Raw genomic sequence first — 72,089 nt, 5'->3', positions numbered from 1 at the left:
CTAGCGTGTAGTAAGTTGTAACGGGTGTTAGGGTATTCGGGGACCCTAACAGGCTTAAGCAAAGAAAAATAATGTTGATGGCAATATTTTTATGTTCCGGATAAAGTCCGGTTGTTTGGTTGGATAGTGATCCGTTAAAGTACTTAACAAAGCTTTAAAGTGTCGTTAATACTATTTTTAGTGACACAACTTATTCCCGACACTTTGGAAAGTGTCTAACAATATTTTTCTCATGTTTTGGCACTTTATTAGTTAGCTTAATGCTGAATTTTTTTATTTAAAGTGCTGAATTTTGTATTTAAAGATCGTTTCAGGCACATTCGGTTACTATAACTTATACCTAGTGACGCAGTTCTACAACCCTCATATCCCTACACTCTCTACTAGTGTAGTGATCTATTCCTGGCTCATACAGGCCTTAGAGGCAGTGCCTGCCTGGTGCTGGTGTCACACCCCAACCGATGGCGGAAACATCGGGATGAGACGAACAAATTGCTCAAAACATCATAACACTACATGTGACAATATAATTAAATTTCATTTATTAAAATTGCAAAGTTTCATACATTGTCATAAAAGGAAATAACAAACATTAAACATAGTTTATTTCAAAAGTGGGTTTTTAGGCCATCCTATTCATTTCTTCAAATCTTGACTTCCTCATCCTGCAGTATGCATTTAAAATAAAGTCAACAAAAACATGTTGGCCAGTATACAAGTTTGAATATAGTATAATATGTTTGAAATAGTTTAACATGCTCAAATCCACGTGACTACATGATTTCATATTAACAGTTATACTCGTAACGATGATATCTATGTGTTCAAACCAAAGTTTAACGCAATTAACATAGCCTAACCCTAGAAGGGTGGTAAATGAGTAACATAGAATAAACCTAACAATACCCATAATATTATGGGAGGGGCGTTTCTCAACCTACAGCGCTGCCATTGTTAGGGGAGGCTTGCAAAGTTAATGAACACACAGTCATAAATGTTTAACAGTAGCATAACATGATTAACATGAGTCAAATAGATTCACATGAAATGTGGATTGATAATGCAAAAATGTTTAACATAGTGTGTTTGATATAGAAATGCATACAGCACCCAAAATGTGATAAAATAGAAAATGGGTCATGTATACTCACCTTAGGTTGCGTTGCGTTTTTCTTGGAAAAGATTAAGAATCAAGGGTTTGCCCAAGTGGATGTGCACAAGAGATTTACCCTATTAATTTTGAGGATTTGTTAAATATTGGGAATTTAAAGGTCATTCAAATAACAAGGCATTTATAAATTAATATTAACATTTTTAAAATAATAATCATATGTCTCATTTTTATAGTTTGTATTTAATAATGTCAAATTTATTTTTATAAATAAGTGGATATAATAATACTGATTTTTATATGATATAATATTTCTGATTTTACCAATATATTATAACTATCATTTCTAAAATTCCGGATTATAAATAATAATAATTCCTGATAATTATATATTTAAAAATAATAATTTCTGATTTGTATAAAATAATAATTCTGTTTATTATATAAAAATTCTGATTTAAAATGAAATAATAAATCTGATTATTATATAACATAATAATTCTGATTTAAATAAAATAGTAAATCTGATAATAATTCTGATTATATAATATAAATTCTGATTTAAATAAAATAATAAATCTGATTAAATAAAGAATAATAATTCAGATTTAAATAATAATTTAAATAATAATTCTGATTAATAAATATTAATAATATTTATGATTAATTAAAAAAATTCTGATTTTATATTTATATAAATAATTCTTATAATAACATTAAATAAAATTCTGATTATATATAATAATTCTGTTATAAAATTTCAGATTTAAAAATATTACTAAATCTGTTTAAAAGATATAATAATATTTCTGATAATATTAATATCTAATAATAATAATAATATTAATAATAATAATAATGGTAATACTAATATTAACAGAATAAAAAAATAATATATATATAAAAGGAAGAAACGAAAAAAAAGTTGCCGGAAGGTTTACCGGCAGCGACGTGTTCGGCGGTGGTGCTCCGGTGGTTGACAGGTTCCCGGCGATCCTCCGGCGACGTTCCAAAGTTTCCGGCGAAGGTATGAAGCGGTTTCGGGAGTGAAGGATTGTTCGATGTTCGTTTCGGTGATCGGATGTGAAAGGAACGAGTGCATGAGGGTTTGTCGGATTTATAAAGATGATGCAGGTAACGGTTTCGAACATGGAGGGTCGAAATCCGGTAAACCAACTCAACAGTCGGGGAAGAAGAAAGGTTTGGGCGGTTAATTTAAATTCAGCGTATTTAATGTGATGTTAAATATAATTAAATTCGGATACAGGTCGGATGTGGCATGCCCGGCCGAGCGGTAGAGACGCGTGTGTGTGAGGCGAGAGACCCGGGTTCGAACCCGCACAAGGGCCGGTTCTCACCCAGGAGACCCCCCTTTTTTACTAACAGTTAGTCTGACTAACTGGGTTAGTCACTAACTGAGTTTTCTAACTCAGATAGTGCTGCCCTTTGATAAAATTAACCCAGTTAGCTGATTTAACTGGGTTTTTACTAACTGAGTTAGTTTAACTAACCAAAACTAACAAAAATCATTAAAAATTCAATTTAATATATTTATTTATTTAATTTTAATTACTAATTTACTTATTTAAAATATTAATAGAATACTATAAAAATTAATTTAACCCAAGTTTTGATATTTTTACCGAATTAACGTATAAATTCCCGATTTTTGTACGGTTTAGGGTAATCTCTTGGAAATGATGAATTTGAGAGCTGAGATTAAGATGTATTTTCACTGTTTTTACGTGTTTAACATAGTTTCAACATGTTTTTAATTGTTTTGACAATACATAGTATCCAACCACAAATATGAATAAAATAATGCACTTTCATTATGATTTCAAGTCTCGGGTAAAATTTGGGAATAAAACCAAATACCACAAAGGTACAACTTACAAAAATAGAAAGTACAAGTAGACTTGCCAAAAATGGAAAGATCGAAAATACGAGGTGTCACAGTCTCCCCTAATTTAGGAGATTTCGTCCTCGAAATCTTAAGAAGAAGACTGATCGAAGAGATGTGGATACTTTGCCATCATGTCACTTTTGAGTTCCCAAGTAAACTCAGCACCACGCTTGCCTTCCCATCGTACTTTTACAATGCGAATTTTGCTGCGTCTGAGTTGCTTGGTACCTTGATCCACAATTTCAACTGGTCTTTCCACGAAATGAAGCGTATCGTTGATTTGCAAGTCGTCGACTGGGACATGAAGTCCTTCATCAGCTAGACATTTCTTGAGATTTGAAACGTGAAATGTCGGATGAACATTACTCAGTTCCTGTGGTAGATCCAGCAAATACGCTACCTTGCCAACTCGTTCGAGGATTTTGAAAGGTCCAACGTAACGAGGGGCAAGTTTACCCTTTTTACCGAATCGAACAACCCCTTTCCATGGAGATACTTTAAGTAATACTTGATCCCCAACATTTAATTCCATGGGTTTGCGTCCTTTATCTGCGTAACTCTTTTGTCGATTCTTGGCCTTGAGTAAATTGTCACGGATTTGAAGAATCTTGTCCGTGGTTTCTTGAATAAGCTCAGGACCAGTAAATTGCTTATCACCAATTTCGTGCCAACTGATTGGTGATCGACATTTTCGCCCATATAACGCTTCGAATGGGGCCATTTGAATGCTGGAGTGATAGCTGTTATTGTACGAGAATTCGACCAGAGGCAAATGCACATCCCAACTACCACCAAAATCAATGACACAGGATCGAAGCATATCTTCGAGAGTTTGAATGGTACGCTCAGTCTGTCCATCTGTTTGAGGATGGAAGGCTGTACTAAGATTTAAATGAGTACCCATAGCTGATTGAAAAGTTTGCCATAGGCGAGACGTGAAACGACCATCACGGTCTGAAATGATGTCACGAGGTATGCCATGACGACAGATGATTTCATCAGTATAGACTCGAGCAGGTTTTTCAACTTTGAAGTCTTCCCGAATAGGTAAGAAATGGGCTGACTTAGTCAAACGATCAACGATGACCCAAATACTATCATTACCAGATGAGGTTCGAGGAAGTTTAGTTATAAAATCCATTGCAATACTCTCCCACTTCCAAACAGGAATTTCTGGTTGTTCAAGCAAACCAGAGGGACGCTGATGCTCTGCTTTAACCTTCGAGCAGGTAAGACATTTTGAGACATACAAGGCTATATCATTCTTCATACCAGGCCACCAATAAGATGTTCTAAGATCATGATACATCTTATCAGCACCAGGATGTATTGAGTATTTAGACTTATGAGCCTCGTTCATGATAAATTCACGAAGATTGTCGCGATTTGGTACCCAAATGCGATTAAGATAATATTGAAGTCCGTCTGATTTCGTCACAAGTTGATCCATAGAGGCACCACGGATTTCGACGAGCAGACTTCCTTCGTTAGCTGACGCAATGTGCCTCACGAATACAATTGTGAAGGTCACTTGACACTTGGAAACAACGCATACGATAGGAATGAGTCTTACGACTCAGGGCATCAGCTACGACATTCGCCTTTCCAGGATGGTAGCGAATTTCGCAGTCATAGTCGTTAAGTAATTCCACCCAACGACGTTGACGCATATTTAGTTCTTTTTGATTGAATATATGTTGTAGACTTTTGTGATAAGTGTATACAACACATTTCGTACCATATAGGTAGTGACGCCATATTTTTAATGCGAAAACGACAGCACCAAGTTCAAGATCATGAGTAGTGTAATTTTTCTCATGAATCTTTAATTGGCGAGAAGCGTACGCAATGACCTTGCCTCGTTGCATAAGGACGCAACCAAGACCACGATTTGATGCATCGCAATATACTACGAAGTCATCATTTCCGTCAGGTAGGGTTAAGATAGGAGCATTGCAAAGCATGTCCTTGAGGGTTTGAAAAGCTTCTTCCTGCTCGTGACTCTAAACGAAAGGTTTTTCCTTTTGGGTCAACATAGTGAGGGGAACAGCTATCTTAGAAAAATTTGAGATGAATCGACGGTAGTAACCCGCCAATCCTAGGAATGAACGAATTTCTGATGGGTTTTTAGGTGCAATCCAACTTTTGACAGCTTCAATTTTAGCAGGGTCGACATGAATACCTTTTTCGCTAACGACATGTCCAAGGAATTGGACTTCCTTGATCCAGAATTCACACTTTGAGAACTTTGCGTATAAACGTTCACTTCGCAAAAGTGCGAGTATGAGACGTAAATGACGCTCGTGATCGACTCGAGATTTTGAATAAATTAGGATGTCATCAATGAAGACAATCACGAATCGATCTAGATAAGGTTTGTAAACACGATTCATCAAATCCATGAACACGGCGGGCGCGTTAGTCAGACCAAAAGGCATGACTACGAACTCGTAGTGTCCATAGCGTGTTCGAAATGCGGTTTTTGGGATATCCTCTTCGAGGACACGAAGTTGATGATAGCTAGGATTGGCGGGTTACTACCGTTAGATTAGCACCTACCGAAATGCTAGAACTACCAAGATAGTAGAATTTAGAATTCATTTACTTCCAGGTACTGCACCAATAGCTAAAGCACCATATAGATTAGCACCTACCGAAATGCTAGAACTGAAAAAGCAATTAGATGAATTATTAAGCAAAGGATTCATACAACCTAGTTCATCCCCTTGGGGTGCACCAGTGTTGTTTGTGAAAAAGAAAGATGGATCGATGAGAATGTGTATCGATTATAGAGAATTGAATAAGGTTACGATTAAGAATCGATACCCATTACCTAGGATTAATGATCTTTTCGATCAATTACAAGGAGCTAGGTACTTCTCAAAGATAGATTTAAGATCTGGATACCATCAGTTGAAAGTACAAGAGGAAGATATACCTAAAACTGCTTTCAGAACTAGGTATGGTCATTATGAGTTTACAGTCATGCCCTTTGGGTTAACGAATGCCCCAGCAGCATTCATGGACATGATGAATCGGATTTGTAAACCATACTTGGATAAATTTGTAATCGTGTTCATCGACGATATACTTATTTACTCCAAAAGCCAAAAAGAACATTGTGAGCATTTACACGTTCTCTTAACTTTGTTAAGAAAAGAAAGGCTTTATGCCAAATTCTCAAAATGTGAATTTTGGATGCAAGAGGTACAATTTTTAGGACATGTGGTAAATCACGAAGGTATCCATGTAGATCCTTCTAAGATAGAAGCAATTACGAAGTGGAAAGTTCCACAAACAGCTATGGAGATAAGAAGTTTTCTAGGCTTAGCTGGATACTATAGACGATTTATCAAGGATTTTTCTAAGATAGCCGTACCATTAACTAAGTTAACCTGTAAAGCCGCTAAGTTTGAATGGGGACCTAGACAAGAAGAAGCCTTTAAGATTTTAAAGCATAGATTGACGAATGCACCAATCTTAGCTTTACCCGAAGGAACAGAAGACTTTGAAGTATATTGTGATGCTTCAAAATTAGGATACGGATGTGTGTTAATGCAACGCAAGAAGGTAATTGCGTATGCTTCTAGACAACTGAAAAAGCACGAAGAAAATTATACGACTCATGATCTAGAACTAGGAGCCATAATTTTTGCCCTTAAGATATGGAGACATTATCTGTATGGAAGTAAGTTTACTGTTTATACAGATCATAAGAGTTTAAGATATATATTTGGGCAAAAAGAGTTAAACATGAGACAAAGAAGATGGATGGAGATGCTAAGCGATTACGACTGTGATATCCAATATCACGAAGGAAAGGCAAATGTAGTTGCAGATGCCTTAAGTCGTAAGTACCATGAGAAACAGAAACGAGTCCGTGCTTTGAGGTTAAATCTACAAGTAGATTTAATGGCACAAATCAAAGAAGTTCAGAAAACAGCCATCAAGGATGATGCTGAAGGAATGAAAGGTTACCTAAAAGAACTAGAACAAGGAAATGATGGAATTTGGAAATTCCATAAGAAACGAATTTGGGTACCTAAGCAAGGAGAGTTAAGAAATAAGATTTTAGAAGAAGCTCATAAATCTAGGTATACCATGCACCCAGGAAACCATAAAATGTACCAAGATTTAAGGAATAATTTCTGGTGGATAGGAATGAAAAAGAATATAGCCGAATACGTATCCAAGTGTTTAACTTGTTCACAAATTAAAGCTGAACACCAGAAACCTTCAGGACTACTACAACAGTTAGAAATGCCTGTATGGAAATGGGAACTCATAACAATGGATTTTGTTACTAAGTTACCCAGGACCAGAAAAGGTAATGATGCTATTTGGGTAATTGTCGATCGATTGACCAAATCAGCTCATTTCCTACCAATGAAAGAAACCTTTAGCATGGAAAGGTTAGCACAATTGTACGTGGACGAAGTAGTATCCCTACATGGAGTCCCACTCTCCATAGTATCGGATAGAGATAGTCGATTTACTTCTTATTTCTGGAAAAGTTTTCAGAAAGCAATGGGAACTCGACTAAATCTAAGTACTGCATATCATCCACAAACAGACGGACAGAGTGAAAGGACAATACAAACTCTAGAAGACATGCTCCGAGCATGTGTAATTGACTTTGGTGGTAATTGGGATAGCCATTTGCCATTAATAGAATTCTCCTATAACAATAGTTATCATTCAAGCATCGAAGCTGCACCATTCGAAGCACTGTATGGACGCAAATGAAGAACTCCAGTTTGCTGGGCAGAAATCGGAGAAAGTCAATTATCAGATCCTGAAATAGTACAAGAAACTACTGACAAGATAACTCAGATTAAGGAAAGATTGAAAACGGCTCGAGATCGTCAGAAGAGCTATGCAGACAATCGTCGTAAGCCTTTAGAATTTCAAGTAGGAGATAAAGTACTTTTAAAAGTCTCTCCTTGGAAAGGAGTAGTACGATTCGGTAAGAAAGGAAAGCTAAGTCCAAGGTACGTTGGACCATTCCCAGTGATTCAACGAATCGGACCAGTTGCTTATCGGTTACAACTACCAGAAGAATTGGCTGGAGTACATGATGTATTTCATGTATCCAACCTCAAGAAATGTTTATCTGATGAATCCCTGGTAGTACCTCTTCAAGATATAGAGGTAAACGAAAAGTTGAAATTCGTAGAGAAACCCCTACAAATAGAAGACTGGAAGATCAAGTTTCTCAAGCACAAACGACTAGTGCTAGTAAAAGTCAAATGGGAATCCAAGAGAGGACCAGAATACACTTGGGAACTGGAATCGGAAATGAAGCGAAAGTACCCTCATCTATTCCAGTAAATCTCGAGGACGAGATTTTTCTTAAGGTGGGGAGGATGTAACAACTGCCACTAAAATCAATAATTAGGACAATAATTAGTCAATAAGGAAACCCTAGTTAAGACACCCAAGTAATTCTGCACTAACCCTAAAATTTTCATAACAATCAGAATCAGGATCAGGGCCCCTAAAACTCAGGGGGGATAAACCCTAGTTGGTAATATCTTAACAGTTTTTACGTGGGAGCTAAGTTTCAGTCGAAACCAACTCAGCAGGCCTATACCCACAACAAGGCTACTCTAGGCTAGATGGGTTTCCCAGGCGAGTCGCGACAGAATCACTGTCATCTTACGCGACACGCGGGCGGGTTAAATTTTCAGTATAAATAGAAGGGGTTGGGACTTGAATTCAGACGTTCATTCGACGTTAAAACTCATAATATACACTGAGTTAGACGTAAATTACTATCAAACACACACAAATCACGAGGTGCTGCCACAATCAGGGTAATAACTCGATCGCTATTACGATTCAACGTCCGATCGATTATAACTATCCAACGATGGTCCGGGTGCTGCTTAATTGAGCTTGTACTTTGATTATTCGTCGTGATTTCAACTTGAATATTTGAGTGCTGTTCGAATTCGGACTATACTCTGTTATTCGTTGTGAATCCGATTGAATTATCGAGTATTGCACTGATTAATCGTTGTGAGGGTTTAATCTCGTGAATTGACGTAACTGCTGTATTAGTTACTAACCTGTCTGTGTGTGCATTGTGTTAAACTAGGTGTAATCAAGGCTAATCAGTAGGCATTATCTATTTGCTCGTTAAAACTGCAATGTGAGTCATTCTTCTTTTTAACTGTTTTCTCACAGTTTGTGAGTAAGTATTACAAAACTCCAAGTTATTTTCAAAGGTTATAATTACAGGGATTAAGTCTTTGTAATCACCAAATTACAGCTGGTATGTGGGGTATCGTGCACATTACTATTTTATCACTCTATGTGAGTGAGTATTACTCTATGTGAGTTAAACGTCACTATTTGGGGCGACGGGACCCAATAGTGGTATGACCACAGTCACAGATCCGGTCGAGTGACAAATACCCATTCTTGATAATTGGGTGATAAAAACATTGTAATTCCCCTTAATACTGTAATTTATAACTAACAGGTCGTTTTAGAAAATGGAATGATTCACTCAGTATTTCCCCGCTGACAAAACCTTTTTCAAACATGTTTCAGGTGATCTGTATGATCCAGGAAAAGTGCAGTAAAGCACTATCAAGCTCAGAGAAGTGGCTCAGTGTAAATAAATGAATAAAACATGTTTTGGAAAATAAAGATTTCGGTGTGAAATCAACTTATTGTAAATTATGGGATTCGTCCCTTAACTTTGTGTAATATATTAAACGAGCATTTTCCGGTGAAAAGATCCTGTTGTAAAAAGACTTCCGCTGTCGCATAAATTAAATACCACGGGTACCACTAAAATCTGCCCACGGCCCCCGACTCCGTCCAGGGTAGGGTCGGGAGCCGTGACAGAAGGTGGTATCAGAGCTAATAATTAAATTGAGCCACTGATCGAGCCACTGATTAAGCCTAAATTAAGTATTTTGTCCAAATGCTTAATTTTACTAATTGTTATTCGGTGATTATATGTTTTATTAACTGGTTATTTTTAGTTACAGTATGGGTAAACAAAAGCTGTCTGCTATCTACCACAAACTAGATGTTGCATCTTCTTCTAAAAACCCAGTAAACCTAGAAGAAGGAATCTTTGTCCGCAAGGCGAACTATGAGAATCCTCTTTCCCCAGAGAAAAGGGATTCGATACTTAAAAAGAGTCAGGAGAAAAAGAAACCCCGAACCCAGAGAGTTAGGTTTAACCCAGAAGTCCAAGAGTTGGGTAATAGTACACCTTGGGAAGATAAAATAGACAAGAAATGGGCAAATCTTTATATGCTAGCTACTGTAGCAGAAAATGCTAATCTCTAAATATCCGATAAGTTGGGGCTAGTAAGAGAAATCACAATCCAGTAAATAAATAAAGTCCTAGTGTGTTTATTTTTGTTGTTCTTTGTATAAATTGGTATACAATAAAACTTCAGTGTTTGTTTGTTAAACTTTGTTCCAAAGTTTTAACATTGCATTTTTGCATATATGCTATGCAGCATGAATGAGATGTCGGAAGCATTCCAGAATCTCAACTTATATCCAGTGCCTATCGAAGTCTCTCACGACTTTACTGGTTACATTGCTGACATAGAAGAACCTGTGGAATTCAAAGCTCCACCGCTGGAAAAAGCCAAACCTAAAAAGAAAAGAAGATACGTAGGGTGGAGGAAAGTACGCCGTAGGAAACCAGCCACTAGGAGACTTCCTAAAATAGAAAATCCTGTGAGCATGAACAAGGGAAAGGAAATAGAAACTGGAGAAAGTTCGAAACCACCAGAAAAAGAAATAGGAATAGATCTTAAGCAAAAGGGAATAGAAATTGGCGAAAGCTCTAAACAGTCTGAGGAAATCACGTTCCAGGACGAAATAGACCGCCTACTGGATAATTGTGATGTTCTAGAGCCTATCAACGATAATCTTTTCTCTTATCCTGCTACAGTCCAATTCCCACTAAACCTTGGACCAGTTATTCCAGACCCACTAATTCACACCAGACCACTAGGCCAAATGGAGGAATGGTGGACTAATGACTGGCAATTCCAAAATATAGTTAATAGTCCCTATAGTTTTCTCCCACAGTTTGATCCAGAACCTATCCCTAATCCGCCAATGAGCTATGAAAATTTAGCTGAGTTACGTCAGTTTGGTGAAGAACTGATAGGCACCGGGAATAGGATCCGGGAAATGGGGGAGCAGATCTCTTGGAAGTACGACGAGAGGGAGCGTCGTTACTAAAACTGCTAGTGGACCAAAAGATAGGAAGGGCTGGAAAAAGTTTTCTGTATTATAACTAATATAGTAAAACTGATTCTGTAAAATGGGCAATAAAACCTTGTAAGATATGGTGTGTACGGAGGCATATACAATATACAATAACAAAATGAAAGTCGAGAAATCGACAATTTTGGTTATGTTTGTATGTTGTAGTAATTTATGTATTCATCTGTGCTAAATTGTTATTAATAAGTTAGACACTAATAAATTCCTACTAATTAGCAGATGGAAAACGCTAACAATGAACCAATTAATGAAGTAAATCAATCTGAGCAAGAACAAGAAGATCAATATATAACTCGACAAGATATCGAGCACTTTATCGCCCAAGGGATAGCTCATGCTATTCCAGAAATTGTGGCTGCTGTTCAGAAACCTGCCGAACCACAACAATTAATTCCTAGTAAACGTATTCCAGAAGATAACGGCAGTAACAACATAAATGGAGGCGGCAATCATGACGATCATGATCCGCAACAGGCCCCACTCCCTAAAAGAATAAAAGCTGCAACGCCTGGTTGCACATACAAAGAATTTCTTGCTTGCAAACCCGCTGAATTTGCAGGTAACGAAGGGGCAACTGCAACACTGCATTGGTTAGAGAAAACCGAAGCAGTAATCGCAATAAGCAAATGTGCCGAAGAGGATCAAGTGATGTATGCATCAAATCTGTTCAAGGAAGGAGCACTAGAATGGTGGAACACGGTCCTCCAGGCAAAAGGAAGAAGGATAGCCTATGCCATGAGTTGGGAAGAATTTAAGAATCTTGTAGAAAGAAAATTTTGTCCCGAATACGAGAAGGAACAAATGGCAAACAAGTTCCTGAGTCATCGTATGCTAGGTGTAGATTGTCGGGGCTATACTTCGACATTCTTTGAATACGCAAGGGTAGTGCCATCACTGGCTTCACCAGAACCGGTACTTATTTCTCGTTACATCTGGGGGTTAATTAGTGAAATCCGAAACATTGTTAAAGCTGCGAGACCTCGTACTATTGACGATGTTGTAGAATTAGCTAATACCCTAACAGATGAATTGGTACGCACAAGAGAGGAAGATCGCAAGAAGGAATTAGCTCAAAAGATTACCCAAGGATTTCGTGTGGGTAATACCAAGAAAAGAGGAACCGGGCAATCCTCATCATCTCCGTTCTGCAAAATTTGCAAAAGGAAGCATTATGGACAATGCAACATGGTTTGCAATTTTTGCAAAATGAAAGGACATCGGGAAGAAGACTGCAGGAAGAAAACAAGAGTTTGTTATAATTGCAGAGAAAGGGGACACTTTCAATTTGAATGTCCTAAGATAGCTAAACCTGTAGTTAACCAAGCCAAACCAGCGGAAGGAACAACCAAGAGAAATGCGCGGGCATTCCAGCTAACCACTCAAGAGGCCGAACTCATTCCAGATGTGATAGCTGGTACGTTCTTAGTTCATAACGTATTTGCAAAAGTATTATTTGACTCTGGTGCAAACCAAAGTTTTATAAATACTTCATTTTGTCAAGATCTTAAGTTACCTTTAACCCCTCTTAGGCAGATCTTTTCAGTCGAAACCGCAGAAGGAAATTCTGTAAAAATAAATAGAGTCTGGCAAGAAGGAAAAATAGAATTATTAGGTCATAAGTTTTCTGCAAATCTATTGCCAATGAATTTAGCCGGATTCGATGTAGTATTAGGAATGGATTGGTTAATAGCCAACCATGCTCGAATCCTATGTGATAAAAATGCTGTAAAAATTCAAACACCTTCCGAAGAAGTAATTTTAATTACTGGAGATGGACCTCGAAAGCCACTGAAATTCATCTCCGTAATGAAATTGGCAAGCTATTCGAGAAAGCAGGAAATGGTGTACATGATTTCAGTAATCATTAATACTAAAGATAAGGAACTTCAGGACATCCCGGTGGTGTCAGAATACCCAGATATTTTTCCAGAAGAATTACCTGGACTACCACCTGATAGAGAAGTAGAATTTAGAATTCATTTACTTCCAGGTACTGCACCAATAGCTAAAGCACCATATAGATTAGCACCTACCGAAATGCTAGAACTGAAAAAGCAATTAGATGAATTATTAAGCAAAGGATTCATACAACCTAGTTCATCCCCTTGGGGTGCACCAGTGTTGTTTGTGAAAAAGAAAGATGGATCGATGAGAATGTGTATCGATTATAGAGAATTGAATAAGGTTACGATTAAGAATCGATACCCATTACCTAGGATTAATGATCTTTTCGATCAATTACAAGGAGCTAGGTACTTCTCAAAGATAGATTTAAGATCCGGATACCATCAGTTGAAAGTACAAGAGGAAGATATACCTAAAACTGCTTTCAGAACTAGGTATGGTCATTATGAGTTTACAGTCATGCCCTTTGGGTTAACGAATGCCCCAGCAGCATTCATGGACATGATGAATCGGATTTGTAAACCATACTTGGATAAATTTGTAATCGTGTTCATCGACGATATACTTATTTACTCCAAAAGCCAAAAAGAACATTGTGAGCATTTACACGTTCTCTTAACTTTGTTAAGAAAAGAAAGGCTTTATGCCAAATTCTCAAAATGTGAATTTTGGATGCAAGAGGTACAATTTTTAGGACATGTGGTAAATCACGAAGGTATCCATGTAGATCCTTCTAAGATAGAAGCAATTACGAAGTGGAAAGTTCCACAAACAGCTATGGAGATAAGAAGTTTTCTAGGCTTAGCTGGATACTATAGACGATTTATCAAGGATTTTTCTAAGATAGCCGTACCATTAACTAAGTTAACCTGTAAAGCCGCTAAGTTTGAATGGGGACCTAGACAAGAAGAAGCCTTTAAGATTTTAAAGCATAGATTGACGAATGCACCAATCTTAGCTTTACCCGAAGGAACAGAAGACTTTGAAGTATATTGTGATGCTTCAAAATTAGGATACGGATGTGTGTTAATGCAACGCAAGAAGGTAATTGCGTATGCTTCTAGACAACTGAAAAAGCACGAAGAAAATTATACGACTCATGATCTAGAACTAGGAGCCATAATTTTTGCCCTTAAGATATGGAGACATTATCTGTATGGAAGTAAGTTTACTGTTTATACAGATCATAAGAGTTTAAGATATATATTTGGGCAAAAAGAGTTAAACATGAGACAAAGAAGATGGATGGAGATGCTAAGCGATTACGACTGTGATATCCAATATCACGAAGGAAAGGCAAATGTAGTTGCAGATGCCTTAAGTCGTAAGTACCATGAGAAACAGAAACGAGTCCGTGCTTTGAGGTTAAATCTACAAGTAGATTTAATGGCACAAATCAAAGAAGTTCAGAAAACAGCCATCAAGGATGATGCTGAAGGAATGAAAGGTTACCTAAAAGAACTAGAACAAGGAAATGATGGAATTTGGAAATTCCATAAGAAACGAATTTGGGTACCTAAGCAAGGAGAGTTAAGAAATAAGATTTTAGAAGAAGCTCATAAATCTAGGTATACCATGCACCCAGGAAACCATAAAATGTACCAAGATTTAAGGAATAATTTCTGGTGGATAGGAATGAAAAAGAATATAGCCGAATACGTATCCAAGTGTTTAACTTGTTCACAAATTAAAGCTGAACACCAGAAACCTTCAGGACTACTACAACAGTTAGAAATGCCTGTATGGAAATGGGAACTCATAACAATGGATTTTGTTACTAAGTTACCCAGGACCAGAAAAGGTAATGATGCTATTTGGGTAATTGTCGATCGATTGACCAAATCAGCTCATTTCCTACCAATGAAAGAAACCTTTAGCATGGAAAGGTTAGCACAATTGTACGTGGACGAAGTAGTATCCCTACATGGAGTCCCACTCTCCATAGTATCGGATAGAGATAGTCGATTTACTTCTTATTTCTGGAAAAGTTTTCAGAAAGCAATGGGAACTCGACTAAATCTAAGTACTGCATATCATCCACAAACAGACGGACAGAGTGAAAGGACAATACAAACTCTAGAAGACATGCTCCGAGCATGTGTAATTGACTTTGGTGGTAATTGGGATAGCCATTTGCCATTAATAGAATTCTCCTATAACAATAGTTATCATTCAAGCATCGAAGCTGCACCATTCGAAGCACTGTATGGACGCAAATGCAGAACTCCAGTTTGCTGGGCAGAAATCGGAGAAAGTCAATTATCAGATCCTGAAATAGTACAAGAAACTACTGACAAGATAACTCAGATTAAGGAAAGATTGAAAACGGCTCGAGATCGTCAGAAGAGCTATGCAGACAATCGTCGTAAGCCTTTAGAATTTCAAGTAGGAGATAAAGTACTTTTAAAAGTCTCTCCTTGGAAAGGAGTAGTACGATTCGGTAAGAAAGGAAAGCTAAGTCCAAGGTACGTTGGACCATTCCCAGTGATTCAACGAATCGGACCAGTTGCTTATCGGTTACAACTACCAGAAGAATTGGCTGGAGTACATGATGTATTTCATGTATCCAACCTCAAGAAATGTTTATCTGATGAATCCCTGGTAGTACCTCTTCAAGATATAGAGGTAAACGAAAAGTTGAAATTCGTAGAGAAACCCCTACAAATAGAAGACTGGAAGATCAAGTTTCTCAAGCACAAACGACTAGTGCTAGTAAAAGTCAAATGGGAATCCAAGAGAGGACCAGAATACACTTGGGAACTGGAATCGGAAATGAAGCGAAAGTACCCTCATCTATTCCAGTAAATCTCGAGGACGAGATTTTTCTTAAGGTGGGGAGGATGTAACAACTGCCACTAAAATCAATAATTAGGACAATAATTAGTCAATAAGGAAACCCTAGTTAAGACACCCAAGTAATTCTGCACTAACCCTAAAATTTTCATAACAATCAGAATCAGGATCAGGGCCCCTAAAACTCAGGGGGGATAAACCCTAGTTGGTAATATCTTAACAGTTTTTACGTGGGAGCTAAGTTTCAGTCGAAACCAACTCAGCAGGCCTATACCCACAACAAGGCTACTCTAGGCTAGATGGGTTTCCCAGGCGAGTCGTGACAGAATCACTGTCATCTTACGCGACACGCGGGCGGGTTAAATTTTCAGTATAAATAGAAGGGGTTGGGACTTGAATTCAGACGTTCATTCGACGTTAAAACTCATAATATACACTGAGTTAGACGTAAATTACTATCAAACACACACAAATCACGAGGTGCTGCCACAATCAGGGTAATAACTCGATCGCTATTACGATTCAACGTCCGATCGATTATAACTATCCAACGATGGTCCGGGTGCTGCTCAATTGAGCTTGTACTTTGATTATTCGTCGTGATTTCAACTTGAATATTTGAGTGCTGTTCGAATTCGGACTATACTCTGTTATTCGTTGTGAATCCGATTGAATTATCGAGTATTGCACTGATTAATCGTTGTGAGGGTTTAATCTCGTGAATTGACGTAACTGCTGTATTAGTTACTAACCTGTCTGTGTGTGCATTGTGTTAAACTAGGTGTAATCAAGGCTAATCAGTAGGCATTATCTATTTGCTCGTTAAAACTGCAATGTGAGTCATTCTTCTTTTTAACTGTTTTCTCACAGTTTGTGAGTAAGTATTACAAAACTCCAAGTTATTTTCAAAGGTTATAATTACAGGGATTAAGTCTTTGTAATCACCAAATTACAGCTGGTATGTGGGGTATCGTGCACATTACTATTTTATCACTCTATGTGAGTGAGTATTACTCTATGTGAGTTAAACGTCACTATTTGGGGCGACGGGACCCAATAGTGGTATGACCACAGTCACAGATCCGGTCGAGTGACAAATACCCATTCTTGATAATTGGGTGATAAAAACATTGTAATTCCCCTTAATACTGTAATTTATAACTAACAGGTCGTTTTAGAAAATGGAATGATTCACTCAGTATTTCCCCGCTGACAAAACCTTTTTCAAACATGTTTCAGGTGATCTGTGTGATCCAGGAAAAGTGCAGTAAAGCACTATCAAGCTCAGAGAAGTGGCTCAGTGTAAATAAATGAATAAAACATGTTTTGGAAAATAAAGATTTCGGTGTGAAATCAACTTATTGTAAATTATGGGATTCGTCCCTTAACTTTGTGTAATATATTAAACGAGCATTTTCCGGTGAAAAGATCCTGTTGTAAAAAGACTTCCGCTGTCGCATAAATTAAATACCACGGGTACCACTAAAATCTGCCCACGGCCCCCGACTCCGTCCAGGGTAGGGTCGGGAGCCGTGACAGAAGGTGGTATCAGAGCTAATAATTAAATTGAGCCACTGATCGAGCCACTGATTAAGCCTAAATTAAGTATTTTGTCCAAATGCTTAATTTTACTAATTGTTATTCGGTGATTATATGTTTTATTAACTGGTTATTTTTAGTTACAGTATGGGTAAACAAAAGCTGTCTGCTATCTACCACAAACTAGATGTTGCATCTTCTTCTAAAAACCCAGTAAACCTAGAAGAAGGAATCTTTGTCCGCAAGGCGAACTATGAGAATCCTCTTTCCCCAGAGAAAAGGGATTCGATACTTAAAAAGAGTCAGGAGAAAAAGAAACCCCGAACCCAGAGAGTTAGGTTTAACCCAGAAGTCCAAGAGTTGGGTAATAGTACACCTTGGGAAGATAAAATAGACAAGAAATGGGCAAATCTTTATATGCTAGCTACTGTAGCAGAAAATGCTAATCTCTAAATATCCGATAAGTTGGGGCTAGTAAGAGAAATCACAATCCAGTAAATAAATAAAGTCCTAGTGTGTTTATTTTTGTTGTTCTTTGTATAAATTGGTATACAATAAAACTTCAGTGTTTGTTTGTTAAACTTTGTTCCAAAGTTTTAACATTGCATTTTTGCATATATGCTATGCAGCATGAATGAGATGTCGGAAGCATTCCAGAATCTCAACTTATATCCAGTGCCTATCGAAGTCTCTCACGACTTTACTGGTTACATTGCTGACATAGAAGAACCTGTGGAATTCAAAGCTCCACCGCTGGAAAAAGCCAAACCTAAAAAGAAAAGAAGATACGTAGGGTGGAGGAAAGTACGCCGTAGGAAACCAGCCACTAGGAGACTTCCTAAAATAGAAAATCCTGTGAGCATGAACAAGGGAAAGGAAATAGAAACTGGAGAAAGTTCGAAACCACCAGAAAAAGAAATAGGAATAGATCTTAAGCAAAAGGGAATAGAAATTGGCGAAAGCTCTAAACAGTCTGAGGAAATCACGTTCCAGGACGAAATAGACCGCCTACTGGATAATTGTGATGTTCTAGAGCCTATCAACGATAATCTTTTCTCTTATCCTGCTACAGTCCAATTCCCACTAAACCTTGGACCAGTTATTCCAGACCCACTAATTCACACCAGACCATTAGGCCAAATGGAGGAATGGTGGACTAATGACTGGCAATTCCAAAATATAGTTAATAGTCCCTATAGTTTTCTCCCACAGTTTGATCCAGAACCTATCCCTAATCCGCCAATGAGCTATGAAAATTTAGCTGAGTTACGTCAGTTTGGTGAAGAACTGATAGGCACCGGGAATAGGATCCGGGAAATGGGGGAGCAAATCTCTTGGAAGTACGACGAGAGGGAGCGTCGTTACTAAAACTGCTAGTGGACCAAAAGATAGGAAGGGCTGGAAAAAGTTTTCTGTATTATAACTAATATAGTAAAACTGATTCTGTAAAATGGGCAATAAAACCTTGTAAGATATGGTGTGTACGGAGGCATATACAATATACAATAACAAAATGAAAGTCGAGAAATCGACAATTTTGGTTATGTTTGTATGTTGTAGTAATTTATGTATTCATCTGTGCTAAATTGTTATTAATAAGTTAGACACTAATAAATTCCTACTAATTAGCAGATGGAAAACGCTAACAATGAACCAATTAATGAAGTAAATCAATCTGAGCAAGAACAAGAAGATCAATATATAACTCGACAAGATATCGAGCACTTTATCGCCCAAGGGATAGCTCATGCTATTCCAGAAATTGTGGCTGCTGTTCAGAAACCTGCCGAACCACAACAATTAATTCCTAGTAAACGTATTCCAGAAGATAACGGCAGTAACAACATAAATGGAGGCGGCAATCATGACGATCATGATCCGCAACAGGCCCCACTCCCTAAAAGAATAAAAGCTGCAACGCCTGGTTGCACATACAAAGAATTTCTTGCTTGCAAACCCGCTGAATTTGCAGGTAACGAAGGGGCAACTGCAACACTGCATTGGTTAGAGAAAACCGAAGCAGTAATCGCAATAAGCAAATGTGCCGAAGAGGATCAAGTGATGTATGCATCAAATCTGTTCAAGGAAGGAGCACTAGAATGGTGGAACACGGTCCTCCAGGCAAAAGGAAGAAGGATAGCCTATGCCATGAGTTGGGAAGAATTTAAGAATCTTGTAGAAAGAAAATTTTGTCCCGAATACGAGAAGGAACAAATGGCAAACAAGTTCCTGAGTCATCGTATGCTAGGTGTAGATTGTCGGGGCTATACTTCGACATTCTTTGAATACGCAAGGGTAGTGCCATCACTGGCTTCACCAGAACCGGTACTTATTTCTCGTTACATCTGGGGGTTAATTAGTGAAATCCGAAACATTGTTAAAGCTGCGAGACCTCGTACTATTGACGATGTTGTAGAATTAGCTAATACCCTAACAGATGAATTGGTACGCACAAGAGAGGAAGATCGCAAGAAGGAATTAGCTCAAAAGATTACCCAAGGATTTCGTGTGGGTAATACCAAGAAAAGAGGAACCGGGCAATCCTCATCATCTCCGTTCTGCAAAATTTGCAAAAGGAAGCATTATGGACAATGCAACATGGTTTGCAATTTTTGCAAAATGAAAGGACATCGGGAAGAAGACTGCAGGAAGAAAACAAGAGTTTGTTATAATTGCAGAGAAAGGGGACACTTTCAATTTGAATGTCCTAAGATAGCTAAACCTGTAGTTAACCAAGCCAAACCAGCGGAAGGAACAACCAAGAGAAATGCGCGGGCATTCCAGCTAACCACTCAAGAGGCCGAACTCATTCCAGATGTGATAGCTGGTACGTTCTTAGTTCATAACGTATTTGCAAAAGTATTATTTGACTCTGGTGCAAACCAAAGTTTTATAAATACTTCATTTTGTCAAGATCTTAAGTTACCTTTAACCCCTCTTAGGCAGATCTTTTCAGTCGAAACCGCAGAAGGAAATTCTGTAAAAATAAATAAAGTCTGGCAAGAAGGAAAAATAGAATTATTAGGTCATAAGTTTTCTGCAAATCTATTGCCAATGAATTTAGCCGGATTCGATGTAGTATTAGGAATGGATTGGTTAATAGCCAACCATGCTCGAATCCTATGTGATAAAAATGCTGTAAAAATTCAAACACCTTCCGAAGAAGTAATTTTAATTACTGGAGATGGACCTCGAAAGCCACTGAAATTCATCTCCGTAATGAAATTGGCAAGCTATTCGAGAAAGCAGGAAATGGTGTACATGATTTCAGTAATCATTAACACTAAAGATAAGGAACTTCAGGACATCCCGGTGGTGTCAGAATACCCAGATATTTTTCCAGAAGAATTACCTGGACTACCACTTGATAGAGAAGTAGAATTTAGAATTCATTTACTTCCAGGTACTGCACCAATAGCTAAAGCACCATATAGATTAGCACCTACCGAAATGCTAGAACTGAAAAAGCAATTAGATGAATTATTAAGCAAAGGATTCATACAACCTAGTTCATCCCCTTGGGGTGCACCAGTGTTGTTTGTGAAAAAGAAAGATGGATCGATGAGAATGTGTATCGATTATAGAGAATTGAATAAGGTTACGATTAAGAATCGATACCCATTACCTAGGATTAATGATCTTTTCGATCAATTACAAGGAGCTAGGTACTTCTCAAAGATAGATTTAAGATCCGGATACCATCAGTTGAAAGTACAAGAGGAAGATATACCTAAAACTGCTTTCAGAACTAGGTATGGTCATTATGAGTTTACAGTCATGCCCTTTGGGTTAACGAATGCCCCAGCAGCATTCATGGACATGATGAATCGGATTTGTAAACCATACTTGGATAAATTTGTAATCGTGTTCATCGACGATATACTTATTTACTCCAAAAGCCAAAAAGAACATTGTGAGCATTTACACGTTCTCTTAACTTTGTTAAGAAAAGAAAGGCTTTATGCCAAATTCTCAAAATGTGAATTTTGGATGCAAGAGGTATAATTTTTAGGACATGTGGTAAATCACGAAGGTATCCATGTAGATCCTTCTAAGATAGAAGCAATTACGAAGTGGAAAGTTCCACAAACAGCTATGGAGATAAGAAGTTTTCTAGGCTTAGCTGGATACTATAGACGATTTATCAAGGATTTTTCTAAGATAGCCGTACCATTAACTAAGTTAACCTGTAAAGCCGCTAAGTTTGAATGGGGACCTAGACAAGAAGAAGCCTTTAAGATTTTAAAGCATAGATTGACGAATGCACCAATCTTAGCTTTACCCGAAGGAACAGAAGACTTTGAAGTATATTGTGATGCTTCAAAATTAGGATACGGATGTGTGTTAATGCAACGCAAGAAGGTAATTGCGTATGCTTCTAGACAACTGAAAAAGCACGAAGAAAATTATACGACTCATGATCTAGAACTAGGAGCCATAATTTTTGCCCTTAAGATATGGAGACATTATCTGTATGGAAGTAAGTTTACTGTTTATACAGATCATAAGAGTTTAAGATATATATTTGGGCAAAAAGAGTTAAACATGAGACAAAGAAGATGGATGGAGATGCTAAGCGATTACGACTGTGATATCCAATATCACGAAGGAAAGGCAAATGTAGTTGCAGATGCCTTAAGTCGTAAGTACCATGAGAAACAGAAACGAGTCCGTGCTTTGAGGTTAAATCTACAAGTAGATTTAATGGCACAAATCAAAGAAGTTCAGAAAACAGCCATCAAGGATGATGCTGAAGGAATGAAAGGTTACCTAAAAGAACTAGAACAAGGAAATGATGGAATTTGGAAATTCCATAAGAAACGAATTTGGGTACCTAAGCAAGGAGAGTTAAGAAATAAGATTTTAGAAGAAGCTCATAAATCTAGGTATACCATGCACCCAGGAAACCATAAAATGTACCAAGATTTAAGGAATAATTTCTGGTGGATAGGAATGAAAAAGAATATAGCCGAATACGTATCCAAGTGTTTAACTTGTTCACAAATTAAAGCTGAACACCAGAAACCTTCAGGACTACTACAACAGTTAGAAATGCCTGTATGGAAATGGGAACTCATAACAATGGATTTTGTTACTAAGTTACCCAGGACCAGAAAAGGTAATGATGCTATTTGGGTAATTGTCGATCGATTGACCAAATCAGCTCATTTCCTACCAATGAAAGAAACCTTTAGCATGGAAAGGTTAGCATAATTGTACGTGGACGAAGTAGTATCCCTACATGGAGTCCCACTCTCCATAGTATCGGATAGAGATAGTCGATTTACTTCTCATTTCTGGAAAAGTTTTCAGAAAGCAATGGGAACTCGAATAAATCTAAGTACTGCATATCATCCACAAACAGACGGACAGAGTGAAAGGACAATACAAACTCTAGAAGACATGCTCCGAGCATGTGTAATTGACTTTGGTGGTAATTGGGATAGCCATTTGCCATTAATAGAATTCTCCTATAACAATAGTTATCATTCAAGCATCGAAGCTGCACCATTCGAAGCACTGTATGGACGCAAATGCAGAACTCCAGTATGTTGGGCAGAAATCGAAGAAAGTCAATTATCAGGTCCTGAAATAGTACAAAAAACTACTAACAAGATAACTCAGATTAAGGAAAGATTGAAAACGGCTCGAGATCGTCAGAAGAGCTATGCAGACAATCGTCGTAAGCCTTTAGAATTTCAAGTAGGAGATAAAGTACTTTTAAAAGTCTCTACTTGGAAAGGAGTAGTACGATTCGGTAAGAAAGGAAAGCTAAGTCCAAGGTACGTTGGACCATTCCCAGTGATTCAACGAATCGGACCAGTTGCTTATCGGTTACAACTACCAGAAGAATTGGCTGGAGTACATGATGTATTTCATGTATCCAACCTCAAGAAATGTTTATCTGATGAATCCCTGGTAGTACCTCTTCAAGATATAGAGGTAAACGAAAAGTCGAAATTCGTAGAGAAACCCTTACAAATAGAAGACTGGAAGATCAAGTTTCTCAAGCACAAACGACTAGTGCTAGTAAAAGTCAAATGGGAATCCAAGAGAGGACCAGAATACACTTGGGAACTGGGATCGGAAATGAAGCGAAAGTACCCTCATCTATTCCAGTAAATCTCGAGGACGGGATTTTTCTTAAGGTGGGGAGGATGTAACAACTGCCACTAAAATCAATAATTAGGACAATAATTAGTCAATAAGGAAACCCTAGTTAAGACACCCAAGTAATTCTGCACTAACCCTAAAATTTTCATAACAATCAGAATCAGGATCAGGGCCCCTAAAACTCAGGGGGGATAAACCCTAGTTGGTAATATCTTAACAGTTTTTACGTGGGAGCTAAGTTTCAGTCGAAACCAACTCAGCAGGCCTATACCCACAACAAGGCTACTCTAGGCTAGATGGGTTTCCCAGGCGAGTCGCGACAGAATCACTGTCATCTTACGCGACACGCGGGCGGGTTAAATTTTCAGTATAAATAGAAGGGGTTGGGACTTGAATTCAGACGTTCATTCGACGTTAAAACTCATAATATACACTGAGTTAGACGTAAATTACTATCAAACACACACAAATCACGAGGTGCTGCCACAATCAGGGTAATAACTCGATCGCTATTACGATTCAACGTCCGATCGATTATAACTATCCAACGATGGTCCGGGTGCTGCTCAATTGAGCTTGTACTTTGATTAATCGTCGTGATTTCAACTTGAATATTTGAGTGTTGTTCGAATTCGGACTATACTCTGTTATTCGTTGTGAATCCGATTGAATTATCGAGTATTGCACTGATTAATCGTTGTGAGGGTTTAATCTCGTGAATTGACGTAACTGCTGTATTAGTTACTAACCTGTCTGTGTGTGCATTGTGTTAAACTAGGTGTAATCAAGGCTAATCAGTAGGCATTATCTATTTGCTCGTTAAAACTGCAATGTGAGTCATTCTTCTTTTTAACTGTTTTCTCACAGTTTGTGAGTAAGTATTACAAAACTCCAAGTTATTTTCAAAGGTTATAATTACAGGGATTAAGTCTTTGTAATCACCAAATTACAGCTGGTATGTGGGGTATCGTGCACATTACTATTTTATCACTCTATGTGAGTGAGTATTACTCTATGTGAGTTAAACGTCACTATTTGGGGCGACGGGACCCAATAGTGGTATGACCACAGTCACAGATCCGGTCGAGTGACAAATACCCATTCTTGATAATTGGGTGATAAAAACATTGTAATTCCCCTTAATACTGTAATTTATAACTAACAGGTCGTTTTAGAAAATGGAATGATTCACTCAGTATTTCCCCGCTGACAAAACCTTTTTCAAACATGTTTCAGGTGATCTGTGTGATCCAGGAAAAGTGCAGTAAAGCACTATCAAGCTCAGAGAAGTGGCTCAGTGTAAATAAATGAATAAAACATGTTTTGGAAAATAAAGATTTCGGTGTGAAATCAACTTATTGTAAATTATGGGATTCATCCCTTAACTTTGTGTAATATATTAAACGAGCATTTTCCGGTGAAAAGATCCTGTTGTAAAAAGACTTCCGTTGTCGCATAAATTAAATACCACGGGTACTACTAAAATCTGCCCGCGGCCCCCGACTCCGTCCAGGGTAGGGTCGGGAGCCGTGACAATTCAAACTTGCCGCGAGGCGATACACATCCTCAATATTATCCAACCTAGCCGCCTCGATGGTGTCACGCATCGTAGAAGGCAACCCATTAATATATTTCCGAATGGTGCGTTCTGTGGTTAACACCAAATGAGGCACGATAAAACATAGCTGCTTGAACCGAGTAGTGTATGCAAGGTTTTCATCTCCAACCTGTTTGAGGGTCCAGAACTCTTCTTCCAACTTCTGCTGCTCATGAGGAGGGCAGAATTCCTCCATCATAAGCTGTCTGAGTTCTTCCCAAGACAACGCGTAAGCTAGCTCATTGGATCGAATATTTCTCTTGTTAGTCCACCAGTCTAGTGCCCTGGCTTGGAAAACACCAGTGGCACTTCGAACCTTGAGCTCCTCTAGGCATTCACTATTTATGAATGTGACTTCCATGCTGTCAAACCATTCCAACATGGCAGTCACACCATCCTTCCCAGTGAAAGTTTTGGGGTTACAGGCAGTGAAGTGTTTGTAGTTGAATGAGACTGGTTTAGGCTGTACTACGTGAGAATCGCCAGAATGATTGGGAGTGCTGGAGGGTTGAATCTCAGACACTATCTTTGGCACGATTCTGGCAATCTGATTTGCCATGAACGTCAGCATTTTCTTTTTGGAGTTAGCCTTGGATTTTCTGGGAGAGTGCAAGTACTGACGAGATGACGACATCTAGAAATTCAAAACAAGGAATGGATGAGACTTTTAATCATAATGTTTTTGTTTAGGAAAAATTGATTTCATGTATGCATCACATAGCACATTGTTTTTCACATAAATTGTCAAATAGTTTCACATAGAATAACATAGTTTCACATAGAATAACATAATGTTACACATAGAATATCATGTATAATGAAAGCAAGATAAATTTAGTTTGTTCACGAAGGAGTAATTATTAATTGTTTTAGATTGCGATAATAACGTGATTCGTGTTCCCAAACTTGAAATGAAGATAACGCTCAAATGTAAATCACATGATAATTGAGATAACATAAAAAGAGATTTATCATAAAAACATGGATTGTCACGGAACGTAACATAAGACTATTCCAAAGTGAATCGAAATCCTTTTCGAATTAAGGAGACGTGCTTTGGCCTAATAGACAAACACTCTCATCGAGGAGCGACTAACGATGTTTGTCCTTCCAGTTACTACACGTCCTTAATCGATTGGGAAAATCGAAACTTTGGCGAGATCAAAAATCGAGGAGTGGGACTAGTTATTAAGGTATGAGTTTCACCTCTAACTCAATAACATCGTACCCTAACGTGGTTAGTACTTATCAAAAGATAAGGTCTACCAGAGTATGAAATGGAAATTTCCCATCAAGGTTTGGATATCACTCCTAACTTGAGGGTATATTTCGTGCAAAATACAAATTTAAGCTGAATGAAAATCATCACCAAATATGGGAATCACCCCTGTTTTGATGACTCATTTCGATTGTGTTACATGAGTGTCTTCACAGCTTCCATGTGTGTATTGTGTTAGCCTTAGGAAAGGCTTGTATATTAGAAGTCCAAAAGAATAGAGGGAAGCAAGGAAGAGAGAAGGTAATATTGTCTTAAACAGCAAATAAATGAGAAAGCTCCTAAACTATAGACTAGGTAAAAGCATTCCTACTTTTCCTAATTCCCTATAGTTATGGCTCTGATACCAATCTGTCACACCCCAACCGATGGCGGAAACATCGGGATGAGACGAACAAAATGCTCAAAACATCATAACACTACATGTGACAATATAATTAAATTTCATTTATTAAAATTGCAAAGTTTCATACATTGTCATAAAAGGAAATAACAAACATTAAACATAGTTTATTTCAAAAGTGGGTTTCTAGGCCATCCTATTCATTTCTTCAAATCTTGACTTCCTCATCCTGCAGTATGCATTTAAAATAAAGTCAACAAAAACATGTTGGCGAGTATACAAGTTTGAATATAGTATAATATGTTTGAAATAGTTTAACATGCTCAAATCCACGTGACTACATGATTTCATATTAACAGTTATACTCGTAACGATGATATCTATGTGTTCAAACCAAAGTTTAATGCAATTAACATAGCCTAACCCTAGAAGGGTGGTAAATGAGTAACATAGAATAAACCTAACAATACCCATAATATTATGGGAGGGGCGTTTCTCAACCTACAGCGCTGCCATTGTTAGGGGAGGCTTGCAAAGTTAATGAACACACAGTCATAAATGTTTAACAGTAGCATAACATGATTAACATGAGTCAAATAGATTCACATGAAATGTGGATTGATAGTGCAAAAATGTTTAACATAGTGTGTTTGATATAGAAATGCATACAACACCCAAAATGTGATAAAATAGAAAATGGGTCATGTATACTCACCTTAGGTTGCGTTGCGTTTTTCTTGGAAAAGATTAAGAATCAAGGGTTTGCCCAAGTGGATGTGCACAAGAGATTTACCCTATTAATTTTGAGAATTTGTTAAATATTGGGAATTTAAAGGTCATTCAAATAACAAGGCATTTATAAATTAATATTAACATTTTTAAAATAATAATCATATGTCTCATTTTTATAGTTTGTATTTAATAATGTCAAATTTATTTTTATAAATAAGTGGATATAATAATACTGATTTTTATATGATATAATATTTCTGATTTTACCAATATATTATAACTATCATTTCTAAAATTCCGGATTATAAATAATAATAATTCCTGATTATTATATATTTAAAAATAATAATTTCTGATTTGTATAAAATAATAATTCTGTTTATTATATAAAAATTCTGATTTAAAATGAAATAATAAATCTGATTATTATATAACATAATAATTCTGAGTTAAATAAAATAGTAAATCTGATAATAATTCTGATTATATAATATAAATTCTGATCTAAATAACATAATAAATGTGATTAAATAAAGAATAATAATTCAGATTTAAATAATAATTTAAATAATAATTCTGATTAATAAATATTAATAATATTTATGATTAATTAAAAAAATTCTGATTTTATATTTATATAAATAATTCTGATAATAACATTAAATAAAATTCTGATTATATATAATAATTCTGTTATAAAATTTCAGATTTAAAAATATTACTAAATCTGTTTAAAAGATATAATAATATTTCTGATAATATTAATATCTAATAATAATAATAATAATATTAATAATAATAATAATGGTAATACTAATATTAACAGAATAAAAAAATAATATATATATAAAAGGAAGAAACGAAAAAAAAGTTGCCGGAAGGTTTACCGGCAGCGACGTGTTCGGCGGTGGTGCTCCGGTGGTTGACAGGTTCCTGGCGATCGTCCGGCGACGTTCCAAAGTTTCCGGCGAAGGTGTGAAGCGGTTTCGGGAGTGAAGGATTGTTCGATGTTCGTTTCGGTGATCGGATGTGAAAGGAACGAGTGCATGAGGGTTTGTCGGATTTATAAAGATGATGCAGGTAACGGTTTCGAACATGGAGGGTCGAAATCCGGTAAACCAACTCAACAGTCGGGGAAGAAGAAAGGTTTGGGCGGTTAATTTAAATTCAGCGTATTTAATGTGATGTTAAATATAATTAAATTCGGATACAGGTCGGATGTGGCATGCCCGGCCGAGCGGTAGAGACGCGTGTGTGTGAGGCGAGAGACCCGGGTTCGAACCCGCACAAGGGCCGGTTCTCACCCAGGAGACCCCCTTTTTTACTAACAGTTAGTCTGACTAACTGGGTTAGTCACTAACTGAGTTTTCTAACTCAGTTAGTGCTGCCCTTTGATAAAATTAACCCAGTTAGCTGATTTAACTGGGTTTTTACTAACTGAGTTAGTTTAACTAACCAAAACTAACAAAAATCATTAAAAATTCAATTTAATATATTTATTTATTTAATTTTAATTACTAATTTACTTATTTAAAATATTAATAGAATACTATAAAAATTAATTTAACCCAAGTTTTGATATTTTTACCGAATTAACGTATAAATTCCCGATTTTTGTACGGTTTAGGGTAATCTCTTGGAAATGATGAATTTGAGAGCTGAGATTAAGATGTATTTTCACTGTTTTTACGTGTTTAACATAGTTTCAACATGTTTTTAATTGTTTTGACAATACATAGTATCCAAACACAAATATGAATAAAATAATGCACTTTCATTATGATTTCAAGTCTCGGGTAAAATTTGGGAATAAAACCAAATACCACAAAGGTACAACTTACAAAAATAGAAAGTACAAGTAGACTTGCCAAAAATGGAAAGATCGAAAATACGAGGTGTCACAGCTGGCTATATCAGCATATTAAATGGGTTATCCGTTCATTGTGCTACTGTGTTTTTGTGCATCAAGGTTGTCACTAAAGTTCTGTATGTAAATAATGGAGTGACAGCAAAAAAAGTATGATGCAAGTATGTTCATGTATCAGTATTCAGGTAGCAGTTTATCCATAATTTCAAGCAAGCACAGTAATTAAGCAGTAATTAAATATTAATTAAGTCGTACGGATACCTGATTTGGTGAGGGTTGTCACATTCTCCCCCCGTTAGAAAAATTTCGTCCCGAAATTTTAAGTTCTGCTTCTAGATGCAGGGTTTTGGAAAATAAGTGGGGGTACTTTTCTTTCATTTGGTCCTCACGCTCCCAGTGTATTCAGGACCATGCCTGGCATTCCAACGAACCTTGACGAACTTGACACTGCTTCGGCGGGTTTTGTTGATCTTCCAATCTGTAACCTCAACCGGTTCTTCGACAAAATGGAGCGTGTCGTCAATATGAATCTCGTCTGTGGGAATGACAACAGTATCTTGTATTGGACTCTTCTTCAAGTTTGATACATGAAATGTATCGTGAACACCCTTCAGTTCGGCAGGTAAATCCAACTTGTACGCTACTAACCCAATTCTTCCCAAAATTCTGAATGGACCAATATATCGCGGATTCAACTTTCCACGCTTCCCGAAGCGTGCCACACCCTTCCAGGGTGATACTTTCAACAATACCATATCACCTACCTCAAACTCTAAAGGTTTCCTTCTTCGATCCGCATAACATTTCTGACGATCGCGGGCCGCCTTGATGCGATCCCGGATCTGTGCAATTTTGTCTGTGGTTTCCTGTACCACATCAGGACCAACCAATTGTCTATCACCTGCATCAGACCAACAAAGCGGTGATCTGCACTTGCGGCCATATAGAGCTTCAAATGGCGCGGCACCAATACTGGTGTGGTAGCTGTTGTTGTATGAAAATTCGACCAATGGCAAAAGCTTATCCCAGCTACCGCCCAAATCCATAACACATGCTCTCAGCATATCTTCCAAAGTCTGTATCGTTCGCTCGCTTTGTCCGTCGGTCTGTGGGTGAAATGCGATGCTCAGATTCAATTGCGAGCCAAAAGCTTCTTGGAAGGATCGCCATATCCTTGATACGAACCTGCCGTCTCTATCAGAGATGATCGAGAGAGGTACTCCATGGCGCGTAACGATTTCTCTCATGTAAATTTTAGCCAACTTGCTCGTATTATCCTTCTCCCTGATAGGTAAGAAGTGCGCTGATTTCGTTAATCGGTCCACTATTACCCAAATAGTGTCGTGACCTCTTGGCGTTCTTGGCAACTTCGTAATAAAATCCATTGAAATTTGTTCACATTTCCATTTGGGAATCTCAGGTTGTTGCAGAAGTCCCGAAGGCTTCTGATATTCAGCTTTAACTTTAGCGCACATTAAACACTTGCTCACGTAAACAGCAACATCGCCTTTCATCCTAGGCCACCAATAATAATCTTTAAGATCTTGGTACATCTTATCCGCTCCTGGATGGATATAGTACCGTGATTTGTGTGCCTCAACAAAAATAACTTTTCTCAAATCACCGAACAAAGGAACCCAAATCCTTTTCATGAAACATAACGTTCCTTCCTCGTTTGGCACCAATTGCTTCTCCATCCCACGGAGATATTCTTCTTCAAGGTTTCTTTCCTCAAGAGCTTCTTTCTGCGCGACACGAATGCGCAAGGAAAGATCGGTTTGGATAATCATCTCTAAAGCCCTAACCCTTATGGGCTTGATCCTTTCTTTTCGACTTAGGGCGTCGGCGACCACATTCGCCTTCCCTGGATGATACTTTATCTCGCAGTCGTAGTCGTTCAGCAACTCAACCCATCGTCTCTGTCTCATATTCAACTCCTTCTGGTTGAATATGTGTTGTAGGCTCTTATGATCTGTGAAGATTGTACACTTTGTACCATATAGGTAGTGTCTCCAGATCTTTAAAGCAAATATCACTGCGGCGAGTTCCAAATCATGCGTGGTATAATTCTTTTCGTGTACCTTTAGTTGACGCGATGCGTAAGCTATAACCTTTTGGCGTTGCATCAACACGCAACCCAATCCTTGAGGCGAGGCATCACAGTATACCACGAAATCCTCGGTACCTTCTGGTAGTGCTAAGATTGGCGCATTGCAGAGCTTATCTTTCAATAGCTGGAACGCTTCTTCCTGTTTGATTCCCCAATCAAACTTCTTATCTTTTTGTGTGAGGAGCGTCAATGGTTGAGCGATCTTTGAAAAATCCTCAATGAACCTTCGATAGTAGCCAGCCAAACCCAAGACTTGTCGAATCTCGGTTGGCGTCTTTGGCGTCTCCTAATTCTTGATCGCTTCGATCTTGGTGGGATCCACATGAATTCCATCTCCATTTACTACATGTCCAAGGAATTGGACTTCACGTAGCCAAAACTCGCACTTAGAGAATTTGGCATACAACTGTTCTTTCTTCAGCAGCTCCAAAATAGCTCTTAGATGCTGTTCGTGCTCAGCCTTTGTCTTTGAGTAAATCAAAATGTCGTCGATAAACACAATCACGAACTTATCTAAATACGGCTTGCAAACTCTGTTCATTAGATCCATGAAAACTGCAGGCGCGTTTGTCAACCCAAACGACATAACTAGGAACTCGTAGTGTCCATAACGAGTTCTGAAGGCTGTCTTCGGGATACTTTCCTCTTGTATCCTTAACTGATGGTAACCTGATCGCAAATCGATCTTCGAGTAAAAGCTTGAACCTTGGAGTTGATCGAATAAATCATCGATTCTTGGCAGAGGGTATCTATTCTTGATCGTCAGCTTATTCAACTCCCGGTAGTCGATACACATTCGAAAACTGCCGTCCTTCTTTTTGACAAACAGGACCGGAGCTCCCCAAGGTGAGAAGCTTGGTCGGATAAATCCCTTGTCTAACAACTCCTGAAGTTGTGTCGACAGTTCTTGCATCTCAGATGGGCAAGTCGATATGGTGCCCTAGCTACAGGCCCAACGCCTGGAACTAAGTCAATACGGAACTCCACTTGCCTCTGGGGTGGCAATCCTGGCAAGTCCTCTGGGAAGACTTCAGGATACTCCCTTACGATAGGGATGTCTTCGATTTTCGGCTCAGCAGCTTTCTTATCCACGATGTGTGCCAAGAAGGCAGCACATCCCTTTTGTAAACACTTTTGCGCTTTCAGGCAGCTGATAATTCTCAAAGGCGTATCACGCTTCTCTCCATGAACCACAATTGTTTCACCATCTTTGGTTGGGATACGAACGACCTTTTCGTGACAAACAATTTCTGCCTTGTTGCCTGATAACCAATCCATTCCTACCACCACGTCGAAGCTTCCCAGCTGGACTGGTAGTAGATCCAAAGCAAACTCATGCCCAATTCGATTACACAACCTCTGACAACTTCATTGGCTTCTACTAACTTTCCATTAGCCAATTCGATTGAATAGGGGATATCTAAGTTACTAGCAGCTAACCCAAGCATATTCTTAAACTCTAACGATATGAAGCTATAATCGGCACCAGTATCAAATAAAACGGATGCAAAGCGTTGGTTTACAGGGAACGTACCAGTAACGACATTGGGATCCTGGCGCGCTTCCCTTGCTTCGATATTGAACACTCTTCCTCGGGCTTGGTTCAATTCTGGGCAGTTCCTCTTGTAGTGCCCAAGGTCACCACAGTTAAAGCAACCGGGTCTTTGCCCGTTTCCTCCACCATTCCCAGCTTGATTGTTGTTCTGATTACGGTTCACATTACCAACCTGATTCGCATTGTTGCCTCGATTCCCATTTCCTCCATTGTTTCCTTGTGGGCGATTTCCATTTCCACCTTGGTTATTGTTTCTATTCCCAAATCCTTCTTGGCCTCCCCGGCCAGCAATAGCCCAACAAGAATCCTTCGAGTGACCAGTCTTTCCACAAGCTTCCCATACTTTTAAACCACACCGGCCAGAATGGTGACGCTGGCAAGTGTTACACTTGGGATGGGTACCCATATATCCCTTTCCTTTCCTTCCAGTACCAGCTGTAACTTGAGCTGGCGTGCTTGACTCTCCTTTCTTAACAACCCCACTGGTGCCTTGTTTGAAGTTCGAGAACTTTCTTTTGTTACCCCCGGACGACTCGACATGAGTCTCTTTCTTCTTTGGCTCAGTATCAGAAAACTTGTTTAGGCGTATAGCCTCCTCTGTGAGAGCCACGCTCAGATCAATTGCCTCAGTAATTGTTGCCGGCTTTGAAGAAGTCACCATACTTATGATTTGAGGAGCTAAACCCCAAATGAAACGCTCAATCCGCTTGAATTCTGGCGTGACCTTATAAGGTACCACATAAGATAAGTCGTGAAACCTTTGAACATACTCTGCGATTTTCGGACCTTCCATCTTTAGGTGCCAAAATTCAGTTTCCAACTTTTAAATTTTAGCGCGAGAGCAATACTTCCGGCGCATGAGCTCCTTCAGCTTGTTCCATGTCATTGCGTATGCAGCGGCTTCACCAAGTGTTTGGACTTGTAAATTCCACCAGGACAGGGCTCCGTCCAAGAATAGCCCCGAAATGTAGGTAACTTGCTGGTCTGGAGCACACTTGCTCATGCGGAGAACTGAGTCCGTCTTCTCGACCCAACGAACAAAAGCGACAGCACCTCCGGTGCCATCAAAGTTGACAGGTTTGCAGTCTAGGAACTGCTTGTAGGTTCACCCATGAGGCGGATTGTTGTTGCCGGTATTGCCAGAATTACTTCCAGTAGTCCCTCCTTGAGAGGCGGCGTACTGTGCGATGGCAGCAGCGATGACTTGCTGAAGCTCAGCCTCATTGGTAGGCATTTGCGTTTGACGTCTCGGCGGCATCTTCTAAACGATGTGTTCACGTGGGTCAGGCCATAGTAAAGCGTACGTATATAATGATAGTAATAGTACATAACATCTAATGTTATAAATAGACCAATCACATAACATCTCATGTTAACATCCCATGTTATAAATATATCCATCACATAACATCCCATGTCACAAAACATAAATAATCAATCAAACATCATATATGATGAGAATACTGCGATTGCATTGCCATAAATCGAGACCACATGGTAAAGTGTACAAGTACATAACTGTAACATACAACATCAACGACTAAGGGCTACATCACCCCAGTCCAAAAATATATCAAATCAGTGTCAATACATCCCATATACATAACAACAAAAGTCAGGATCAGAATGCAGTCTCCAAAAGGCTGTGCAGTCAGAGCAATCGCCGTCTTCTCACCAAAGTCCACCCGTGCTGTACTAAATAGCCCTACACTGATGGCGATGGAGGAGGGGGAAAATGGGAATAGAACAAACGACGCAAATGGAGCCAATCCTCCTCCATGGCTCGCAAAAATTCCACAATCGTTTTTGTAGGCGGTGTTACTGCATGACGATGTCTCCGCACGGTATGGGAATTGTTGGCGCTGGCAAACGGCTGTGTTAGCCTCACATCTTGCTATATATTTAGGGTCCAAGAAATGATCAATAGTTCTTTGCCAGCAGTTAACCGCTGCGTTTAAGGCCCGTTCGCAGCCGTTATACGGTCATAAACGTAGCCGTATAACGGCTGCGAACGAGCCGTGAACTACAATCACCAAAGACCTCCGTTTGCTGCTACGTTTGCAGCCGTTTAACGACGCGTTTATGGCTGCAAACGTAGTGTTTTCTTATTGTTTTTATTTTACAATTAAACATATATGTGTTGCAAACTTTTTCTTATTGTTTTTTTTCACGTTGAAACATATTTGTGTTGCTTTCTGTTATGTTGTTGCCAAGGACACGCCTCTTCTATTTTCACATTTAAATATATTTGTGTTCTTCTTTTAGGTTGTTGCCGAGACAAGCTTCTTCTATATCACAATAACAATTAAAGAATATATCAAAAAAACAATTAAAGAATAAAACTAACCTGTTTATTCTGGTAATTATGAAAGTAGCCTACTCCACTTGTAACACCTATTATCACCGGTAAATATACACAAAGCAGAAGCATCCGTTCCCCATCTTTAACGTTTGGTTCGTCATCGATGTCGTGTATGGCAGAGTACATGATCCGAATACTGAAATTATTGAAAACACCAATTTCTATTAGGGTTTATAAACTTTCAGTCGTTTTACCCTAAGTATACTAATTGGAATAATGAAAGAAATTTACATCACCTGCAATGAAAGCAAACTTTATTTGAAGCATTGAAGAGTGACTGCAGGCTGGTGGGTAGTTGTCACCGGTGGGAAAGTAATGAGAACTGGTGGGTAAATGTTAGTGGGCTGCTAGGGTTTGTGAAAAGAGGGTATTTGTAAGAAACAAAATGTAATATTTTAATTTTTGTTTTTAAGTTTTGTGGTAGGTTTATATAATTAAGTTTTCTTTTATTGTTTGGTGATGAAAGTTTTGTGGTAGGTGAATATAATTAAGTTTTCCGGTGATGAAAAAAGAGTAAACTTTTAAAATGGTTTATGCGTTTAGTATTTTTACCACTTTAGTTTAAAACTCAAACCTTTTAAAATGGGTAAGTGTGGTTTCAATTGGTCAGATTTTTCAATTAAAATACTGTTTTTTTTTTTTTGTTTTTTTTCGCTCTTTTAATGAAGGGTAAAATTGTCAGATTTTTTTAATTTGTTATAATAAAACATTAGAAGACCATTTTGCCCTTCATAACAAGGGAGAAAAAAACAAAAAAACTGGATGTTAACTGAAAAATCTGACAAAATTTTGATTTTGGATCAAACTGACAATAAAATTGAAACCACATGGACCCAGATTTAAAAGGTTTGTTTTTTGAGACTAAAGTGACAAAAGTGACCAAACCTCAGGGACCATTTTAGCAGTTTACTCTTGAAAAAAAAACTAAGACCACCTGTAGTGGTTTTTTTTTGTTGCGCCCCCCCCCCCCAAAAAAAAAAAAAAAAAAAAAAAAACTCCCAACATCGCCCCAAGACCGCCCTGGGTGTTTTTTTAAAAAAAACCTCCAGAGCGTCCTTTTTTCCATGCCTTCTTCCTTATACTTGGCCAATAGCATTTTTTCTTTGTTTTTAGTTTTATTTTTTATTAAACTAGTTGGTGCCCCGCCCGCGTTGCGGGGCGATGACCGAATAATGAGCGAGTGTTAGTCAGCTCATTGACACAAAAAACAATTAAATCGAGTCAACCAATTAAAACAAAACACTTTTATAGATTTGATAAAAAAAACTAAAACAATGGCAATATTGTAATTTTTAACTGAGGGAAAGTTGTATTTTTTGACTGGGGTAAAATCGTAATTTGACAAAAGCAAAAGTAATGGCAGTACTGTAAATTTGAACCTGGGGCAAAATTGTAAATTTTCACAGGGGCAAATTCGTAATTTTTAACTTGGGGTAACAACGTAATATAAATTTGAACTAAGGGCACAGTCATAATTTTAAGCTTGAGGCAAAAGCACAATTTTTTTTTGAACCGAGGGAAAAATCGTAATTTTGAGTTGCGGGCAAAAACACAATTTTATTTTGAACCGGGGAAAAACATAATTTTGAATTGAGGGCGAAATCACAATTTTTAATCGGGGAAAAATCACATTTTTGAACAGAGGGCAAAATCGTGATTTTTAAGTGGGGGCAAAAACAAAATTTTATTTTGAACTGGGGGCGAAAAGGTAATTCTGAGCTGAGTGCAAAACCATAATTTTATTTTGAATGGAGAGAAAATCGTAATTTTGAGCTGAGAACAAAAGCGTAATTTTATTTTGAGCTGAGGGCAAAACCGTAATTTTAGACAGGGACAAAAACGTGATTTTAGAACGGATATAAAATAATAAACTGGTTGGTCCAATGGGCGAGTGCCAGACAAGGTCGTAATTTTGAATTGAGGGCAAGATCGTAATTTGAGATGAGGACAAAAAGCGTAATTTTATTTTGAGCTGGGCGCAAAAACGTAATTTTATTTTGAGCTGGGGGCAAAAACGTAATTTTATTTTGAGCTGGGGACAAAAACGTAATTTTAAAATGGATATAAAACATTAAACGTGTTGGTCCAATGGGGGAGTGCCAGGCAGCTGTTTAATTTTATTTTGAGCTGGGGGCAAAACCGTAATTTTAGACAGGGACAAAAACGTGATTTTAGAATGGATATAAAATAATAAACTGGTTGATCCAATGGGAGAGTGCCAGACAAAGTCGTAATTTTGAATTGAGGGCAAGATCGTAATTTTATTTTGAGTTGGGGGCAAAAACGTAATTTTATTTTGAGCCGGAGACAAAAACGTAATTTTAAAATGAATATAAAACATTAAATGTATTGGTCTAATGAGGGAGTGCCAGACTACCTGTCACTATTCCCCTATTTGGGTTTTGTATATGTAGGAAATGAATAAATTGTCCAATTGTAGTCTTTTTTATACCAATAAATCATGTTAAAGTTATGTTTATGTCATATAGAATAAGTTAGCAAAAACGAATGTTCATTTTTAAAGTTGATGATTTGATATAATAAGGGGGACATGGCACTCTCTTTCATCAGTTGAACCATCACCTTTAGCTAATCTTATTGTTACATCTTATCTTCATCGCTTGAATCCCCACAAGATCAAATTAGTTGCGACTTGCGATGGTGTTCTGGCTCATTACTTGAACCTGTCTGCGCTTCCCAAAAAATTCCCTCACTTCTCTCGATCGACAACGAACCACATCACGGCCGGGTTCATGAACCTGTGAAATCCAATCACGCCAAAGATGAAAAGGGCTGCGACGATGTTCTAGTTGAACCCGTCGAACCGAAGGCTGCATCACGATAGTGCCGCGCCCGCTAACAGCCAGCGTCTTAGTTTTAATTATTTAATAAGAAAATGAAAACAATAGTCATGGTTATTTGTTTATTCATAGAAAGTTGTAGTTAATACAAATGCTTGTATATTTGACTAGGTTATAACCCGTGAATACTCACGGGTTGTTAATCTATCTTTGTAAAAAAAATAATACATACATATATATTAATAAATGAAAAATTGCATGATGAATAAGGTGGATGAATAAATGATAAGAACGTCTATATGAGTAAAAATTAATAAAATGTAATACTGAGAACAATAAACTTCTCTTTTATTCGTTCATAATCATAGCATAAAGAACACTAAACAATTTAAGCAGCACCTTCTTCATTAACTTCTTTTTTAACTTCTTCTTTAACACGTCCAAGATGTCGTTCAGGAATACAGACCAAAGCTTCTGTCCCTCTAAAAACCATCATATCAAATTTTGACTCAGAAATCATATCGAAGATAATAAAGTGTTCATCTTCAATTTTCATGTCTTCTTTAATGCGATCCCATCCGGTAGTCATTATAAAAATTGTCACCATGTTTTTCCATAACAACCAACCATGTACGGTTAGGAAAAGAGGTTATAGTAACATGTTTCGTACGTAGTATGTTCTTCAACTTATGATTATGATGAACAAAAAATCTATCGATAAGCTGCAAGTACAAAAAAAAATATTTTATATTAAATAAAGTTTTTTAAAATTTGTCAAATACCACTATAGTACAAACATAAAAAAATAAAATAATTACCAAATGATCTTTATGTTCAGAGATTGTGATGTTTGGCAATGTAAGAAATCACCTTGAGCAAGTGCAAAATCTTGATAGAAGTATATCAATCTAAAAGTTAGACTACCTTCGTACTGAAACATAAGCAATGAATTCTTTGGTAATAGTAGTGATTGAATCATATTGAACCATCCGTCGTGAAAAAAGTATGAAGAACCTGCTTTTCTAATTTTGACATTAAAAATTCTTTCATCAAGTGTAATGATTTGAACCATACCATCAGTAGCTAACTTGAAATCAGCTACCCAGTTGTGGTAACTCCTCGGTAAAATCTATATGCAAAGTAAGAATTAATACAAACATATAATAAAGAAATAAAAATAATTATAACATCAACATACCCAAGAATTCATCTTGTTGTTTGATAGAAAACGTAAAAAACAGTTAAGCATCTTCACTGATAATAAAACTTTGAATTGGATGAAGATGCTTTAGGTATTATTTATATTTATAAGAAAAAGTTATTTAAAGACAAATAATATGTAAAAACATGTTTATTCTATTTTTCATATATAATGAAAATTGTTAAACTTTTATTACACATATTTAACAAATTTCTTTAAATATAGAGATACAAATCTATGATGCAGTTATCATTAATAAGTAAATGTAAATAATTACTATAATTAAAAATCAACAAAAAAAATGCAATCGTTTGTATTAGAAGATTATAAAATAAATAAATGAATGTTAACATTATAGGTAATAGATATTTCATCATTACAATATACATTTATCAACACATCCATCAACTCACCAATCTTCATCATCTCTATTGCAAGAAAAAAATCTCCCTTCACCGTCGTTTGGATTCCGGTAAACTTCCTTCCAAAATCCGATTAGCTAAAGGTCGATTTTTTTTGTGAAATTCAGCAACTAAACATGTTTTAGTTAGTATATGCAGAAAATACGGTGTTTTATATGAGACTAAATCGGTGTTAGACATGAAATTGAATTTTAGGGTTTAATCATCTTGAAGCTTTGATAAATTTGGTATGTTTGTCATCTAATGTAGATATTTCGTGTGATTTACATTGTGGGTTATATATTTAATGAAAACGGTATATTCGGATTTTGTAATGAATCATAAAGGAAGGAAAACATATATGTTATTATAAATTCATTGATTAAAACGAATTTTTTTTAGTTGTACTCAAATAAGATGATATGAAAACAATTCATTTAGTATTGTATATATGGATGTTGCCTGTTGTGTTATTGAAAGTATGTATACAACATATTTGATGAAGATTATGAATTAGGATTAGGAATAATGGAAATAATATCGACATTATATCAGTATAAGTTTTCAAAATATAAGAATGATAAAGGCATATTCACAAAAGGTGTTCGTCTAATGGTCCTTAACACATATTTTTTTTATCATTATGAACATATATGTATTCATTCAAGTTCAATAGTACATGTTAATAACAAATGTTGGTATATTACAGGTATACAAAAATGGGTCCATCATGTCTCTGTGTGTTAGAGGAGCCATCATCGTTAAAACTGGTATGCTATAATGCTTAAAAAATTATATATATCTTCTATTAGAGAACATGTAACAAATAAAAATAACTGCAGGTGCTGCTACTTGACTTTGTGAAGAATGTATATGGAGATTATTGGCAAAGGACGAAAATAATGATACATCATCAAAGTCAAAGAAGTTGGCAAGTATCGTTGAGAAGTGTAAGCGGGGAATCCGTTATCACTAACGGATGGGGTAATGTCGTAAGGGATCTTGAGTTGACAAAGAGGACGTTCTTGCTGTTAAGGATAATCGAAGATAAAAATATTGAAATCGATTGTTTCGTAGAAAACATAAGTGGTGAATCATTTGTGACAGTAAACCGTTACGGAGTTCTAAAGATAATAGTAAGAATACTAACATGTTTGATTCAATATTTATTTTGTTATACTTGTCAACTAAATGGTATACATATATATATATATATATATATATATATATATCTAACAATAAAATGTTACATATAATAGGAAGAAAGAGTTTGATGATGGAAGAGAGAAACAACCCAAGAAAAGAAAATGTAATTATTTCAAACATAATAATAGATCAGTAATTTCATTCATATATGTAGACATATTTAGTTAATGATTGTGGGTTAATGTTATTTAACTTTAATCATTGTATTAACAGTTTAAAAAGAAAGGGAAACAGATTGTGGCATATTGTAATCCAGACGATAGTAAGCGGTTGATACGCGGAACAGAAGTGGAAATGCCAAACGTCTCAACATTTAGACGGAGAACTCGCAGTCGGTTGGTATGCATAGAAAAAGTTAACAACATTTACTTATAAATATTTGTTATACATTAATGGATAAAATATACTACTCTAAATATAATGTGTATCTATAATAATAAGGTTAACGAAAATGGAAAGAGATATGCTAATGCATTGAAGATATTGGATGTTGAACCAAAACATGTTGCAAGGACAAATAATGTTGAAAAAACTGATAATTATGAATTCACAAAGAAGGGAAAATACCGCATGGTATGCTTTTTTACACTAATCATTCATTAAGAGTAAAAGTATAACAATCATAAGCCTGATTTAACTGTTAATTCTCGTATACATGCAGAGAATGCCTATTGATGTTGTAAGAATTGTCGGATTCAAAAATAAAGTGCATGAGTTGAAAGTGAAGAACATGAATGGAAAAACCATCGATATGAATCTTAGGCGTCAGAAGAATGGAGATGGTGTAAGGTATGCAATCGAAGGTTGGTCGATGTTCATGAAGGAGAATGGCCTTTGTGCGGGTGACACAATGCATTTCACATTTGTAAGTTCAGGAAATCTCCTGATCTTATCACACGTGGATGTAATTAATGCAGGTTAACAGGTAATCTTATAAGCTAATGTTGAAGGTATTTGTGAAGACGAAATCATGAGTCTTTTGTGCTACTGATTTTATGTATCTTTTTTTGGACATGCACGTTCTCTTCTTATCATGTTCAATTTTCGTCGTTGGTAGTTTAAGCTTGAAAACAATTAGTGGTATATTATCATGACAGATACCATATTTTTGAATATAACTAACAATTGTATCGACTATAAATGCTTGTTGATTATCGATGTTCAAATATATATATTTACAAATTAAGATGTGATTGTTTATATGTGATTTGCATTTATTATATAAGTTCTAACTCATATTTACTAACAATTTAATGTAACCTTAAATGTTGAAGTAAACAGTAAAGATGATTTCCATAAAAAATCAATGAAGAAAAATAAAAGTTGGAAATTACTATTAAAATACTGAAAGTATAAATTTAAGAATATCTCTTTGTAGACTACACTGGTAATTTTATTAGTAATGTTCCCATCACTGTCTAAATATTAACATCTTTAAGCCATCCATACTTTTGAATCTTGAAAGCGTCACATATACTTGTCCGTGAGTGTTCAATATCTATTCAAAGAACCTTGAAGATGTTTGAAAGTATGTAAAGTATCTGTATTTATAGACATAAGCTATAACTTATTTATGTAATTAATAATAAAGATTACTAAAATCAGTTGCAATCAAATTAATGGTCTGAAATATGGAAACAATCTTATATTTATAAGTTTGGGAAATTAAAGAGAATGTGTCAACACTAAAATCGAGTTGCTATAATTACGATATTTCTTAAAATAACTATAGAAATGTAACTGAATTGTATAAATATTTAAACAAATGATTAATGTTCATTTCATGAAAAATAATTCATTAAGGTCAAAAGTAAAATGTAATTTTTCATTTTCTTATTTTTATATTATCGGATGATTAAATTATGATACAATAAATAATAAGTGTAGTCTTATAAAATAAGGAACATAACCAAACATGATTTCCAACAAAAAATAGTAAAGAATAAGTCAAAATGTCATAATATATAGGGAAACCATAAAAATGTATTCAAACATCAAAAATTAAAAACCACAAAACAAAATTCCAATAGTCCAATAACAAATAAATTGTTTTTATTGTAACCACCATTTGCAAAATCTCGTTTATCAATTCTTGCCTAAATCTTCGTCAAGATAATTATTCTCAACACATATGCGAGGCTTACTTGCTGCCGACCCCAATCCCTCTTCAATCACATAAACATCACCAAGGTTACGCTTCAAATCAGAAGATGATTGCTTCAAGTCACCCACGTAATCCTTTGAAACAGGTGTGGAGTTATCCCCAGTGTAAGAATCACCATCCTAAAAAAATAAACAATTTATAATAACACAACTATTAAAAGTATATATCAGTATATTTTTAAAGTTAAACCTTAGAGCATTCACCACCAGCATATTGGAACTCAGACTGACTCATACCAAACAAATCAGAGACATCAAGCTGTAAAAAAATCGAAAGCAACAGACAAATTGTTTAAACATCTTTTAAACGGTTTTGTAAGTGCAAATATATTAATAAAACAATCGCTTACCTGGTCAATTTTCCATTTTTTATTGAGCTCATCCAAGATGTCAACATCAGTGGTAACAACTGATATTCCATAATTCTCCACACCATTGACAATATTAAAGTCTGTTACTTTGATCATGAAAGCACAATTTAGGTTAACCAACATTTCAAATTCAACAGGGTATTCTCTTGGAAGCTCATTTGTCGTGAGTAACTATATTAAAAAAATCTCATGTGTGGTTAGAATGTATATATAAAAATCTAATTGAATTAAATATAAAGTAGAACTAAATAGAACCTCGTCCTGAATTTCTATAAGTTCCTTTGCAGTTTTCCCAACAAACTTCAATGCCTCATGGTCAAACAATGTAAGTGTCACCGTACCGGTTGAATCTTGAACCCGAATTGGTATTTTAAACCTTAAAAGCGTATTTAAATAATTAAAAAACATAGATGAATAGATAATATAAACGACGTACATTGTTGAATCAACAATAATAGAATTATGAATAACAAACACTTTACCTGGACAGCGGGAAAAATTCTTTTCCTTGACAATCCTTGTTGGAACATTAATACACCTTCTCATCTCTAACATCACTTGTTCCATCTTCCTTATCATAAGTTTCAAACTTTAGCTCAACTTTGGACTTGCAATGGTTACACCCATCATAATACCACATCTTATCAGAAACGATTGCTACGATAGTTCCAACAATAACCACTTTCTTTGGCTGTTTAAAGAATTAAAGAAATAAAAGTTCATTAAAATTTTGAAAATAGTTGAAATATAAAGCATCAAATGTTAAGAAAAACCTCTATGATTGAGCCAAGATAAGAAATTGGTGAAAAAACATCATTGTTTAAAAATTCATCTTCCACAGAACACATCATATATGACCCAGCATGGCTACTTGAATCGGTTGAAGCAGCAAGTTTTGAAAGAAACCTATAAAAATTTTTGAAGAAACCAAAATGTGTAATTAACAAAAAATACAAACAAAACGTAAAGTTGATACAATTATAAAAATATAAATAAATAATCAGACTCACTTTTCCTTGAACGATAGCATCTCATCAAAATTGTCGTTAATGAAAAGCCGTGAACCATCAAAATTATTATAAATCCCCCATTTACATATTTTTAGGTAAAAATAAATTAAACAATCAATCAGATATATATAAAGGAAGAACATCTATCTATATTGTATGGTATAAATTGTGTAATTGATAAAATACCTTTGTATGTCTTAACAGCACCAAAATGGACAACAATGACAACATGTGCTTCACGATTTTTACTAACCATGTAAGAATACATGTCCTTAGCGTAATCATCCCAAAGAGTTAAATCGATCTGAACATCTCTACAATAGCATATAAGAAAAAAACATAACTTTAACAAAATTTTATAAAAATTATAGCATAATATGGAAAAAAACAAATAAACTAAAATTTTAAAACTATATTACTCGAGATCTTGAAGCTTAAGATTGAGACGTTTCCCTTTACTACCATCCTTTTTGTTAGTGTCCTCAATCTTATAACAAACAACAACGTAACCAATGAAATCTAAGAATAAAAGAAAAAAGATATCAGCATATATAATAACATAAAAACAACTAAATAAAACGTCAAAAAATATTGTGGTATATAAACTTTGTAAATATAAATGAACACACCTACTGTCGTACCCTCCTTGATTCTCTGTGAAACAACATCATCGAAATCAACAAAATTGAAAATGTACTGCGGACCTTCCCATTTACTACACTTTTCCACAAACGTATGATAGTAAAAAGATAGCTTCTGATTGTTAGGAACAATCTTGAACGATGCAGTGTTCGCAGCAAGAGATGGCCGTTTTATGATAAGGCATTCATCGACATTTAAATGTCTCTCAAACTTTGGAAATAGCTTATGTAAGCAAAAAGCTTGAATCTTGGTACCCTGAGGGTAAATAAGTAATAACACGCAAAGGAAATGTTAAAATGAACTCACAATCAGTATAATTAAACGAAAAAAGATTTATGGTATTGTAAATATGTAACAAACATAATACAAATAACAAAACGAAATAAATCAAAAAACTACCATTTCATCCATCAGTATCATATCAATACGATACGTCTCTCTTTCATTATCTCTCATCTTGTTTCTCCACAAACTAACAATCTTCACCTTGATAGTGTAGTTTGTACTAAGAGCATCAATATCGTTCAGCAAGGTGATGTCACCTTGGTTTTCCATTGTAGCTATGAAGACAACAAAAAAAAAATTAATAGACTGTGGAAAACAAAATAATATCACTTTAAAAACAAACATAGTTTGCCTAAGATAGGTTTTTTTTTTTTAAATGGAATAATGATTGAAGAACAAATGATTTTTTTTATATAAAATTAGAAAAGATAATATTTTCAGTAATATATGATGAGAAATTCAAATCACAAAAAATCGTTTTTAAAAATACCATAATTAAGGAAACTGTATAGTTTTTAATTAGATAAAACAAATTAACATAAATACAAATTTATAAAAAGAGAAACTGTATAATCATATAACCAATCATATTCATCAAATAAAAAGGGTTGACTTTACAAAATTAACTAATCATATAACTAAGATATCTTAATAATTTGAACGTATACACTTACCAGCTTCTTAGCATCTTCCATCCCAATTAGAGCAGCTATATGTCGATCAAACTTGTAGTCGTCAATATCCTAAAAATGACATCATAAATATAAAAATATAAGAATACAACAATGTACTGGTTCTTAAAGTTTGTTAATATATATTAAAACATAGTTACATACATTAAAAAAGACTCAAAATTTGGAAGTTGAAAGTGACCAACACTATCCCCAGCAACTCCTTCTTCAACATGACTTTCGGTAGTCTGTGGCTTCTCCTTGTGTTTCGACTACAGATAAAAAGTCCACATTAGTAACAATGTTAAATAAAGTTCAACTAATAAGATCGTATCAATCACCTTTAACAACGAAGGAGCGTTGTTTTTAGGATCCATAACTACAAATGAAGTATGTTTTTATAAAATATAACGGTAATCTATTTATAGAAAGAATGTCTATTTACAGAAACCGAATAATAATTCTGAATACAAAAAATTAAACTTAAAACAGTAATTTGTTTATAGAAACAAAAAAAACTTTAAAAAGAAATTAAAGGTATTCTTAAAGAATTAACAACTAACTAAATAGAAAAAAATATAATTGATAAAACAAACCATATGAACTTCAAAAGATAATCACATAAACTTTTAAAATAAAGCATAAAGACAAAACTTAAAACCAAAGACTATAGATATCAATAAACAAACAACACCAAGAAAATTGAACTAACTTGTTTTGGTTGACGAACACTCCGAGTTCGATTGTCACAAAAGATGGAGGGTTCACCATGAGAAAAACAAACCATAAATCATTCAGAACATATATTATTAATTTTTGAAAAAAAAAACCAAACAGAAAGGATAAAATCAAATATTACAAACTTAAAAAAGAGAAAACAACTATAACATTCAACTAACCTCTGTTGTTTGTTCAATGATCGTTTGTCCGATTGTTATCCAAGATTTAGGGATTCACATGAAAATCAAAATAAACCAAAATCAATAAGTTTGATAAATGCCCAAGAAATGATTAACGTTCATAGATATTACATAAATCAGAGAATGTAGATGATGATAACAAACCTCCGATCTTGATATTGTTTGCAAAAAACAGTGATTAAATCGGATAATGTATATCATAAAGAACAACACAAAAAATACAGAGAAATCTTCAAAAATTGGGATTAAACACTTACAATACATAACAATCTTATATAGAAACAATTTATTTATAGAAATAAAATTAATATTCTGGAAAAACATATCAGACCATAAATAAAATAAAATAAACAAAATCTTTAATGGATTGGTAATTAATACAATACAAAATTTATTACTAACAAAAAAAACGTAATCTGTTTATAGAAACAATGTCTAATTACAGAAACCGAGTTAAAATCTAAAACAAAGAACAATCAAAACTGTAATATCTTGTATAATCGAGGAAACAAAAAAATCCTCCCAAATGAGATTGAATCGAAATAAAAAAGGGATTCCGTTATCACCTACAAAACTTTAACAATCAAAAAACCAAAACTAAAAGAGTTAATTCGTACCCATTGATGGTGAATTCTGGATCAATGAACAATGGAGAATACCATGTTGATGATGGCAATGGTGGCGGTAGATTAGGGTTCTGTTTGAAAAAAGGAAATAGAATGAATGAAGAGTAATAGAACAAATCTCGTTTTGATTAAGAAAATAATCAACATCTTGTACTCTCATCTGAATAAAAAACATACCTGCAATTTTTATGTTCGGATCTGAAAGAAAATAATCGTAGATGAAGTTAATAACAAAATAATTAGTAGTGAATAAAAAAAAAGATTCAGAAACATCTAAATAACATAGAAAAACAGTTGCAACCTTGGATCTCTGTCGAATGTTTCAAAGAATCAAGAACACCATTAGGTTAAAGTGATAGAATATGATTGTCGGTATGTGAGATTTTGTGGAACTGATAGGTTTGATGAAATACATTTACCTGTAATTCTTGAAAGATTCCTCACCTAAGATGATGATCGGCTATAGTATTTTGATGATCGGAGATGGTATGTTGATTTAGGGTTTGTAATCGAATATGGTAAGTAGAAGAGAGAGAACAGAGAGAGAAAGATGATGATTCAAGAAGAATGTTATGCAAAATAATTGAGTGAAATCAATTTAAAGGATCCGAATTCAATATGGGTTATTTGGATAACCCGAAAACCGGCCCATTCAAATCCGGATCCCGTGTATCTTTGGTTTTTTGGTTTGTGTTTTGTGAAACTTGGTTTGTTTATAGAGAATTACATCAATTCCCTCCCAAAATCAAACTCCACTAAACAAATGGTTGCCACATCATCAAAATGACTTCACCATTCAAGGACACATAGCCCACATCATCTTATTTATTAATATATATAGATATAGATTATCATTCGTACCTTTGTTTTGAACATTTCTTGTTTTTCTATTTAAAGGAAAAGTAGCTTTTGATATCTAACTAGTGTTTGTAAATGACGCGCGTTGTGCGAAAGGCATTGGTGTTTTTGACCGTGAGGTATGGTGGGGCGGGGGTTTGGGGCATGGGTTGACATGTGGACTTCGAGCCCTCCGCTGATAAGTGACGTGTTGGGTCGGTATGGAGGGGCATGACTACCCCGCGTGGGTTGGCCAGTTTTATAAAAATTAAAAAAAAACCTAAAATAAAAAAATACACACATAATTAAAAAAAAGCCTAAAATTATTATTAAAAGTTCCTAAAATTACAAAATTCTAAAAAAAGGATTAAAAAATTAAAAAAAAAAACCTAAAGCGTTAGGTAGATTTCGAACAGGGCGAGCTTTGTCAAACGGCTTCCGCTCCTTGCCCCGGAACTGGATGTTGGCCACCGCCATGGGCGGATCTTAATAGGGTTGTGGCAGGGCCACGGCCCGGGCAAATTTTTCGGCCGTAGTGCTAATTTTCCGCATTTCGATCGAAATTTTTTATATATATAGTATGTTTGGCCCGGGTTTGCCCGGGCTTTTTTTAGTGCCCGTTTCTTTCGGCCCTAGCACGTTCAACGGGCAAGATCCGCCACTGGCCACCGCCACCCGGTCTTCGTGACTTATATCACCGCCCGGGACGCTATCGTAGTAGGCTTTAAAACGGTCGAGCTTTGGTCGTAGCTCGCGCCACTTGTGTTGGCACGCGTTTAAATTGTGCCGGTCGTTCCCCACGTTGTGCCGGTAGCTAGCGAAAGCTTCCGGCCAGTAACGGGTCTCACCGGGTTGGCGGCCCTTCATCGCGTTGTGCCGGTATCAAGTGTGGGTAGCGGGTTCGGGTAGGTGGAGCGAAGGTTTGGGGTAGCGATGTGGACAGGCAGTGGGGTTGGGGGGTTTTAAATATTTCTTAAAATTTAAACCTAGCCGCTATGGCCTAGCCAACCCAGCCAATGAGAGCCGGCCACGGATGAACCTCTCGCCCAAGAGGCCACACCGAAACCCAAGCCCACCCGGGGTGGTGACTTGGGCATTTGTACCCAATCCACGCCCCAACCCTCGCCCCATACCCCATTGTCTAATAAATGAATATAAGGTATTATTCAATATAAAAAAAAAACCTTCACTGTTCATTCACTTTTAATTTTATCATATAAAGATTTTATCATATTATAATGCCCCACAAGATTTCAAGCCCTACTACACCCGTTTTAACATAATACCCCACAATGGCCACATGCTAACTGTACAGCCATATACGCAAAACGCCCAAGGGTCCTCCCTCTCCTACTACACATAGTCTAAAAGCAAAACCGTAAGTGGTTGGATACCTAATTTTATATACTGTAATTATTTCCATTAAATGTGTTTAATATACTGTAATTATTTCCAAGGTGCATAGTATAAATTGTATAAATTTGATTATTTATAGATTCAAGAAATGAACTGGTTTAGGTTTTGAAATATACGTTACTAGTTCATTTGATTATTTGATTATTTATAGATTCAAGAAATGAACTGGTTTAGGTTTTGAAATATACGTTACTTTTTTTTTTGAAAGACCAACCAAACTGGTTTAGGTTTTTGAAATATACGTTACTAGTTCGATTATTAAATGGGTTTAATATACTGTAATTATTTCCAATGTGCATAGTATAAATTATATAAATTTGATTATTAACTAGTGCTAATACCTGTGAATTTCGCGGTGTTGAGAAATGATATGTTTTTTATTTTTTGAAAAAAAATACATTTAAACATGAACCTAGAAATAAAAGAAATGTTCCATTACTTATGTAGATATTAAATTACATAAAACTGAAAAAATGTAGCTCCTAATCATGAATTTCTCAAGTGATTCGTGTACACATAAAAATTATTCTAAGTTTATTAATACATGGTATTTTTCTAAGCAAAATAAAGGTACCTTGGATGTGGATCACCCTTAATAGGCTTTTTGACCATACTTGTTACTAATGGCATGCACTTTGATTGACCTCTTAACCCTCTGTTTTCAGATTATAAAATAAATAAAATTAAACAAATTAGTATCTTAATTATTATTATATAAAAATACAACCAATAACATATTAATTTCATAGCTAGGTATGTTATTAACCTTTTTTTAGCAATGATAACTACCATAACACCCACATTTCACAGTCCAATCATCACCCCTAACTGAACACCGCCTTTTTTGTTGATACGTAGCATGATCAGCTAAATGTGACGAACCAATGCTCCATCTCAGCTTGCAGTTTAAGCTTTTGCCTCGAAGGAAATGGTAGTTAAAACTTAAAAGAAGGGTTTGGGCTATTTTGGGAAAGGGAAATTGGTATGTAAATCTCACCTAGACCTTATTGGCCATTAATAATCTCACCTCAAAATATTCCCCCCACCAGTCCCACCTTTCACCTATTTTTCCTACAATGGTCCCCCGTTAAAAAAACTTAACGGTGTTAAGCTTTTCTCTAAATTACAAACAGTTTTTTTAGGGCTTTTGATTAGAACGACGATACGAGTCCATTGATGTAAAACTTACCTCAAAAAGGTGCTCCAAACGATGAAAACGGCGCTTCAATTCGGGTGTTTAAATTTCCAATTAACCAAAATCAAGTCACTTGGAGCACCATTTCAAACTAACTTTTATATCAATGGACTCGTATCCTCGTTCTAATCAAAAGCCCTAAAAAATCTGTTTATAATTTGGAAAAAGCTTAACTCCGTTAAGGTTTTTTAACGGAGGACCATTGTAGGAAAAATAGGTGAAAGTTGGGACAGGTGCGGGGAATATTCTGAGGTGGGATTATTAATGGCCAATAAGCTCTAGATGATATTATTACAGGCCAATTCCCCTTTGGGAAATGTGAAGGAAATGCTTCCCATTTGAGCTTTAATTCAAGTGAAGGCTGAAGGTTATGGTTCCCTAAAGATAAAGAGTGTTCTTAACAAAATTATATATTATCAATTTGTAACATTGTTATGCTTATAGTTGTTGCAAGCTATGCATTAAAGGTTTTACATGTTATTCTTTATTGTAGGTTCTTATATTTTTTTGTTTATTTTCTTTCAGTTATCTTTTAGTGTTTTTTTCTACATTTTCTTTTTTGTTCTTCGCAGCGGTCCCGTGCACAACGCGCACAGAAGTATAGACCTAGTTTGATTTAATTTCTTTAACTGATTGTGGTAGTTTTGGTATGGTTAAAATGGTGGAGTAGCTGACCATTTAACCTTAGCATGACCCACACCATCATCAAGTAAAGTTACAATTTTCTTGAACTTAACCGATGCATCCCCTGTTTGGACTATCAAGTTTTTGTACTGAGTTTGATCTTGTGGTTTAACCAATAGGCTGAAAATTTTATGGAAACTTTCAACAACTGTATTAGCAGCTTCAACTTCTTCCATATCTTCGCTCAAAATAAAAGATTAACAAAAAGCCAACTAAAAAAATCCAAGCACATGAGTATATATGCTGGCAAGATAGTTATATGCTTTAGCCAAACCTGAAAGAAAAACTTATATTTATGATAACGTATTGAGTTCATACTTTTGACGCAAACCCAAAGTTTTATATGGTTAAATTAAAAAAATAAGTTGTAAAATGGCATAAATAATTTCCAAACAATTACAGAAGTGAGTCGTGTGGTATGTACATTCAGTTTACTAAAATGCCTTAGATCGGACCCACATTTTTTTATAGAAAAGTAATTGAGGTCTACTACCAAAAGTTTTAAAATGGCATAAATTATTTACCAACAATTATATTAGTGATTCGTGGGGTATGTACACTCACTTAGATGTTTTAGACCTTTACTTATATGCTTTAGACTATACGCACATTTTTATAGCGAAGTAATCAAATTCTACTTATCAAAGTATCATGAACTTACCCCAAATTAGCATGCAGTATCAGTAATAAAAAAGGATGTCAATGCTTTAAAAGTAGAATATGGGAGAAACCAAAAATGGTGCTAACACTCTAAAATTAACTTGCGAAAAATAGACATGAATATGTGAGCATGAATGTTACAAATTTTCTATAAGAACACATAAGATAAAAATGTATAGAATAAGACATGGATCAATATACCATTATCAGAAAGTCAAAACTGAATGTTACCCGATAACTTGATGTTGAAGTAAGCATTGAGATTTATGAAGTGGCTGCTTCCAAGCAGTTTCATCATTATGTGATGGAACATCAAGCCCGTATCTTGACATATCAAAAGGCGCCACAGGTGTACCAGCTCTCACGCTTTCAAACTCCTTAGCAATCGCCAGATAAATGAGTTGATAGTATCCATTTGCAATAACAAACCCATGTCAAAACAAAATCAAGTTGTCAAGTTAGGTTCCGTCTCAATAGAGTTTGGTTACCGGTGAAAAGGGGTAATTTTTTATGGGTTGAAACGGGTCAGGTTTGACCCGATACATGGTTTGTCTAAAACTAAAGTCTTCGTATAAACAACCCGTGTATCAAATATGATTACAAAAGTAATGCATTTAAATGAAAAAATATATATATTTCTTGGATAAATTATGTAGGATATATTTGCATTAAACATATACTCAGGGACACTTGACCATTTTTAACATTATCATTTTCTGGTTTTGAGCTGAACTTTTATTTACCCATTTACCCCGTTAGTCCTTAGACATAAAACATGAATCAACCGATTCATATGTGAACATGTCAAGACTGTCGCTTCTGACTCTGAATAACGTTTATTGAAACAAAAGCCAACATAGTAGGAAGGGACAATGTATTATAGAGTATCAATTTGCTACCACGTAATCCATGGGACACCAACTCCAAGTCCAACAACCAATTTTACAACCCGGTAGCTAAAAATGATATTTTTATTAAACTATTGCATAGATATTTAAAAATCGGACCCGATAGCTATAAAACACAATCCAAACATATTATTTATTTTCCAAATACAGCATATATTAGTGGAATGCAACACACACAAGCCAGGAGAAACGGATCTCCAATATACAATATCAAATCTTACTACAACCCTAACAACTAAAGAACCTTGAAGTAAAGAGAACAAAACACTAAAAACATACCTCTCCTCCTATATTACACGTCCCAATACACAACTTGCATCCAAATGTTTGTTCCAGAACCTAAACGAACAAAATCAAATAGCTTCACCATCAACCATATCCATAATATAGTCCCTAGATATCAGATTCACTTTCACATCATTACCTGCCCAAGAATATGAGCACTCGAATGCCAACACGTATCGCGTCCCTCATCACTATCAAAAGTGAAAATCTTGAGCTGACATGACACCCACCTTCCAAATGCCATGACATGTGTCACATCACACCATCCACGTGAGAAATCAAAGCATTTGAAGACAAACTATTTGATAACTCCTTCGTTATATCGAAATGAGTTGTTTCTCATTTCTTCCACTCCTTCACAGTCCCATAAGGCAATGTAACCCTAAAAAAACAAAAACAATAAAATAAAAAAACGCACACCAACTGTTCGACGATATGCTTTGGTCATAATTTATTTTCCTATAATTACTTCCAATATAACATATAACATATAACAAAACCAATAAAAAGAAATAACATCTCTTAATATAAACAAATAAACCTCATTAATTCATTCACATTCGTATCAATTACACACCACCAATCACTTTACCTAACCTCATTAAAGTTTAATGTCACAACTCTAAATTCAATTAGATTCAATGAATCTGTAATCCAAATTGATACCTCAAAACGAAGAGCCATTGTGCAACTGTGTATCCTCTTGAAATCGGACCACTTACTACATGCTAAACCATCAAAATCGTCAGGATGTCACCAGCGGAAACTACACCCGCAGCCGTCATGGTCACAGTGAAACCCTATTCATTCCACTGTTGTTGTGTACCAAAATTGTCATCAACATCACCCTTAGTCGCCACCACTGTCATCAAAGAAAATTCGTTTACAACATCAAAGACTAAGAAGAAAACCTACAAACATAGATTACATTAAAATAGCATATCAGATGATATATAAACACAGATCGGCAAAAAGAACGATGAAATGAAGATGTTTATTACAAATAAATTGAAGAAGTTAACAGGAAATCAGAATCTATTATTCGACAAACATATATACTTTGGATCTTGGATTGTTTGATTGGAAAAGAAGATAAAACCCTAATCGCCGTTGCTGTGAGAATGTGAAAAATAGGGAAAGAAAATGGTCGGGTTGTGTGTTTATATACCAGTAGTCATTTGACCCGAATGTAGGTATAAATGGATCCCGCGTGACCCATCATCAAAGGGAAATGAATTGGTGTGAGTAGACACTGATGCGACTTTCAAGCCTGCCACCGATCAATCGAAAATTAAACCAATTCCCAAAACAACTAAAAGAAAATACAAAACTCCCCAAATGGCTACTCTGTTGTACAACAAAAGGTAGGGAGCAGTTGTGAAGAAAGCATAGGGTGCATTTTAGAAAGATTTTTATCACTATTAAACCCTCTTTCAAATAATAATAACAAATATACAAATTTTACCTTTTGCTAATTGGGAATATGATCTTGTTCATCGTCCTCAGTAGCCGAGATAGAAACCGATATCGGCCATCTCAGCAAAGCCCCTCCCTTGCCTTTCTCTCATTACTTTCGCCCATAGACTAATGAGAACTCTTTTCTCTCTGTTTAAACGTGAGCCCCAACTTTCGTTTTCATCATCGGTCGCCTTCATCATTTTCGGTGCGCTTAATAGATCAATATGGTTAGAGATAACACATGCTTAAGCAGGAGATATACAAAAAAAGCAGGAATCAACACGTGTAAAACAGCAAACTTCAAGTTTATTTAATTTAGGTCCAGATATGAAAATAAAAACAATTTACATTGTACTTTGGAAAAAAGGTAATACTTTGAGCATACCAGTAAGTTGTTTTGGAATGGCTTTGCGAATGGTGTGGGTGGATGGAGAGTTGTTGTTTCTGACATGGAGGTATTAAAGCAGAAGTGGTGGGGGCTTGAAACTCTATTGACCATCACCGGTATGCCATCTCCATAGTTGCTTCTGTGAGACAGTATTTGAAAAATAATGATTTCCAATTGTTTTAAAACTACAAACAAACTATAAAATTGTAGAATACAGAATCATTAAAGTGCTTACATGAATCTTGGTTGCTCGTTCTTTCCGTGGTCTTCGCAAAACAAACCCTTTGAAGCACCCTTTTGCGATAATCAAACTTTCGTCTTCTTTAGAATTGTCGGAATTGAATCGCCATGCGGAATCCATTTTGGAAGTGCGAGGTGATGAGAAACAGAATGGTAGAACAGTGAAGGTGAGAGAATTAGAAAGAGGCAGAGCAACAATTGTCCCAGTACCAGATCTTGCAAGGTTTTCTTTCAAAACGAAAAATCCAAGCCTAGCCTGCACATAAACGCATATTTTAGAACTACTGCAATTAAAAAAAACTGTCTTATGTTGTCAAACTGAAATCGGCACATCCAAACACTATCTACTACAACCATTTTCTTAGATCCCCCCACCCCGACATTAACCTGTTCCGTATCGCCAAGATCTTGCTTTACGACTTTGTAAAGAAGTAAGGAGAAGACCAAAAGATAAAAACAAAGCAAACATTCCATTTCCAAAACGCCATGAAGATTTCATAGCAGGTTGATTAGGGTTTTGAATTTTTGGTATACCAAACTCATCCACAACTCCCTGTGATATAAAAAAAACTTACGTTACATTTGGTTTTTTTAAGTTGCATTGATCAATTTCAAAGCAAAAAATCTTCATAGTCACCAATGGTTGAGAAAGTTTAATTTAATTCAAAATGGAAGGTAGTTATACTTACTTTAATAGCTTGCTGCATAAAGAGCATTGCGATTAACAGACCAAATAATTCACCAGCTACGCTTGTGAATCTATTGATGATTGAGCAAGCACCCAAAATAGACAACACCACCAACAGAAAAGCCGTCCACACACAAACCCTGTTATCATTGAAACAATATTAATTTTCTTAAAAATTCATACTTTCTCAAGTAGTTAGTTTTAAGTAAAGGTGAAAATTTTGACCCATCTACTCCTAAATTACTCGATCCGGGTAATGTTTTATCTCTAACAGGTCAAACCGATATCAAAAGAATTTAAGCCTTGAAACTTTTTAATTTTTATGTAGTGTTTTGTCCGTTAACTTTTCTAGACATGTTGAAATTTTTTAATTGAAGTAAACAAAAAAGTTCAAAAGAATAAACCATACCTTTGAGTTGTTCCCAAATGCAAAGCGTGCTCCATCATTCAATCGTCTGATGTTGGTGAAGACAAAAATCCTAAATCAATGCAGGGATCTGAACCGGAATATAAAAACCAAAAATTAAAAGAAAAAAAACCTACAACTACTGTACTTCCAAAATCGTCAACTATATGTTGAACTAATATCTGAAATTTCAGCAAAAGTTGAACTTACCAATCGAGCCCTAGCCGCTGATGATTTGGATCGGCGACGACGGCATTCCAATCCAGCCACCCAACCGTCTCTCTAGAGGCACAATCGAGATGATTAGCAACCATCACATCGTCGGTTTCTGCAGCGAGTTCATCAACTTGGTTAGTGGTGGCCGGAGAGAGATAGATGAGATGGTGGAGATGACGAACGGACGTCTGGAAGAAACCCTAGGGCATCTGAAGTTGGCTGTGAGTGAAGTCGGGTTATAAGTTCATCAACTTGATTAAGACGAAGATCCAAAATTCTAGATTGAAGAAAAGCAGAAACGAAACGGAGGAGAGAGCGGCTGATCAAAAACCCTAGGGTAGGTATGAACTTTTGTGTTGAAACGGGTTACAACAGCTTATATACCTAAGGCTTTTTTACCCATATTATTAAACGGATACCGCATGACCCATCAGCACAGGGAAAAGGAATGGTTATCACTTTTGGCGGGAAAATGAGAAATTGAGGCCCTAGTAGGTGGACATGTGTCCCCTAGTTAAGGCTTTTATTAGGTTGTATAGATTTGTAGATTCAATAAATGAACTATTTTAGGTTTTGAAGTACAGTTTTAAGTAGCTAACGATGTACTAATATGTTTGATTATATTTCAAATAAATTTGTTATTGTCATCTTTCTTTTTATCCTTAACTTGGTTAGAACCAATGTCTTTAACTTAACATGTGGCAACAAAGCACGGGTGAGCATCTATCACTCAACCCCAAGAAAACCGAGAAATAAACACTGACTGACCTGAGCCGAGCCCGAAATAACCGTAATGGTTTGGTTATCAGACCTAATAGCGTACGAAAATCGGATTCAGGCGCTTCGGTGACTGGAGCGGAACTTGATAAAATAAGAGGGTAAAGTACACTAATTATCCTTGTGTTTAGGGGATAATACGAACTTGGGTCTTAAGCTTAATTTTTACAGATTTGGTCTCCGATAGAACTACTTGTTTCAAATATGGTCCCTAGATTTAAATGGTGTTTAATTGGTCAGTTAACTTCATGGACAGTGTACATAACAAACTGAATGCCGGCGATGTTCTTCATTGTAAATTCGTCATCATTGAGGCTAGAGGGTATGGTGCCCATCCTCCCTTGGAGGATGATCCGCCACGTAGGCGCCACATCATATTCCTCCCAAGGATGGTCCATCCCACAAAACTAGTGGAAATGGGAGGATGGTCCTAGATGATCCTACCCCACCACTTTTATATTTTTTATTATTAAAAAACATTAGATAAACATTACAAAATGGTGTTCAAGATGGCGCCGGTCCTCGACGCATGGGGGACGGTCACCATACGCAGTAGCCTAAGAATGCCAGAGCTTGCTTTATCATTTTATAAAGAAGAAACGAAGGTGTTCTTTAGTTCAGTTCTTCATTGTGATTCATCATTAGCGAGTACAAACAATGAAATCTCATCATGATTCTTCATCGTCATTCGGTGATGAAGTATATTCATGTTCGTATCGTGATTAACATTTTGGGGTTAAGCCCAGATAAAATCCAGCCCATTTGGCCTAACATTGTCCCTCATTGCTTCATCTCGCTAGATATTCACTAACCAATATACATATATACACACTATCATCACCGACGTGCCATAGTCCATTAGTACACGCCCGTCCGACTGGCACGGTGTGAGGTTTGTTAAACCTAATAACACTATTAACTAATGACCTGCTCGCCATAGCCTCGGCGATTAAGTCGATATAAAGGGAGGGACTTCGCTGATAGAGTTCTAGTCCAGTAAGTCTAATTCCGTCTCAACAGGACGAGGAATTCTCATTCCTGAACACATCCCAAGGACGAGGAATCCCTATTCCTGAACCCATTCCCATTCCCACCGGGAATTACCATGCTTTGTAGAAAAGTGTGAACTCACCTCGGTTTGTTCGGTTAGATTAGTTACTCTAATAATCAGGAAATCAAGCACGTCCTAATAAGGTACAGATAACAATCAATTTCTCATGCACAACACATATGGTTTATCTACTCATTACTTTTATCACATATCACACAATTTAAACGTCAACGCACTTTGTTAAGTTATATATTATTTTACCTTGAAATAATATAACGGTAAAATAAACAAATATTCACACAAGAGTTTTAGTATACAATATATATTTTAAATATATATATATATATATTTATCAAATTTTATTTATGAAAGTCAACCTCCGATACTTGGTGTTTTGTTACAAAAATCTTGGCGAAGTTTATATTCAAAAAGCAAGTTATAAAATACACTCGTAACGCTTGTTTTAGAAAATATTTTCTAAGTGTTGGGATTTTAGAAAATTTCGCCAGAGTTTCCTTTGTAAATGGAGGTGTCCATGCTTACTAGCATATCATTTTCTTTTCAAAAATTCATTTAAACAATTCTCAATCATCAACATACAATCTATATTTACCAAACTTGTCAAAAACAAGCATAAACTATAAACTTATGAACTTGAAAGTTTATAAAAATATGTAGTAACTTACTAGCATACTTAGTAAGTCTTGTTACCTTTTAAAATGTGATTAGTTCTTTAAAAACTTTATTTTTAAAGACTTTAAATGTTTACAACTTCCACCATATTTTCCAAAAATGTTTCTTCATGAAAGTTTCTAGTTACACAAGTGTTTCTACACTTGTTTATCCACAAAAAATGTGATTAGTTTATGTAAGATCCAATGTTTAATGAAACTTATATTTTTCACTTGGTTCTTTTGAGAAACCACTCATGGATCTTTAGATCTACAAGATTGTAACCTACTTGATCTTTATTTTTCAAGAAAACATTTATCTATTCAAGTTCATGGTTTATGTGTGGATGATTCCATCATCCTACACATTTCTAACTTTCTCATCTTGCTAGATCATGTTTTTAATCATGATCTAGCAAGACCATATGATGATCCATCAACTACATAAGTAACAAAAACCGACAATCATCACAACACATGAATATCATAATTTCTTCATCTTTTAATCATACTTTTATCACCAAATTAGTTTATGTTCAAGACTTCTTTACAAGATTCATTAGAGTTCTTATCATTTTGATCATTAAACATTATTAACTACTTAAACAAGATGTAAAAAGAAAAGATCTAAGTTTTTACCACTAGCTCAAGGCTAGGGAAGTTCAAGTGTAGAAAAGTGGTGGATAAAGAAGATGAGAGAGGTCCTTGAGCTTCCGAACACACCGAGCTTAGTTGTATGATCTCTAACACCCTTGGATCACTAGAGATTGCATGAAAGAGTTTGAATGATGGTGATGGTGATGGTGGTGGCTCACGGCCGAGATAGAGGAAGAGGGAGAGAGTTTGAAGTGATGGTGGGTTTGTGAATGAGAGATGATGGTGGACTAGTGGACTAAATAAGCAATTCTCCAACACTTGTTTACACAATGGTTAAGATGTTTTCCAAGTACCTAACACATATAATAAACAATGAGGGAAAATCAAGGGTGGGTCTCCACCCTTGTAACCGGTTTCGAAGGGGGGGGTATAGGGTTGGGTTTCAATGTTAAGTTACTAGTCTAGTTAGAAATCAAGTGCTTAGTTAGTGCATTATGGTGTGTTATTAAATATATAGTGTGTTAGGGTGTTCGGAGACCTTAACTAGCTTAGAAAAATAAAAACAATGCTTCTAGCATTATTTTGGTGTTCCGGGTAATGTCCGGTTGTTCGGTTGGGTACCGTTCCGTTAAAGTGCTTAATTTATCCGTATTGTGTCCTATATATATATATATATATATATATATATTTGTAACACTTTTAATTTTCAACACTCAGGAAAGCATACTGGACTATTTAGTAACTTTTCTGTACACTACTAGTATGTTAACAAGCACATGTAAGTATAACACAGAAATCAGAAAGAAGTTAAGTGATTCAGCACAGTCATCAAGCACTTTAATTATCATTAATAAATTGTACGGATACATGGAATTATGAGGGTTGTCACATTCTCCCCCTGTTAAGAGAATTTCATCCCGAAATTTAGCACGTGGTTACTGAGGAAGCTAGTTTTGTTGCGTTGGTTCCTGGTTTTCCTGGGGTGTCACATCATCCCCCCGTTGATTTGGAATTTCGTCCCGAAATTCTGAAGTAGCTTCAGCCTCAGTAGTGGTTGCGTTTTTCTTAAACAGCAGGGGGTACTTGAGTTTCATTTGGTCTTCTCGTTCCCAGGTGTACTCTGGGCCACGACGGGAATCCCAACGAACTCGAACAAGAGGTATTCTGGTTCGCTTGAGAATCTTAACATCTCGATCAGTAATCTCTACTGGTTCCTCAACGACTCGCATCTGGTCGTCGATAGCGAGCTCCTTGGGAGGAACTATGAGGGTCTCGTCTGACAGACAATTCTTCAGATTTGACACGTGGAAAACGTTGTGAACTCCGCTGAGTTCTTCAGGTAGATTCAACCTGTAAGCGACCTTGCCAATTTTCTCAATGATTTCGAATGGTCCGACATAACGCGGATTGAATTTGCCTCGTTTGCCAAAACGAACTACACCTTTCCAAGGTGAGACTTTGAGTAGCACTCGATCCCCAACCTGGAACTCGAGTGGCTTTCTTCGCTTATCAGCATAGCTTTCTGACGGTCATGAGCTGCCGCCATTCGTTGTCGTATCTGAGTAATCTTCTCAGTTTTATCTACTATACGTTCTGGGCCTGTTATTTGGCTGTCACCAACTTCTGCCCAACAGAGAGGTGATCGGCACTTCCGACCGTACAATGCCTCGAACGGGGCGGCCTGGATGCTGGTGTGGTAACTGTTGTTATATGAAAACTCCACTAACGGGAGGTGCTTCTCCCAGCCATTACCAAAGTCGATTACACATGCTCGGAGCATGTCTTCAAGGGTTTGGATGGTGCGTTCAGATTGCCCATCCGTCTGTGGGTGATAAGTGGTGCTCATATCTAAACGTGAGCCAAAAGACTTGTGCATGGCTTGCCACAGTTCCGAAGTAAAACGCGCGTCACGATCGGAAATGATGGAGGTTGGCACTCTGTGCCTTGATACTACTTCCTTTAGGTTAGTGTCTGCTAGAGTAGAAAACTTATCTGTTTCCTTGATAGCCAGAAAATGTGCAGACTTGGTCAGTCGATCCACGATCACCCAAATGGTATCGTTTTCGCGTTGAGATCTGGGCAGGCCAGTAACTAAATCCATGGAAATTTGCTCCCATTTCCATTTAGGTATCTCTGGTTGTTGGAGTGGGCCTGATGGTTTCTGGTATTCGACCTTGACCCTAGCACAAGTCAAACATTTATTGACGTAGGTTGCTATGTTGGCTTTCATACCAGGCCACCAGTATGTAATCTTTAGATCGTGGTACATCTTATCCGAACCAGGATGTACTAAATAACGAGACTTATGTGCTTCATCCATCACAAGCTCGCGTAAGCCTCCATAAAATGGAACCCAGATGCGTCCGTTAACATAGTAGGCGCCGTTTTCCTTTTGTTCTAGCCGTTGCCTCGATCCTCGTAAGGACTCAACCCTGATGTTCTCTGCTTTCAATGCTTCAACCTGAGCATCGCGAATCTGAGCGAGAAGGTTAGATTGGATGGTAAGCTGTAACGCACATACTGTAACACCTCGTAAAATCACGTCCAATAACGTATGGACACGTGTCATGAGACTTAAAACGTGTAAATAATTGATTTAGAGGGACTAAAGTTGACAAACAAGGGATCTACGTGTGTAAAAGGATTCAAAATGTCATCAATGAATAAATGTACCCTTATATAACCCTACACGATGTTTATACCCTTAAACGAATAATTCATGGATCATACGAAGCTAATTGTGGAAGAAAGTGAGAAATTACAAACTACAACAGTTAAATGTGTCAACATGTTTAAAGTATACCTCTGAGTGACCTTTTTAGCGAACCCGAAGCTTTGTAATGATTAATTATGCTCATGAGAATAAGTGATAAAAATTTCACAAGGTTTCGATAAAGTATGAGAAAGTTATGACAATATTCGTATACGAGGGGTCAAAAGCGTCAACGTTGAAATTTAAGGCCTTACGGGTGATCACAAAGTTATCGGAGGACTTAACGGTGTTTGGTTATGCCTTGGAGCCCTTAAAAGTAAAGTTAGAGGGTTGAAAATGCAATAAACAAAGTTAAAACCATGTTTGGAAGGACCAGGGGCTGAAATGTAATTAGCTGAAACTTGTTTGGCTGGTTACCTACTTGCTAGCGTAGCGCGAGCAACTCCCCCTTTTATCGTAGTGCTACGCGACGACCTGAGCTAGACAGATTCATGTACAGATGCGAGTTTCAGCAGGTTGCACCGCCTTAGAAGCCTTGTATTCAATTCTAGGGACTTGTTTGATGGTTTTTCAAGCATAGGGACACTTGTAAATGATCAAGGATCATCTATAGGCTTTGGTGTGTTGATCTTGTGAGTTCTAAGGTCCTATATAAGAGCATGCTTGTTGCAACATTTGACACCCACTTGAAAACTCTTACAACTTCAATTCTGAAGATTTCTGGAGCTTAAGTCCTCTTCTTAGTGATCATTAATCGTGCTTAGGACCTTTGTAAGTGTCCTTAACCTTCCTTAATTCGGTTTAGCCTAGTTTATTAGCTTAAAGTCAATCCGTCGTAATTAAGGTTTGACTTCGTCATTAACCTTAATTTGTCCAGTCAAATTTCAAATTGAAAGTACCTATGAGTTGGTAATTATGTGGGCAATAAACCCTTAAAAGGGCACCCTCTGATTCCCACTCTAACTAGGTCAATTGTCGAGTCAAACTTGATCTTAAAAAGTCAACAGAAAGCTTATTTTCAAATTAATGCATAATTAGCAATGTAGAAGCTATGCAACCTGTTTTATCATTAATATAACTTGGTAATTAATGTAAGAACATGTCTAAACATGTTCAACTCGACAATTTTTAGTTTAAGCTAGGTTCGGAACCGAAAGTCGCAAAAGAAGACTTTTGCTTTGACTTTTAGTTCTGACCCATTAGAGCATAGTTTAGAAATGCCTTAGAGCTTATTTAGGACCAAGTTTCATATAAGTATAACCCTCTGTGATTATACGACTTGGTTCATTAGTTATCCGATTCATATGCATATTTCCGTTAAATGCCTAAATGTTGACTATTATGCCCTTATGACCTTAAAACGTGAATTTTGAAAATGTAAAAGAGTAGAGACCTTAGGTACTGATTTATAAACTTGTACCTAGAATTTGACATCGGTTTGAGGTCTAGTTTAAGAGTTACGCTCAATAGCGTAATTAGAAAACTTTTTGGGCTCAGACGAGAGGAAAGATTCTTTGAGATGTGCAATTGCTGACGATCTTAATCTTTTTACCTCTGTTTGTGAAGCTTTGAGGGTGTCCGGACAATGGTTATGTGGTGAGTGTATGTGCCCTCATGCTTTCAGTCGGGCATGCCACCATGAGGATAAGGTTATTCGGTTTGTGCCAGGTGAGAGAGATGAACAGGGTTTCATTGTTGGCATCACTAGACCCGGTGTTGAAAACGTTGATACCTCGTCAGAAGAGTTGGGTGTAGATATTGCTTTGCTTGACCGTGTTTTCTCTCTTCCCATCAAGACTGTTAAGAGTATCCCCCTTAGTTGTCGTATGGCATTTGCCCAAGTCTTAACTGCAGCTTTGGACAAGGTGGTTGCTATGCCTGATTCTGTTGAGGCATGGGTTCGACTTTTGATATTACCACGTTGCACCTTGCGGGTGTTCAAGCCTGTTGGTCGTCAGGACAAGAGGTCGGGCAATAGGAAGACGGGCCAGTGCCTTAGCATCCAGCGGTCTTTGGCTCAGTGGGGTGATCGTGAGGGTTTTGCCACTCTTGTCCAATCGTTGTTTGATCAACCCGCGAGGGGGGTTACCGATGGAATCAAAAAGGGCACTGAGGATGATAATGAGTGTGGGGGGACCAATGTGAAACAATGTTTACGTAAGGTTGCTGATGGTCATTTCACTGCAGCGGTTAAGGTTTTATGCTCCTCGGGGGTCGCCCCTCTCAATAAGAATACTCTGGAGGCTTTAGTGGCTAAGCACCCATGTATGCCCCCTCCTTCCATGCCTGCCTCCTTGCCTTCTGAGCCTCCTCTTGTTGTGGAGTCCGATTGTGTGCTCGGGTGTATTAAATCTTTCCCCAAAGGTACGTCGTGCGGGAGAGACGGCTTAAGGGCCCAACATCTTTTAGATGCTTTTTGTGGGGAGGGGTCTGTGCTTGCTGATAGCCTGCTTAGGGCTACTTCAGCTATGGTTAATTTGTGCTTGGGGGGGAGGTGCCCGAGGAGTCTGGCGGAGTTTGTTGCTTCTGCTCCTCTTACACCTCTTCTCAAACCGGATAATGGGATTAGGCCTATCGCTGTTGGGTCGATTTGGAGGAGGGTGATCTCCAAGGTGGCTATGAAAGGTGTTGGGAAGGAGATGGCCAAATACCTTGGCGATTTCCAGTTTGGGGTAGGGATTCCGTGTGGGGCAGAGGCCGTTCTTCATTGTGCGAACAGGTTCCTTAATGAGTACCACCAAGATGGGTCTCTTGCTATGCTTACTGTTGATTTTTCGAACGCTTTTAATTTGGTTGATAGGACAGCCCTACTGTACGAGGTCAGGAAAAGGTGTCCTTCTATTTCTACGTGGGTCGATTTTTTATATGGTCAACCAGCTAGATTATATGTGGGGGATGAGTATATTTGGTCTTCTACTGGCGTTCAGCAGGGGGATCCCTTGGGGCCCCTCCTTTTTGCCCTTGTTCTACACCCCCTCGTTCACCGAATAAGGGATCGCTGCAAACTTCTATTTCACGCCTGGTACCTAGATGACGGAACGCTTATTGGAGATGCCACCCAAGTGGCTAATGCTTTAGATATCATCAGAGCTGAGGGTCCTTCCTTAGGGCTTCAACTTAATATAAAGAAAACTGAAGTTTTTTGGCCAACCTGCAATGGTGTAAAGGTTCAGGAGGGCTTATTCCCTCAGGGGATTGGGAGGCCGATGCTGGGTGTGAAACTCCTGGGGGGTGCCGTTAGTCGTGATGCAGAGTTTATTAGTGGTATGGCTCTTAAAAGAGCGAACTGTGCAGTCGAGCTGATGAGGTGCCTTAAACGCCTACGAGACCCTCAGAGCGAGCTCCTCTTACTTCGTTCTTGTATGAGTGTTGCTAAATTGTTGTTTGGTCTTCGAACGTGTCAACCTTCTTTGGTCAGGGGAGCTGTCTCTGTTTTTTATGAAGGCCTCCGGGGAGCATTAGAGGATATTGTTGTTTGTGGGGGTGCCTTTTTTGGTGATCTCCAGTGGAGGTTGGCTTCTCTCCCGACCCGGTTCGGAGGCTTAGGGATTTGTACGGCCGAGGATGCCTCTTCATATGCTTTCGTGGCTTCAAGGGCCCAATCTTGGGGTTTACAAGACCACATACTCTGAGAATGTGGTGGGGATGTTTTAGACTCCGATTACAAGAGTGCGTTGGACCTTTTGCATAGTTCTCTTCCCGACCTTGATATTAGCGGTTTCTACATTAAAGACACCGCCCCTCCTAAATCCTAGAAAATTCTGGCGAATGCCTTATATGGAGAAATTGTCAAGAGGTTTGAAGAGAAGTTTGTTTTATCCCCTCGGCAAAGAGCTGTGTTTGAATGTCTACGTGCCCCACATGCTCAGGATTTTCTGTCTGTCACACCAATTGAAGGCTTGGGGCAACACATGTCGGCTGTGGAATACCGTGCTATCCTTAGATACCGACTGATGATTCCTTTGTTCCCAGTTGACGAGCCATGTCCGGTATGCCGCAAAGCGTGTTTGGATTCTTTCGGCGAGCACGCGATCCACTGTAAAGAGCTACCAGGGTTTAAATATCGGCATGATTGGGTGAGAGATGTGTTATGTGATGTTCTTAAGTGGGCCGGGATCTCTGCCAAAAAGGAGGCTCCAGTAAATTTCCTTACTGACCCCTTAGAGGGGAGGTCCACTTTACGCCCGGCGGACATCCTTGTGTTTGGATGGGAAGGGGGAAACACGCTTGTGTAGATCTAACTGGAGTCTCCCCCCTTGTCGGACTCAAGGACAAGGGCTTTGTCGTAGGGCAAGCGGTGCTCAAGGCAGAGGCGAGCAAAGTGGCAAAACATGACAAAGCTTGCCGGGAGAATCAACATGTGTTTGTCCCGTTTGCGTTTGATACCTTTGGTGGTCTCGCTCCTGACGCTGTACGACTCTTGAATCGGGTTCAAAAAGTCGGTAATAGTAATTCTTCGTCGCTAAAGGTTTCAAACTTTGTATTTAGTAGAATTGGTTTTTCTATTCAAAAGGGGGTGGCGGCGCAACTTGTTGCCCGACTACCTGCCATTGCTTTGTAATTGCCCTTTTTCATGTGGAATGATATGTATGTTACTTTGACCAAACTTAATCCTTTAGTAATTAAATGGCGTAATTAGCATATAGCCTACCTAAACCCAATTTTTGATACCAAACTTTTTACCCACTAATATAAAATAATATTTTTGGATTTTTGGAGATTTTTATTTATTTTTAGGCTGATCATAACCTAGAGTTCTAAGCTTAATTCGGTAGTTGTCGGTTTTGCCCTTTTAAGCCATAAAATGAGTTTTACCAAACCTTTTGACACCAAACCTTTTGTTACTGATCTAATATGATAAATAGAATATTTTAAGCCTTCTGGAATAGTAAAAATACCAGCTTTCCTTTAAGAACCCGGAAATAGCTCAAAATCGTCTTTTTAAGCGTTTTTAAGCATTTTAACGCATAGTATGTATTAAAACCATATTAGATATGTAAGACTTGATACCTACTGATGTTTTAAGTAAATTTTCATACTTTAGCAGTAAGTAAAAGTTTTTGAAGTCAGATTTCCAGATTTGACCTTTAAACCTTAGGTGAAATTACCAAAATGCCCTTTCAGTGCATAGTATGGTTAGAAATGATGAATTTCACATATAGGTTATACCCTACTGATATAACTTATTAAATCAAGTATTTTTCTTGATTTCATCAGACTCAAAACTCAGAATTTTATTTAAACTCTTTTATAACCATTTAAATGACCAAAATACCCATACGAGGCGTAATTTGAGGTTAAATTCATTTGGGGCATAATAGATGATATCTTACTGATGTCAAAACATATTTGAGGCATATTAACTTAGGAAACTTGCATATGACTCATTTGGTTACTCGTTACGCACCTTTCGCGTTCGGATCGGCTTATGTAACTAGTTTGCATATATTAGCCGAAACGGGTCAAATCATACCGTTTTCATCTCAAAATACAGAATGTGTTTAAGTTACCCATATTAAACAAGCATACAAGCTTGTCGGGTCAAAACCACATTCTAAATCGGTCTTCGCTTTATCATGCGCTTGAACCGTATCTTCATTTTGAAAACTAACCGGTCTAAGTCTAAACTTAATCAAAGACCCGTTAGGATTCTAATAGGTTATTTAAAAACCTTCGTTCCGGATTAGGAGCCCAGTAAAAGATACGTGCACTTGCTGTATTTGATTTATACTTTGCTCAGGTAAATACTCTTAACTTATTTTCCCTATACGGGCTTGGGATACGGTACTATAAAAATACCGCTTGGTCGGGTGTATGTAGTCATTTAAATCGTATTGTGATTGATGTATTTACATAACCTGTTTAATATGTATTATTTGGTGTATGGCTTTTGGGGGTTAAATGACCATGTCCCGGATATCCTTGGCATCAATCAAAGAAATGGCCACGACCTAAGCACGGGGTGTAGGCGTACACCTGACAGATGCATTATGTAAAACCGGTATCCCATTTAAAGGAATCAACCTTGTGGGCATTATACCTGTGGCGTGTCAGTTAACTTAAGTCCGGCCCTACAAACCGGCCCTAATGGACGACAAATGAGTAAAACTGTATACAAGATTATTTTAAATAAATTGTCCCAAGTTATAAAAATATTTTTGCCGAAGTGCATTCAAATCAATTTTCAAACCATTTTCAAAATGAGTCAGTTAAGTTGTATTCACCAGTGTAAACTGACGTATTTTCCAAAAAGGCTAAGTGCAGGTACTAGACGAAATAGGCTGGCTACTCCAGGCATCATTACTCAAGTCTTGCAAGCTTTAGATGCCTTTAAAGTCTGTTGAACAGTTTCCTCTTTGTTTTGTTCCTCCTGTGGATATTACTCAACCATGATGTGATACTTAATATTACACTTTTATTTGGTTGAAATAAAAATCTATCTTTTGCTTCTGCTGTGCATTTAAATATTGTGTTGTTTGACTATGATGATATCAACTACGTCACGATACTCCCCACCGGGCCCACCGGTAATACGTGGAAATATCGCGGTGTGACAGGTTGGTATCAGAGCCAAAACTGAGTGAATTAAACACTAGCCTTTTGTGTTTAATCTCAGTTACACAGTTGCACATTCTTGAGTCTAGACAAGAACATAGGACTAATCCTAATTCGTTTTATTTTGTCCTTGATTTGTCTCCTTTGTTATTTTTCTGATTAGCCCTTGCATGGGCAAGTCATTTTCAGTTAGAAGTCCCTTTTTGGGCAACCATGTATTTGTTTAAATTTTAACGGGATGGTTAGATTCCTATATTATAAGATCTACCATTATAATAAAGTGGCAAAGTCTAAAAAGGACAAGACCTAGCCATATGTCACCTTAAGACAGGGCCAAGATGGTAGTTCCACAATTAGATTCAGATCCTTGTTAACATTTCAATTTAGGATTGTTCTACCTTATATATTAAAAAGAATCTTAAAGGTAAAACCTAGCTTAAATGTCGTTGCAGACATGGCCAAGATGGTAAAACCTATTCAAAAGATTCGAATCCTTGTTAAACTTCCGAAAGCATATTAGCATGCTTGACAAATGTAATTCGATAAAATCACATAAGTCATTCTTAAATGGGTTATCCTAAATTCCCTTATTTAAATAATCATCCCTTAAGGGTGAAGTGCCCACGGGCTATAATTAACGTCCTCTGGGACTAAAGACAGTGGTAGCCTACAACTCCCTGTCAAGAAAAGGTAATGAACTTTGATTCAAACCTTAATGCCTCGATTCCATAAAATATAGGCTTATAAATTAAACTTGTCCTCGTGACTTGGCCTTTTGTGCCATAGTTATATTTTAATTAAATCTAGGATAAAAATAATGAAAATCCTGAATAAAATAAGTGTCATTCCTTTCCTGTCAGTATACATATTAGAAGAGAATCTTAAAAGGTATAACCTAGCTTGAAGGTCAATAAAGACCTAGCTATGGTGGTAAGACCTGTTTAAAAGAGATTCAGATCCTTGTTAACCACCTGAAGACGTGCTAACACTCCCGACAACAGTGACACGATAAAATCACGCTTGTCACCTTTATATTAGGAACTTTCAAACCCCTTATTTAGCGTAAATGATCAAGAGGAATCAGGGCTAATAAACGTCGAACATGATGCATACATCAAAACATTCATTTGGAAAGTATGCCTACGGGCAAGGATGTATACATGAAAAAGATAGTTTTATTTCATAACTTCTTGTCAAGACAATGAACTATGAAATTTCTGATCCAAAGGAATCAATGATTATGTTTTAAAATTTCCCTAGTGACAAGGCATCTGTGCCATCAAAAAGTCCTTTGGAATAAGCCCTTGTGCTATATAAAATGTCAGTACGGCATTGACAGTCGTGACTTATGTCCCCTGTCTAATAAATATGAAGGATTGTATTCCGTTTAAACGCCAAAGATGGTTTATTTAAAAACCTAGGCAAAACATAATCAAATAAATTTAATACTATCTATTCGCCTATATGGTTGATTCACACCATGGCTATTTAATCATCAACTTCGACAATTCACCAAATTATTACTACATGGTTTGTAGCCTTTAAAGCTTCACCATGACTGATTCCTATGAAGCCCGCAATCATCCAATTGATCAGAATGATGATCCAAGACTGAACTTAACAAGTACCGAGTTACAGGTTATGATAGATACAGCCGTAAACAACGTTGTGGACCGTGTGTTGAAGGATCATAAGCGAAAGTGCGATAATCCCAAATAAAGGTTGTAAAAAGGGTAAGACCGGTTCAAGCTATAACCAGTCCAAGCCAAAGGAGGCAAAACCCAAATGTAAAACCTGCGGGAAGAAGCACTTCGGAAAATGTTACTATGAACAAACCAGGGGATGTGTCATCTGTAAAGAGATGGATCACAAGACCCATGAATGCAAGGACTTGAAGGACGCCACATGCTATGGCTGTGGCGAGAAGGGTCACATAAAGACCCGCTGCCCAAAGAAGGCAACTAAAGGGAAATACACTTTGGAGTCACAAGCTAAGCCTTGTGGAATTTGTAATAAGGAAAGGCACAAGACTTTGGAGTGCCAGGACATAAAGGACACAACCTGCTACGGTTGTAATGAAATAGGGCACATCAAAACTAATTGCCCAATAAAACCAAGAAGCCTGGGGAGGATAAGAAGACCAAAGCTGGAGGCTCTCAAATGGATGCTCAAGAGGCTATTCAGGATGACAATATCACAACAGTTACTTTCTTTATCAATAACGCTCATGCTAGAGTATTATTTGATTCAGGTTCAGATAAGTCTTTTGTAGACAATGGATTTTGTAAATTATTAAATCTGCTTGTTAAAACTCTAAGCGTTAAGTATAAAGTAGAATCGGCCGATAGTACCTCAGAGACTGCTTCAGCAATGTTAGATGGATGTTTTATATCCATTAGGAAATCATTCCTTTCCGATGTCCTTGTTTCCGTTAAAATAAGAGGGACTCGTTATAATGATAGGAATGGATTGGTTGTCTTGTAACCAAGTCCATATTGTGGGTGATAAGAAGCAAGTAGTTAACAAGACTCCTTATGGTGAGCCTTTGACAATTCAAGGAGACATA

The 72,089-nt window shown here is 36.8% G+C and overlaps 1 protein-coding gene, 2 long non-coding RNA genes and 1 other non-coding gene across 13 annotated transcripts; all 4 read right to left on the bottom strand.

Annotated features, from left to right (window-relative positions):
• Positions 1–34,679: 34,679 nt before the first annotated feature.
• On the bottom strand, positions 34,680–35,849 carry LOC110927555. The gene is made up of 3 exons (XR_002585718.2): positions 35,718–35,849; positions 35,467–35,617; positions 34,680–34,981 (listed from the first exon to the last, which is right to left on the bottom strand). It is a non-coding gene; the product is annotated as an uncharacterized LOC110927555 (long non-coding RNA).
• A 7,174-nt stretch (positions 35,850–43,023) lies between these two features.
• On the bottom strand, positions 43,024–44,311 carry LOC110928712. Its single transcript, XM_022171749.1, has 5 exons — positions 44,107–44,311; positions 43,880–44,000; positions 43,604–43,795; positions 43,444–43,512; positions 43,024–43,373 (listed from the first exon to the last, which is right to left on the bottom strand). Exons 3-5 carry the CDS (start codon positions 43,745–43,747, stop codon positions 43,176–43,178), a joined length of 411 nt encoding a protein of 136 aa, XP_022027441.1. The 5' UTR covers positions 43,748–43,795; positions 43,880–44,000; positions 44,107–44,311; the 3' UTR covers positions 43,024–43,175.
• Positions 44,312–46,276: 1,965 nt separating this feature from the next.
• Positions 46,277–47,086, bottom strand: LOC118490150. Its single transcript, XR_004888366.1, has 3 exons — positions 46,945–47,086; positions 46,398–46,504; positions 46,277–46,304 (listed from the first exon to the last, which is right to left on the bottom strand). It is a non-coding gene; the product is annotated as an uncharacterized LOC118490150 (long non-coding RNA).
• Positions 47,087–50,453: 3,367 nt separating this feature from the next.
• On the bottom strand, positions 50,454–57,504 carry LOC110928711. 10 transcript variants are annotated; one of them, XR_004888358.1, is made up of 12 exons: positions 57,154–57,504; positions 56,947–57,034; positions 56,539–56,677; positions 56,204–56,402; positions 55,845–56,105; positions 55,607–55,748; positions 55,229–55,431; positions 54,932–55,033; positions 54,430–54,625; positions 53,903–54,145; positions 52,802–53,817; positions 50,454–50,686 (listed from the first exon to the last, which is right to left on the bottom strand). It is a non-coding gene; the product is annotated as an uncharacterized LOC110928711 (transcript). The 10 variants fall into 10 exon arrangements; XR_004888359.1 differs by lacking the exon at positions 50,454–50,686 and adding an exon at positions 51,729–52,184; XR_004888362.1 differs by lacking the exon at positions 50,454–50,686 and having other exon boundaries at positions 52,639–52,947; positions 53,758–53,817.
• Between the last annotated feature and the right edge of the window lie 14,585 nt (positions 57,505–72,089).

The sequence above is a fragment of the Helianthus annuus genome, chromosome 3, assembly GCF_002127325.2.
Source record: "Helianthus annuus cultivar XRQ/B chromosome 3, HanXRQr2.0-SUNRISE, whole genome shotgun sequence".
NCBI lineage: Eukaryota > Viridiplantae > Streptophyta > Magnoliopsida > Asterales > Asteraceae > Helianthus > Helianthus annuus.
Note: the sequence above shows the minus strand (reverse complement) of the source record. Positions and strands in the feature narration are given on the sequence as shown.

What these genes read in the sequence shown, in the direction of transcription:
- LOC110928712 (XM_022171749.1), bottom strand. Translation starts at nt 43,747, where the DNA reads ATGTTGGTTAACCTAAATTGTGCTTTCATGATCAAAGTAACAGACTTT. An exon ending in AAAAATGGAAAATTGACCAG is followed by an intron (nt 43,513 to 43,603) that starts GTAAGCGATTGT and finishes ATTTTTTTACAG; the next exon opens with CTTGATGTCTCTGATTTGTT. An exon ending in CTGGTGGTGAATGCTCTAAG is followed by an intron (nt 43,374 to 43,443) that starts GTTTAACTTTAA and finishes TTATTTTTTTAG; the next exon opens with GATGGTGATTCTTACACTGG.